This window comes from Diplotaxodon limnothrissa, linkage group LG7 (assembly GCF_057381915.1).
Source record: "Diplotaxodon limnothrissa isolate DT_005_m linkage group LG7, D_limnothrissa_male_GT1.1, whole genome shotgun sequence".
NCBI lineage: Eukaryota > Metazoa > Chordata > Actinopteri > Cichliformes > Cichlidae > Diplotaxodon > Diplotaxodon limnothrissa.
In genome coordinates, this window is record NC_140602.1 from 41,203,212 (window position 1) to 41,275,300 (window position 72,089).

Genomic DNA, 72,089 nt, shown 5'->3' on the forward strand with positions numbered 1-72,089 from the left:
GGGGAAGTAAGCATGTTTTAAGAGTACTGACTACACTCAAAAAAATCTGTTGTGGGATGAACACATTTTAATCATGGCACCTATTTCCATGTGATTTAACCAAGTACAATAACCCATTTTTGACCATGTCAAACCAACACATTTGGCATTTGGTGGTTTAATGTAATCAGATTACGTTGGATCAACGTAGTATACTTACATTGACTTGAAGTGATTTATTTAAATTTGTAGAGTGAAATTTGTTTTAATTCATGCTACACAAGTTAAAAACTTTAGGAAAACACAATGAAATCTTGTTGTTTGAACAACTACTTTGTTAGTGAAGGCAATTACTGCTAGTCTTGCTTAATGAACCAATATGGGGGTTGATGATTTCATAGAGACAAACAATCATTTGCACTTACAGTCATGGGTAATTTAGAATCACCAATTAACCTAACTCTAATTACACACTGCAAACCAGACAGATTGTGGATAAATAAATAAACGATAACGTGTGCAGTGTCCCTTGGTTTTTCCTGCCAGATCCAAACCTTGCTTGTGCCATCTGGTTCCAAGGAAACACAAATTAACAACCAAAATGCTGAAATTGAAGCTTCAAAGTGGGTCTCTACAAATCAGTGGGTGAGACATACTGTGAGATTATGGGAGCTATGGCCAATTTCTTTTATAAAATGTCAGTGACCAGATTTGCAGTCACTTCAAAAATATAGTATATCAATTAAGTGCAAACATTTTTCCAAAGTTTCTTCACATACAAAAGAAAAGCAACAGTTCAATCAGAGCTCCAACAAAATCATGGGATTAGCACTAAACTTTAGGACTGTTGCATGCATCCACCATTTTACATCCACTACGGTCACACAGTTTTTTCATGAACCAGTTTCTTGCTGCTGATAATAAAACTAATCTACTAAGGGATGCAAATTGAAAAACCTCTGACCTTTAACAGCATCAAAATACATTTTTTAGAGTATTAATCTTAAGGATTAAAACCTCAACACAGAAATAAAACATCTGGATCCAACCCCCATTCTTGTGCTGATACAGTAAAAGTCTTAAAGACTAACAGAGTGATTGTGGGAGCTGTGAAGTCGAGTGGGCGTCTTGTTTGTCATTTGTTGACTTTATCTTCAGCATAATGGCCGATTAGGTAAGATTACACAATAACGTGCATCGACAATTGAAGGTATACATATGAGAAGATAATTGTTTTATATTTATCTGGTGAAAGGAAAATCTTTTGCCTGTGCTTCAACAAAATTTATTTGGCTTTTTTTTTTTCCAATCTGTGACAAAAAAACAACCAACCAACAAACAAAAAATGAGTAAAGACAAAAATAACCAACAGTGGTGTCACAGCAGGAGCAGCGCACCAGCGAGGTTAAGTAGACATGCTGGCACTGACCACACACTCAGTGTTTTTTGGTCTAATGTGAATCACACAACTAAACTACACACACACTTGCACCAAACCACCCTGCTCCACCAAGAAAAAGTAAAAAACCAAACCAAAAAAAGCCCACGCATCACCATCCCACCTCAAACAGCCCCAACAGAAAACTCTAAATCGCTCACTTGTGTCCCACATTTGTCTTTGAGAGGATGACTCAGAACTTAGAAACAAACATCTTTTGTTCTTTCTGATAGAGCAGAACTGAAAACCTGAGTGAAGTAACAGTGGAAAACGTGCTATTATCCCATGAGGTTCTCGTGCATGGACTGGGCGTGGAAAGTAAGTGCATTTGCGTGATGTATAACCAATGTGTTCATTCATCCGGTCTCACTCATTCAGGCTACAGTAGCATTTACAGTACTTATGGGAGATATAGGTGATTTTAAGGAAATGCGTGCTACTATGATGTAACTCCTTCATGCTGCTGCCAACCAGTTTCTGCATAAAGTGTTTCAGAGGTGATGAGCTGATGATTTACAGAAACACAAGTTGAATTATCCAGGGAAAAAAAGAAGGAAAACAGAGTTCGGTGGATTCCGCCTCATGGCAGCAGCAAGCTTCTTAACAGATATTAAATGAAGATATCCTGGTTTATATTTTGCTACGTTAAGTGCTGAAACACAAACACTCTCCGGCCTCCAAGGTCTCGCACTGCTACAGCTGAGTCATCTCATCTTGCATCAGTACATCCTGACTCACTCACTTCAAGGGCGAGCTTCAATGCCAAATGCTGTTCATCCAGATACAGTTTGTGTCTTCTCTGAGGAAACCAGTCTTTTACAGTTGCCGTTCCATCTTCATGTTTTTTTTGTTTCTGTGTATTATTGCTGTGGCAAACTCCAAAGAAAACAAGAAAAAAACAACAACAACAACACTGACCAGGCAATAATTATTTAACCGTGTGATCTATGTTTGTGTGTTTCTGGAAATGTGTTCATATATGTTTCTGTGCTTTTGCCTGTGCTATATATGAATGTGGGTCTTGACAGTTCACGAGTCTGGGGTCAGTGTTAATAAGACGATCACAGTGCTACCTGTCTGCCATTTCACTCTCGCTTAGAAATCCTCAAATCACGGCATCGTCACACGAATGAGATCCTTCATGTTTTCTTCACCACAATTTGAAATATTGACTCAAAAATTCAACAGTGATGCGCTACAGCCACTGCAAGCAGATAAAAGAGGGAGCACAGAGGGTTTGGAGGACCTTTAGATGCTGATGGGAGAGGACTGTGATTTGACTGCATATAGACTGAGGCTACTGATAGATTATGGGTGAAGGTAAAGTACGCTACTGGGGAAAAAAAAGAAAACAAAAAAAGCAATGGAAGAGCACAGAAAAGCTTGAGGGAATAGAAAGTCAAGCTTTGTGCCCTCAGAGCTGCTGTACAATGCAATCGAGCACCCACGCTTTTTCCAAAGAAAACATTCCCGCTGTCTGAAAACATTCCCCCTGAAAACACGAGGGGAGCTAGAGGTTCATTTCTCATCCGCAGTCAAACAAAGCTGAAACCCAAAGTGGACGAGTCCCAAAGAAACAATGAGGAGCGATCTTCATCCACAAAGGAAAAAAAATTAAAAATGTAAAAAAACGCACGCGGACAAGAAGTCACGAGCAGGGCAGCACGGCGGCTTTCTCATTCCAGCGCTGAGCACGCCGTGACATTACAGGGACAACAAGCCAATCATGGGGAAGGGCTCAGCGCCAAGCCGGAAGCAAGAAACACATGCGGTAGAGAAAAATACACGCACACACACATACACACACTGACACATGTCCACGTAGCATAGAGTGCATATATCACATTTAGAATAACAGGGCAAAGGGTCCAGTGAAAGAAGCGTTGGGAGGCTCAGCAGAGGCTTAGCTGTATAGAGAACCATCCATTGAGGGACTTCTTTTTTTTGGCTGTAGTGTTATTAGACTCAACTTGCTGAAACAAACCACTCCAGTTGGGGGAAAGAAGGCCCTTAAAAAAAGCCTGTAACCCTTATGTGGGTCCGCCCCCGTACCTTGTACCCCTTCAGTTTGTAGATAATGACAGTTCAAAAGGGCATGCACCAGCAGTCATCATGCGATTACAGTTCACAGGAAGCACTTTGTTGCTTTTTTTTTTCTTAGTTGTTTAACTAACATTTATGTTTTTTTGTATAAAAAAGAAAAAGAAACGGTATCGTCATGCCTTAGTCTAGTTGATATTTTTTTTTACAAATATTATAAAACTACAAGTTTAATTCCTGTTTTTTTTTCTCCTCTTCTATTTTGTTTTGTGGTGCTCCATGGTCACAGGTTGAGGATGATTCTGTTTGTTTTTTTGTTTTTTTAAATAGTCTGCACTTCCTCCATGCTCATTTTCCTCTGCGGTCCGGTCGTGTTTTCGTGGAGGATGGTTTGGCAGTGGCTTTCCGGTCCTACAAAACAGAGACAAGGAGTACACCAGTAGATATGCATCACATGGGCTAAATTAGTCTTAGCTTCTATAAAATCACTGCCAAAGTTTAACGAATGAGACAAAACGACGTATGAGAGATGATTAGGCTCTAACAGGCTCCAACAGGGTGCCGTAGAAGGCATCTATCCAAGCACTGGGATGCACTAGTGCTTGTGTCCCATACCTGAAGGGATGGGCAGAAAGTGTATTTCAGTGTTTAACTCTCCGCAGACTGCTGCACTGCACTGACTGAGCGCCCTTTCTCACATCCACCGCCACCTGGAGCAACGGAGGCAGAGAGGAAGGAAGGAAGGAAGGAAGGAAACAACACTTGGACCAGTTAACGGCTGAAGCCTCCATGTGAAACCAGAGCAGGAAACTAACTTGTCTGCCCACCTGGCCGCTGTGGCTCACAAATTTACCATCATTTCACAGTTAATCAGCCAATCAGTCACAAAAGATTTCATGCCATACAAATGCCCGTTTTTATAATGTCATTTTTAAAAAGCTTTTTTTTAATGATGATCTCTGAATCATAATTGGTTTAAGTTCATATCTGCTGTCAACATTTGCCTTGTGGCTGCTGTTAATTTCCCACCCTGTTGGCCAGGCTTTGTGAATAACTCACAGTAAAAAGCACGGGGTTTGCAGTGCTTGGGTGTGACAAAAGGTTATCAGTGTTAACTAAAACTGAAAGTAGGTGTGAAGAAGGTTTCAACTAAAGTTCAAATTAAAACTAAAACAAGTGAGAATTTTTACCAAATGAACTAGAACTGAAAATATACAGAAAATAAATAAATTCAATTAAAAAAAATAATAATAGAATAGAGCGATGATTGTCCTATTCCAATGGTCTGAATGGCCAGAGTCCTTCAAACTTATATAAGGGGGAAAGGTGGCTCATTACAGCCAAAGTATGCAGAAGTGCTGAATGTATAGCATATTGAATCTTTAAGCAGACTGATTACATCAGTAGAAGACCGCACCAGCAGCTAACTGACGCTACTGTCTTTGCAGGCTCATCAAAACTGGATGAAAGAACATTGGAAAAATGTCTGGTCTCATAAGTCTTTCGAACACAAGATAAAATGGCAGGGACCACATTTTATGCAAATAACGTGAAAGCATGGCTCCATCCTGCCATACATCAGTGGTTCAGGTTTGAGTCGATGGTGTAATGGTGCAGGGATATTTTCTTGGGACACCTTCAGCCGGTGAATACTGACTGACCAACAGCCTACTTAGTGTAGTTGATGACCACCTCCATCCCTTTATGTCCAACTTCATTTGCTGCTTTTCTGATCTTTCACTATACTTCCCCAATTCTTCCTGTTCATAGTGAACTCCATTGCAACTTCCCTGTGCAACTTTTCAGAAAGTCCGGCAGGCTATGTGCTGTTGAATTTTGGAGCTTTGCAGGCAAGCACATCTGCACTGGTTGCAGAGTCACAATCCTTCCCTTTGTGCAGCCAAAGACCTTTGGCAAATGTTTTAGTATTTGTCAGTTTGGTCAAATATGTCAACGCAATATGCACAAAGACATTTCACTGCTGTGAGTCAAGGTTTTGCATTGTAATGTCTCTTGGAATTACTTACATTTTGCCCATGACAAGCACCCAAATGTCACCATGAAAAATAGGTAAACTCAAAAAAAGCAACTGAACAATCAAAACTAGACTGAAATGAGCAAATCCACCATGAAAGCTGAACTCAAAATAAGTGAATAAATAAAATTACACAAAACTCATAACAAATAAACAACAATTATAATGTTGGTATGACCATGATTCACTGCAAATGAAAAATACCCACAAAGTGACTCACCTTTCTAGCAAGTGCATTTCCACGTTCTTCAACAAACTGTGCCTCAGCAACATACTCCTCCTTCTCCTCTCTCTGTTAAGAAAAAAAAGGCCACAATTTATATATATTTATAAAATCCATTTCTAATTCTTAACAAGGTGTTCTCAATCACAAATGTTAAATCATATTAATGGGCAGCTTTTCATTAGATGTGTTGAGCTGTGCAACACATCATTCTGCTCTGGTTCTGTGACTGATTGTGGTCAATCATCTGTTCTGATGATCGTTCAGTGAGATTAAGCTGTTGATGATTTTTTTAAAAAAAATCAAACTGAATGACGATCTTCCCGGTTGATCATTAAAAAAAGAAAACATGGAAAAGATGTTCCCCCTCCAGGCGCAGGGAGCGGCAGGTGGTCGGCGTTGCAACCTGACCTGTCCCCGCCTCTGCTCCTGTTCCCAAGCTCGCTGGCCTGCCTCCTGATGAGAGAAGCCCAGCCCCTTGTCAAAGGGCTGCGTGCCCTGCAGGAGGCGCCCACGCAGCACATGAGAGTAACCAGTGTCACACACCGGAGTCAGCAGAGCCTCCTGGGCCACGTGCAAGCCTGGCACGTTGCCGTCACGCGTTGATGACACCGAGCCCACCCAGCCTTGTAGGGAGTCCTTGTCTGGCATGTAGGGTTGAAATGCTCCTCCTCCCACCATCCTGAAAAGCAGAATGCGAATAGACCAGAGGGAAGGGAAACAAAGAAAGCACATATGTTAATTCTGAGTACAGGCAGTGGAAAAGAAACAAATATAGAGTGATGGCGATCACACACAGTTGACTTACCGGTTGTCTCCGTTGTGCTCTGTAGCTCGACCCAGCCCCGTTATCTCACACCTCTGGGAGTACACCTGTTGGCCTGAAACAACAGAAATCCCTTCCACTGAGCCCAGCCCTACCATTCCACCTCCTCCTTTTGTTCCTCCTCCTACAGCCACACTCTCCACTCTCCTCACATCCGACCTCTGACCTCCCAGCTGGCCATTTAGATTGACCTTGGGAACGGCACCACTGGCTCTCACCCTGTCCCTTTCCGCCAGTGCACTTGCTGGCTCCTGTGGTGCCTCCTCCTCCTCAACCTCCCCTTCCTCCTCCTCCTCCTCCTCTTCCTCCAGCTCCATGATGGAGCCGCTGGCCCCGCTGGCTCCACTGCTTGGGCGACCCAAGCTGCAGGGTAAGGAGAGTGTGGCGCCCTCTGAGTCGTCAGCCCGACTGCTTCCCTCTAGTGATGAGTCCTCCACTGTAACCAGAGAGGGGCTGACCCCTGCTGGCCACACCTGAACGTCCGACATCTCCATTAATGTATCTTCCTCTGTGGTGGCAATGGGGGCGCACTCGAGGCTGGAGACCTCTTGCCAGTAGGGCTCCACGCCCAGTGGAGATGGCAAGCTGTACTGCATGGAGGCCGGGGACAGAAGCTCCTCCTGCACCAGCCCATAACCTGGAGGGAAAACAGGAGCGAGACAAGAGATAGACTAACACCAAGCAGGCACAGCCACTGAGAGGATGGGGAGGTGGTGGGACAACTGTTTCTCCAACCTACCAGGGAAACAGTGGGGCTCAGCTCTGTCCCAATATACCAAGACAAAAGACTTTCTCTTAATCAATTACTTATCAATCACAATTTAGAATTCTAATTTAGGATTAAGATGCCTTGATGCTAAGCCAGTAATTCTGACTTGACTCTCAGTTAATCCCAGCCAACATGTTGCTTTCACGCTTTCGATCTAAAAGGCAGAACACAATGATATTACTCAAAAACTGTTACTTTGGCTAATCGAATAAAAAAAAATTTCTTTTCAAGTTTGCAGAGCTATTCAGGTAACTGTCATTGGGACACAGCAATTTGTGAGGTGAGAGATAAAAGAATTTGGTGAGTCATCCATTGTTTGTGAGGTGAGTGATGCTGGGCTCTAGCTTGCTCCCACTTTCGGAAAGTGAATCTGCAGAACAGAAACTGTTTCTCGATAAGAGAAAAGAAAGATGAGTGTAGGGTTCTTTAATTGATTGTGGGGTTGGCACGATATTCTTTTTTAATAATTTAAGGCTTTACTCTCTTTAGTATAAATTTTCATCCTTTTTTGCTTTACATCAACATTTTATTATAATTTTTTTTTCAAGGTAGGTTTAATTGGGGTAAAGCCTGGATTTTCCACATAGAGGATTGCACAAATTTTGTTTCCGGTGCTAAAGTAGCAGCTGTGATACAATTGCCAAACATGTAATGAAACATCGCTTATCGTTCCAACCCTTGTCACAAGTCTCTGCAGGGGAATCAGCAGCATCTTGCAAATTCTGGAAAAGAAAATGCAAGTTACTGCCGCATTCTCCCCGACTGCAGCTGCAACTCAGAGTCATGCATTCATGTGTCTGTACGCAAAAGATCCCCTGCCCAGCACCCACTCAGAAAAATAAACAAATAAAACAAGTCACATGCACACACACACACACACACACACACACACACACACACACACACACACACACACGCGCGCACACACACACACACACACAGACACACACACGCGCACACACACACACACACACACACACACACACACACACACACAGACACACACACACACACACACGCGCACACACACACACACACAAAGACACACACAACTTTTAATCTAAGGGTAACTAAAAAAAATAGAATCACTGCATGATGTGTTGTTTAATCTTATCCTGCTAAATCATAAGTCGTTGACTAAGTCGTTGATTATATTTGATCCAATTAGATTGGTTTACACATTTCTATTATTAGTTCCAGGATGACACTTATTATGCAGCTTGTTGGACTACTTGACAAAAAGACGCACAAAAGCACACAGTCAAATTCACAATCACACACTGTAGTTGGTTCTAATTTATATCATACATATTTTAAAAAGAAAATTCAAATTTTTGTTAGAATCTTTATGTAATCTCATTGAGATTTGACATGATCTGAGATTTTCGTTTCAAAGCTTGTTTTATTTTCTTTGATAAATAATTAAAAATTATTAAATATACATTTAAAAATATATTTTGAGGAAGTGGCATTTTAATGTCTTTTTTCATTGTTTATTTTTTAAGACTATTTTTACATTTACAGTGGGGCAAAAAAGTATTTAGTCAGCCACCGATTGTGCAAGTTCCCCCACCTAAAATGATGACAGAGGTCAGTAATTTGCACCAGAGGTACACTTCAACTGTGAGAAACAGAATGTGAAAAAAAAAATCCATGAATCCACATGGTAGGATTTGTAAAGAATTTATTCGTAAATCAGGGTGGAAAATAAGTATTTGGTCAATAACAAAAATACAACTCAATACTTTGTAACATAACCTTTGTTGGCAATAACAGAGGTCAAACGTTTACTATAGGTCTTTACCAGGTTTGCACACACAGTAGCTGGTATTTTGGCCCATTCCTCCATGCAGATCTTCTCGAGAGCAGTGATGTTTTGGGGCTGTCGCCGAGCAACACGGACTTTCAACTCCCGCCACAGATTTTCTATGGGGTTGAGGTCTGGAGACTGGCTAGGCCACTCCAGGACTTTCAAATGCTTCTTACGGAGCCACTCCTTTGTTGCCCGGGCGGTGTGTTTTGGATCATTGTCATGTTGGAAGACCCAGCCTGGTTTCATCTTCAAAGTTCTCACTGATGGAAGGAGGTTTTGGCTCAAAATCTCACGATACATGGCCCCATTCATTCTGTCCTTAACACGGATCAGTCGTCCTGTCCCCTTGGCAGAAAAACAGCCCCATAGCATCATGTTTCCACCCCCATGCTTCACAGTAGGTATGGTGTTCTTGGGACGCAACTCAGTATTCTTCTTCCTCCAAACACGACGAGTTGAGTTTATACCAAAAAGTTCTACTTTGGTTTCATCTGACCACATGACATTCTCCCAATCCTCTGCTGTATCATCCATGTGCTCTCTGGCAAACTTCAGACGGGCCTGGACATGCACTGGCTTCAGCAGCGGAACACGTCTGGCACTGCGGGATTTGATTCCCTGCCGTTGTAGTGTGTTACTGATGGTGACCTTTGTTACTTTGGTCCCAGCTCTCTGCAGGTCATTCACCAGGTCCCCCCGTGTGGTTCTGGGATCTTTGCTCACCGTTCTCATGATCATTTTGACCCCACGGGATGAGATCTTGCGTGGAGCCCCAGATCGAGGGAGATTATCAGTGGTCTTGTATGTCTTCCATTTTCTGATGATTGCTCCCACAGTTGATTTTTCCACACCAAGCTGCTTGCCTATTGTAGATTCACTCTTCCCAGTCTGGTGCAGGTCTACAATACTTTTCCTGGTGTCCTTCGAAAGCTCTTTGGTCTTGGCCATGGCGGAGTTTGGAGTCTGACTGTTTGAGGCTGTGGACAGGTGTCTTTTATACAGATGATGAGTTCAAACAGGTGCCATTCATACAGGTAACGAGTGGGGGACAGAAAAGCTTCCTACAGAAGATGTTACAGGTCTGTGAGAGCCAGAGATTTTCCTTGTTTGAGGTGACCAAATACTTATTTTCCACCCTGATTTACGAATAAATTCTTTACAAATCCTACCATGTGGATTCATGGATTTTTTTTTCACATTCTGTCTCTCACAGTTGAAGTGTACCTCTGGTGCAAATTACTGACCTCTGTCATCATTTTAAGTGGGGGAACTTGCACAATCAGTGGCTGACTAAATACTTTTTTGCCCCACTGTACTTTATATTACTACTAATAATAATATCTAATAATAATAATGATAATAATAATAATAATAATAAAACATTCTGAATGTAAAATTTTTCATATTTTTCACATTTCATTTAACTCGAAGCTTATAACCCATATGTTGATCTTTGGTGATACTTGAACATGGTAACACTTATATTTTGACACAAATCTGGATTAGTTAATTCCGTTAACAAAATATTTTTAATAAACTAGTGTGTCAGTGAGTTCAGATGAATAGAGACTTAACAGTAAAGTTGTATTTCACCCATATGAAACAAAGAACGGCACACTGACAGATCACAATGATAAACCACTGTAAAGCACAAAGTAGAGGCTGTGCTGTAATGTGAGGTTGCAGGCCGAATAGACAACCCACAGAATGAGTATAGTATGAGGTTAAACTCAAAATAATACTTTTAGTTCAAATGTCTTTGTGCAATGAAACATGTTAATTCCTGATCCTCACTATATCCTGGCATCAGGGAAAGTACACATGAACTAAATACAAAAAAAGTGTGTAAACCCTATTAGCATTTAATGTGTAATATCTTTTTAAATACACTTTTAACAGAATCAGTCATGAATTTATGCCCACCAAGAAGGCATCCTGATATCTCTTTGTACTAAATGGAAAATGCTCTGACGTTCATCTGTGGAAACAAAACACAGTTTAAAGTGAGACGTATCTGAAAGTTACCACAGAAAGTTTCTTAGACCTTCATGCACCGCTACTTTTGTTCATTTAACCATAATTTAATGTAGTAATGAGGCTATGGGCAAAAAACGACTGAGTAAAGCAACATAGCAATTCTACCTTGTTGTACTATCAGTAAATCTACTTCTGTATATTTCAATGACACACTAATACTAATTATCACAGTACGCACATCTATGGAGCTAAAAATCTAAACCTTTTCTGATGTGATCCACAACACTGTAATGGGTAAAATACACCTTTACTGTGTAAAGTAATTGTCTCTCAGAGTTTATGCAACAATGGTCCATTGTGTGGGTACACATGTGTGTGTTTCTGGGATGGTACAGGGCCAGAATGATCAGAGGTGGCATCAGAATGAGGTGAGCAAGGAGGGAATGAATCAAAATTAGAATGAGAGTTAGAATGAGTTAGATGAATGTGGGTTAGCCCTTCCCTTCACTCCTGCTGCTGAAACACAGACACACTCACACAGGTGTCAAAGGCACAAAATGTAGTGAAGCACAAATAAACTCCACGGAGAATCTCATGGTACAAGAAACAGAAGAGAAGAGCACTACACAGCACACTTTACCACAGCAAACACACACTCACACGCACACATACATGTATAAACGCACAACACTGCATTCATTTAAAAACACACAAGGAGGACACACACTTTTAGCTCACAGGTGACGCTCGGATGTACAAAAAAACCATACACACCAGAATCAACACACACCTCACAGTAAAATCCCTGCTGGCAAATAACGTTCACACAATGTTAGCAGCAAGGCCATCATCAGACTTGGGCAAAAAAATACTGCATAGAAAATTTAGTTATAGATAATTCATGGCATTTTTTTTCATTGGTTACTGGATTTAGCTCTTTTAATTTTACATATAGTAACTGCCAAACCAACTACACAATGGTTAAGTGTTAAACCACTCAAATTGTAACTTACCAAACATGTGATTATTTTGCCCATGAATGAAGACCACCACAGCAACATTGTATGTTGAGCATTATGTGCTATGCAGCTGACCATGTGTTATAGCGTAGCATTAAAAAACACACACCATTTATTTTACAGGAAAAAGAAAAAGAAAACATTTGTTTGTTAATATAGTGTTAAATAAAAGACTGAAATACATCCATGAACAGAGAAAATATTTTACACTGTGAAGAAAACGTCATACATTGAAAGCATGCCATGCACATAAAAGATGTCACAAACAGCAAACGTTATTCTGTTCAAGAAACTCTGTGCTCAAACGCACAAACACACACACCCACGCACACCTTTACAAATGGCCATCTTGTGTTGGGGTTAAAATGAATTTTAAAATATTTTTGTGTAACTAAAATATTGAACTTACTCTCTATAATCTTGGAAGAAAACTAGAAAAAGTATGAATAAATTTCAAGCTCGGCTATATGATGTCATTTTTACTTGACTTACTTTGAATAAATAAGTCTGAAACACACACACACACACACACGTGCACACATGCACAGACACACACAGATATTGGAACAGCAAAGCATGCAGCATGCACATGCACAAACTGTAGTACACACACAGAGCTGTTTTAAAGAGGAGGAGAGGGTCCCCACTCGACTGAACGAGGGAGGAGCGCGGGAAAATAAGATGACAAGAGAAGAGGAGGCCCAGAGGTCAACATGAGGTCATATGAGGTCAGAGGTCGGACAGGAAGAGCTGTGAGGAGGAAGAAGAGCAAGAGAAGGGAGGAGGACGAGGAGGAGCGGGGCAGCTGGGCAGCAGATATGACATGTTACAGGTTCAGAGAAAAAAAAAGACAGAAAGTAGGACAGGATCCCGAGGAAAAGACAAAATTTCAAGACTGCAAGAAGACATTGTCGCTGGGGACCAATGTCTGCTGTCGATCAAGCACAACGTGACAGGTGAAATTTTATCTTGTTCTCAGACAGAAGAAAGAGAAAGAAAGAGGCAGGGACAGAAACAAGGTATGGAGGCCCAGAGCACACTGTCATCTGTGCACCAGCGCCACTTTTGACTAGTGTATCCATCCCAGACAGGACACATAAGGGCGTGTATGCACACACACGTGCATGTATGTGTACACACACGCGCGCAGAGCCACACATACACCCACATGTAATCTATAAAATCTCGAACGTTACCCATACGTTAACTGTTGGCTGTTTTGCAGACGACTTAAACCCCTGTCAGAAAAAGTGACTTATCCTCGTTTCTCATATTGAGTCAGAAGAATAAATGGCATCATGTTTAGGGCTCAAGTATGAGGTGTGAAAAAGTGTAACGTAAAAAGAAAAAGTAAAAAATAAATTAAAAAAATGAAAATAAAATGATGTGTGCCCCAGTGAGGAGAGGCGGTGTTACTGCATGCTGCAAAAAGCTTGCTTCATGGTGGAAGAATGACACCATTCCTGAGACCTCAAAAATGGTATTTGAGAATCATTATCATTGGTTTCATCATCATCATCATCATCATCATGTGCACTACAGGTCATGAGCAGCAAACCACCATGCAACCCAAGTTCCCTTCAACTTACCCCTTCTGAAAAACGGGGGTCTAATAACGCGTGGCTTGTGCACTAGGCGCGATGGCCTTGTGTCCGTGATCTCTTGTGGGGCAACAGAGACAAGGTAAAGTGGCTGTTACCCAGACTCAGAGAAGGCAAGGAGGGGTTTTCAGAGGTGGAAAGTAAATGAGAATAAAAGCCTCACCTTCTTGGGCTGAAGAATTTAGTCTCTGATTTTTGGCAGTGAAGACTTTTTTTAGGAAATAATTTCCGCTCTATGCTTTCTGCAACTTTTTGTGGGGTCCCACCGTGTTTTTTCCATTTACATCTGCATTTCCTGATATTTTGTGGATGTATCTATTTGGAAATGACCAAGTACACCAGATACTGCACTTGCACAGTAAATTGAGCCTCTCATTATTGTTGCCTCTAAAGTCTTCTTGAACAGGAAATTCCTGAAAACTTTCCATTTCTGACGGTTACAAACCATCATGAGAACATCAGTCTTGCAATAAACATAAAAAGTATTGAACCCTTTGTTTTCTGTAATTACAACACATGTAGCTAGAGAAGTCAATCTATTTAACAATACAAAATACAAAATTAAGGCACAGCATATCTTTGCTAATTAACCGTAAAGAGGTAATTTGTTAAAAAAAATGTTGAACTGACCCTTCTTATATGTCCTGTGTGTAGGATGTTTAATGTGTTCCTGTATCTTACCATTAATGACACTGGGGGACAACAGAGTGGAGTCGCGGTCACCAAGCCGACAGGCGCCCTCCTCTGAAGAACCAGGTGCTGGTTGCGGAGCCTGACCCTCCAAAGAGGTTACAATATCTGCACGATCGATGTTCTTCAGAGCAAAGTAGAGGCTCTCCACTGAGAGGCAAAGGTTCCACGATTTATCACTCAACTTTTCTTTTTAAATATCTGTCACATGCACAGATAAGGATGCCCCGACACAGAAATATTTGCACTAGTCAAAGTTTTAATCGTTTGGTCTGAATTTTAAAGGGATATAGTGCTAACTTACTCTTGGCCCTTTTGCCCTCTCTGCTGGCCCACAGGTTGAGCAGGGCAGAGCTCTGGTCCAGCAAGGAGTTTGGATTCTCCACACGGATCCTATTGATGTCGTCCACACCAAACTGAAGCTCTCGTGCTAACTCTAATGGACACAGTTAAGAATAGAAAGAAACATAAAGCACATATTTATACAACTAAGTCCAAAATACTACTGTATAACCACTCACAGATGAAGTGAATAATCTAAGTATAATGGCACACCTGCAGATTTGTGATATATTAGTAAAAGCTGTTGCTCGTTCTTAGTCACCAACTTGGATGGGAGACTTTGATAATGAGAAACTTGCTAAATCCAAATAATTGGGTTGGAGCATAACACAAAACAGCAAGACGTGGGCTCCTGCTGGTCATCGGTGGTGTGGTCTACGGGAAGGACAAACATAAGTAGGATCTCTGATCTGGACGAATAACAACTGGCAGGGGTTTCCTTAATATTCGGTTTAGTGGTCTACATCATAGACCGGATCTAAAAGATGTACCTAGCCAGGACTCATTAACCCACTGGTTAATAACTGTTCTTTTCTCAGTTGCCATCTTGATGTTTTCAAACAGTATGTGATAAGCGACTCTTTGATCCGTCTGAGAAACCGAGGAACTCTGTACACTAATACAGTAGTGATGTGTCTGTTACAACATAATCCTGCCCTTATACGTGTTTTTCCTAATTTTCTAAACTAACAGGAACCATTGATAGCCTCATATGTGATTCATATACATATAATAATAATGGATTGGATTTATATAGCGCTTTTCAAGGCACACAAAGCGCTTTACAATGCCACTATTCATTCACTCTCGCATTCACACACTGGTGTGAATATATATATATATATATATATATATATATATATATATATATATATTCACACACTGGTGTGAATATATATATATATATATATATATATATATATATATATATATATATATATATATATATATATATATATATATATATATATATATATATATATATATATATATATATAGGCATATAGGCATATAGGCATATAGAGGAGTTATAACAGCTGCTATAAGGTGTTAGTGCTGATCTGTTGTGGTCGGTTTCAACCAAACGTAGCTTTGTACATTACGGTCAAATGTCTCCATTTTGGTTTCGTTTGTCTAAAGGACATTTATTCAAATGTAACTTTGCAAACCTGAGCCCGTTAGTGTTTTTCTAATTGTGTTATTATGAACTTTAACATTTAACAACTGCCAACTGAGGCCTGTAGAGTTTGAGATGGTGCTCTTGGGTTGTTTTTTTTTGCAGTTTTTATAAGCATTGCATGGTCCAACTTTGTAGCTATTTTCTATTGAAGCAATCAGGGTGCATTTAGTTTTTCACAATGTGGCTTTGAATTTCTTTTTCAAATGGCTATATATCCATTTTATATACAGATTGTACAGTATCCAGTGTGACTAACCTGCCCAGCTTAAACCCAGCTGTTCGGATATGATGTTGATTTTGAGCTCAGTCCTCTCCATGGCATTCACTGTGGCTAATGAGAAAAAAAACACACAGACAGTTTAGAAACATGTAATACAGCACACAAGTAAAAGATGTTTCAATGACCTAATAGTATACTGTTTTACACAAAAACGTATTTGGGAAGTCAAACAGATATTGATGTGTGGAAAAAAATATATTTTTTAATTGGGATGAATTTTTTAGACTTTTTATGACTTTTTTAAGACTCTTTTTAGACTTGATAGTGTTGAAGCAAATGTTATTAAGAGGTGGCTAGTATTGACTCATTTTCTTCTTGTTATTCCAATTCATCATCTGTACCTAAAAGACAGTTAAGTTTCAATACGTACCTTGACAAAAGCACTGCTCTGTTGGAGGAAATAAGCAATACCAACAACAGTGTTTTTTTACCCATATAATTCTCAGGGTTAGGACATCATTTGACAAGGAAAGGTCATAATTTGGGGTTCATTCAGGTGCTATTCCTGCTAACCACAGTAGCATTCAGTAACCATTAAATAGAGACTGAGGTGCAATATAGCAGCGCTGTGTATTTGATAGACAGAAAAGGCCTTTATCCATTCACCCTCACTCGCCATCAGCACCATTTAAACCAATCAGAATGGTCATCTTGACTCTCTTTAGTTACCACAGGCCAGTATAAGGGCTCATCTGTCTTGCTCCACTGCGAGGTCCTGCCCATTCTCAGTGCTAAGCTATAGTGCTAATGCTAACAGTATCTGCTGCCATGCCATTGGAAATCGCAGTGGAGACACCAGCGCCATGCAAAACCAACCACAGAAGTCATTCATTGATTGTCACAGCTACCAGGACACTCAGGACAGAAAAAGGCTAAATTGCCATGTGCCATGGAGCCATTTCAGGTCATGTTGGGGGCGACTGCTCATCTTGTGGCTGCACATTCAATATGTTTCCACTAACTGCACTGCAAAAAACTTAGTGGGATACTGTAGAGCAGTACATTGCATCCAAGGCTCAGTTGTTGTGCCATGCGTGCACACGAGACAGGAAAATAGAGAGGGCAGAGTAAGAAGCAGGGTTGTGGGTAAAGTGGCAGTGCAACATTCAGTGCCCATCTCCACTGTGTGTATATTCGGAGAGGGCTGACGGTCAAGCATTGAAGGACTTACCCACGCTGGGCTCGTTCAGTGCACTGTAGCGTTCTCTCAAAGCAAGAGGGGTTAAAGTTCGTCTGCGCTCCTCACTTCCAACAACCTAAAAAATTGAAAGAATTACAATAATTAATCGCCTTACACAGAACTTTTGAACTTTTAACAAACACCCATGTCACCATGTTTGACCCATGTAACATTAGACAGATGTAGCACTTCAGACAGACTCCTGGCAAAGTAATGGTTGATATTAAAATAGTAATCCAGGTAAAATGCAGTAGACTAGATTAAAACACTTTAAACCTTTAAAATAAGGAGTCTCCATACCTTTAAGGTAGCCTGTCAGTCCAAGAGTAAACCCTTTGTCAAAAGGATTAACTGATACTGTGTAATGTTATACTGCTTCAGTTGTATTATTGTACATTTATTTTTTTAATGGAATCTCTTTTTGTCTATACAAAATTAATAAGCGCAAATATTACATATAATACATAATAATATATGTAACACACACATATATTTTGGACAAGCCCCAGTCTGATAGAACAACCTGAAAAAAATGACCATCTATCGAGATAAGGTCACAGTGCGTGATCTTTCTTTTTATCATCTCTATTTATTATGTGTGCATGTTTGCTACCAAATTCTTACCTTGACACAAGGTGGCATGGTTATATTAAGGTTACACAGTACGTGTTGTGTGTCCTCATACTTGGTGCATTTCCGCAGAAAAGACAAAAACCCGGAGGCATCCTTGTTACTGTCTCTGACCTAAACATAGACAGAAAACAGGTAGACAGAGACGAAGAAAGAAAAATAGAATAGAATAATGTGGAGTGAGGGAAAGGAGGAGAATGGAAAGACAGAAAAGGATGAGCAGAGAAGAGCGGGAAGAGAAATTGAGCAGAAAAGATAGAATAGAGGAAGATAAGATGGGCAAGAAGAAGAAAAAAAAATCAAAAAGAGCACTAGATCCCTTAACAGTTGTCCTGAGCATGTGGCGCAGTAACATGGGACGAGAAGCAGGGGGAAACAGGGATGGAAGCAGTCCACAGGCAGGCAAGAGGGAGAGATTTACCTGCACATTTTACCTGGACATCTGTCAGACCAGACAGTTACAGAGTGACCGTGAGAGAGAGAAAGAGAGACAGTGAGACAGACACATACAGACAGGCAAGGCCGCAAGATAGGAAGGCAGGCAAAGAAAGTGAAGGAGTCACAGGACATGCAAACAATTACCCAAGAGAGTTGACAGCTAGACAGGTAAGTTGTTTGTTGCTTGGCTACCAGTATTCATCAAGCTGATTCTGAACAATACTTGACTTATCACATCGACAGACACAGATGAACGGAAAAACAGTGATATGGAAATTACATAAATATGGTCACGGGACAGGCATGGAACGGCTCGTACACACAATATATAACATATACGATCAATAGAAGAACAAATACACAAGTCATCAATGTAATGTGGAATAAAAAGAGATGAAATTATGATGCATTTGATAAAGAACTTAAACACAAAACAAAAACACCCTATCAAATCAGATTGCTGGTTTTTATTACCTTTACATTTCAAACAAACAAAGCACAATGAAAATGAAAAAAGAACAAAAGGACTCACAATGACACACCATGCCAAAAGCTAACTGAAGAAACTGAGAATCCCGAGATCCGATGAACAACCTGACATTCCAATATTTCTAATGTTTATCTTAACTTTACTGCCTGGAATATCTCTCAACTCTATGAAAAAAGGTAGCATATTGCAATTATAGTGCACCAATTATACTGCTGTGTTTAATATGCAATGATTGCAGAGTGAGCACAGGACTGTACTATTACCTACGTGTTTACATCACTGATATGAGAGTGAAAAGCAAACACAAAAACCACCATATGAACGCAGTGTTTGAGTCATCGGCAGGTGCTGATGAGTGTAAATAACTGGTGAGAAGGTCCTTGACATACTGTATCCAAAAACTAAACAACACACACTTTTGCACATGTATACACACACACACAAACAAACACACAATACTGTAGCAACACGTAGCAAGTGATAAAGAAGCAGGCATATGAACAAGCAGCTAGGGACAGACCTTGACAGAGACAGGCAGTCTGTTATCTCGGAAGGCCTGGAAGCTGAAGCTACGAGGCTGCTGAGTGGCCTTCCGAATGGGCACCAAGTTCCCGGAACACTCCAGGTAGAGAGGCATGCCCTCCATTAGCTGTGGAAAATATAACATAAAAGGGAAAAATGGAATTGCTTTTTTTCTAATAACATTTCACAAGCACTCGTTCATAGGGAATTTATGCAGATTTCTCATGATACAATACGCTGTACCCAAAAAACCCAAACAAAAGAATGATCCATTGTCTTTCTAGGTGCAGCAAATGCAATCTATAACAAAAATGGCAAAAACAAGGGCAAGAAGCAGGTGTTGTGCCAAAAAGTGATTGTCTGCCAAAAACTGATTTCTGGTATTTGCCAAAAACTGATTGCTCGTATTTAAACTGCTTTAAGTAACTTGTTGGGCTATAATATGTGAAACATACAGTATGTCAAATGCATCCCTCATGGATGACCACAAACAACATTCGTGTAACAAGGTAGAAGCCGCAATCAGTTTTTGGCAGCGACTTTTATAGAACCTTTATTTATGCAGTTAAAAAAAATCTCATTAACATTAAAAATGTATTTTGTAAGATTAAGTTGGACAGCAGAAATGGCAGCAAATATTACAATAGTTCTGTAAAAATACTTTAAGTGGGGATAAAGGACCGGATTGGTTATAATGTACCGGTAAGTACAATAACACAGAGTTATAAAGATACTTGAAAAAACAGATAATTTTTTAATTCTATATATAACCCCTTTGTAGTCTATTTACCAACATGCGTAAAGATATTACACATTAAAAATACACGGAAACATTGGAAATCAGTTTTTGGCAGGCAATCACTTTTTGGAACAACACAGGTATACCCTGGACAGGTCACCGATCCATCTCAGGGCTAACACACAGAGACAGACACCCATACTTTAGGACAATTCAACATATTCATGTCTTCAGACTGTGGGAGGAAGAACATGCAAACTTTACACCAGGGGTCTCCATCCCCCGGTCTCCAGACCCAAACCGGACCCCGAGAGGGTTTTCCCCCAGACCGCAAAGCATTTCCTCATTTACTATGTAGCTAGATATTTTATTCCTGCCGGCTGCCATGGCTGACTTTTGAACAGGCGTGATGGGCAGCTATGTGGATCAGTGACAAGCTTGCACTTGCCGACAGTAGAATGATGACTTGGCGGTGCACAGTTGAATGAGTAAAAAAAGATGGCTTTATCAAAAGCATGTATAGTGGACTATCTGACATTTAAAGATGAATGGACAAAATTCGCTCACAGCTGACTAATGAACATTTGCATGCATGCTTAAGAACTGCATTGACCCCATTTCACCCAAATTTTAAAATGCTAGCTGCAAATGTACATGCAAATTTCTCTCACTGAAGTGAGAGCCAGCACTGTTTTGCAGTATGTTTTAAGTTACATGGTGTTGAGTTTGTCAAACATATTTACTGCACCGTTTTAAAGCACTTCTTAATTTTCCTGAAAATTGAGGGTTTTTTTTAGGTGAATTGTTTGCACCTTAATGTTGTCCCAAAAAGTTTATTCTGTTCATCTGGATGTAGTGTTTTCAGTCATCCAAGTGATTTTTTTAGTGTCAGCTGACTGCAGGTTTCCCCAACGTTACAAACAGTACCTTTGCACAATGACTAGCCCACTGAATGAACAATGGGCTGTGAGGTCAGTTTCTTAATCATTAAAATCCAAATTGTCATGACCATTGATTAACAACCACTGATCAAAGCCCATTGATCAAAGACCATTGATCAATGGCCATGAGTACCATTCACAGAGAGTTGGGGAATGGCTGCAATCACAGCATTGTAAGATAGCGAAAGATGTACCCTTAGGCTCGCTCATCGATTCAAAGGTGGTCTTTCCCTTTTCCCATTCTTCTTCAAAAGTCACTTGGATGAGTAATGAAATGTTTCTCCCACTGAAAACGGTTCGTCCAGATGAACAGAAACAACTTTTTTGATTTGGATTTACCTGGATGATTGAGCATGCATCAAGACACCTTAATGTTGGGTTATGTGCAATAGATGTGGTAAAGATTATTGCATGATTTTATTGTTAAATTGTTTTTTGTTTAATATTAGTACTTGAACTGGATTACACTTTTCGGTTCAGCAGATGATTTAATGGCATATGAATAATTGATCAGTAGTTACAAGGCAAAAGTCTATATTGTTAATTAAATGTTAAATAGAAATGAAAGAAAATATTTTTGTTGGGTCATTTAAAGTGTTCGGAACCCAGATTGATTGGATGATGGAGGTAGTGAACCTCCTGTTATTTTAGTTGGGGACCCCTGCTTTACACAGCATCATTCAAACCCAGGACCTTCTTGGTCTGAGGAACCAGTGCTAACCACCACACCACGATGCCGCCACTTTTTAGAGAACTTAAAACGAATCACATGTTCAACTGCGCTCCTTAATAAGCTGGCTTTCTGTGGCCTTGCCCCTGTGCGCACCTCAATGTCTCGACTACGGGCCACCTCGGTGAAGTTTTCGTGCAGCTCCAGAGTTTTGTCCATCTTGTCATCTGTCATGCAGTAACAACGCAGGCGTCCCTCACGTGCCTCATTCATCTTTGCAAAAATAACAAACTTGGCCATATATGGGACTGCCATTAGCTCCCTGTACAGCAGGTTGGCAAAGGTGACCACCTCCGCCGTACGTGGACAGTCTGCCAGCCAGAATCTGGATATAGCAGGAGAACAGAGAAGAATTAAACAAACCAGCTGGATCTAAATCCAGACGTGTGCAAGAGTGCAGGAAAAAAAGTTGACTGGGAACATGCTTGCACAGGTGTTTACTGAGCTCACCTTGCAGACACATTGGTGGTAAAATTGGCACAGTTGTTGGCGTACATCAGCTTGGTGGTTCCAGTGATGTCCTCCCACTGAGCTGGTGCTGTTCCACCTGGATTGATGTGCAAGTGTTGGAAAAACTGTCCCATTATGTTGTCTAAGTTGGACCTTCATCAGTTTGATTTCCTTTCTTTGTTAGGTCTCCCACCTATTATCGATTATCTAGTGACTGTCTTTTTGAATATATACATCCAGTATCCTGGCTTCTCCTTTTTGCATCATTTGTTTAGCGTCCCTTTTGTATGACTTCCAGGCAGTTTTGTTGGTCATTTTTTCACTACTCCCTGTAATGACTCCCACACACTGAAGTCCACACTATATGACATTGATCTGATAAACTTGAGAAATATTTCTAGTCTGCTGCATGAAAATTTAATTGTCTTACAATGATAAAAGCAACTGAATCAAGGCTAAGACAGACAGCTGTTGTTCCTCTGCTGTTTGTCTGCTTCCTGTGTCCTCCTTGGCTCAGCTTTAACAGATGGAGGACACAACTTACACAGAGACATGATTGGAATCTCAATCATTTTGTTAATGTGCATGTTTATTTCCGTCTGACAAGATTCTTTGCACGTAATTTTATGCTGCTTTTGCTTTTACTTGATTACCAGTTGAGTACTCAGAAATATCCTTTTATGTTGGTCGTCTTTCTCCAGAGACGGCTCAAACTCACATAATGTAAATACAGTTTAAGTCGAATTTAGACTGGTATGGTATTTTTTCGACTTTCCTCTTTTGCTGCCATGTTTGTTTTGAGAAGTGCATCTCCATGTATGACCCCTGCTTTGCATATTAAAACAGGAGATTAGAGCCTTTTATATTGTGATGTTTGAGTCAGAAGTACACCCACGTGTCCACTGCCATCAATCAGTTTTGTTAGGGTCCATTTTAGTGAATTGGTGCTCTGATTTTCTTTGCCCCAGTATTTCAAATTTTCCCCTTCACCACCATAAAGAGTCATTTTAAGGTTACTCTAAAAAGTCAAATTGGTAAATAAAACTGCTTAACACAAAAAAATATATAATCTGGTGGCAGATCATTTTGTTTGTACCCTAATGAGAAAGGTAATAATTCCTGAATACAATCCTAGGTATCTCATGTTTGTTACAAGAAAAAACAAAATATAAAAAGGGATTACTCTGTAAAGTTATTCCTACCAATGACACTGCAGAGAAGACGCAAGCTGGTGGTATCACCCTCGCCAGCATCACGAGGGCTCTCCCTCCACGACGGTGGTAAAGGAATCCGCAATCCGATTGGACGGTGAAATTTGCGTCGCCGAGGTTCGATGGTAACCACTGGGCTGAAGGTGGCCTGGTTACCAAGCTGCCTGGTCAGCAGTTCATCAGGGATTGGTTGTGCCTGATGTTAAAGTGTTAATGGCAAAAAAGGGACACTGAGGACATGACGAAAAGACAGGAGGAGAAGGCTGCATACATGGAGAATGGAAAAGATAAACTCAAGCACAAATAAAACATAACAGAAACTCCACAAGGATCAACAAACAATTAAAACAAAATGTTTAAAAAAGGAAAACAAACCATAAACCATAAAAGCAAATGTGCAATAGGCTAAAACTTCAAATTCCCAATCATACTCACACATGCAACAAATTCATAAACTCAGATCAGTGCATCAGCTTGGTCACTGTGGCTCACAACTTAAATCGGGGAACTGAGGAGTGACGAATGGCTGGATAAAAAGGAAAACAGACGAGCGTAGCCAAAGTAAAACTCATGCAATCTTCTTACGTACATAACATTAGTGCCATGACAAAGAACGTAAACGATGTACACTCAAGTGACCAAGCAACAGAAATGAAGAAGCCATAATCCTTCATAATCTTTCTGCTGTGGAAAACAAAGCCAAATGTAGGTGTAGTGTGAAAAGAGATCAGTCAGCATGAGTGTGTGCCAAGTTCCCAGACGGGTGTCTGCAGAGGTCTGGATGAGTAACAGCCAGTCATACATTTGCCAGAAGCTCCTGTTTGGCAGGGCAGACACCACGTGTTGCAAACACCAGAGATGCTTCTTAAAGGTCAGGCAAATTTTGAAAATGTTCTAATAAAGTATATAATTTTTCTATATTAACCTATTCTATCAATGAAATTCTTATTGACAGTGTTTAAAAACTGAGAAAATCTTCTTCCTATCGGTTTGATATCACTGTTTGTTACAGCTCTATTTTGTGAAGTAGATGTATTTTTTTTACATTTTCATTGAATAAACCAAAGCAAATTTATCACAATGAAGTGCAAGGCAAGAGAAATTTACTTTAAAAAATGTACATGATTTACAGTAATACCAATAATAACTGATGCTACATCACAAAACACTGAATGAAATATAGATTTACTATTTGATGGGATATCTCAAATGACAAGTGATGACCTTTCTTCTAGCATTAAGGTATATAGTACTGAAATAAATCAGTCTGCCTCTTCACGTCTCGCATCAGGTCTCCATGACTGATAGCAAAACTCAAGCATTTTCAGACTCATTGGTCAAACACACATAACATCAACTTCATGGCATGAAATCTGTCAAATCTGAACTCGTAGACTGAAAGCAGCACAAACAGAAAATGAGGCCAGAGGTAAACATGTTGGCACAGTCTTGGTTGTTTTCTCATTTGAACATCTGTTTTTGTGTTGAACAATCAAGCAATTATGAAAAGTGTACATGTGCAAAGCCTCTTTTCAATTCATATTCTCACCTGCAGTCCCAGCCTCACTCTTTTGGTGACAGCAGTCTCAGGGAAGATGGCTTCAACTTTGGGGACCAGCTTACTGGTCAGCCGACCGCCCTCTGGACCAATGAGATCACTCTCCTGCTGTATGCGAGACACTACTGCAAAGTAGAGGGGGAAGTCAGTGGAGATCATTCGACGGATTCTCTTCTTCTCCAGCTCCTCTTGGCTCTCCAAGTCTATATTAGGTGAAATAGTGGAGATAAGCAGAGAAAAGAGATAAAGAGGAAAGAAAAAGAGGGTAATGGTAGGTGTTAGGATACATGTCTAGCTGAAAATTTCAGTCTTAAATGAACACTTTGTGGGAATAAAGCCTGTCTGATGCTGCGGAGGCAGCTTCTGTGTTTAAAAAAAACCTTCCTATGCTTGTCTTCTGTAACTCCAGGGACATACATCAAGATTAATACAACCCCTCAAGGTTTCCCTGACAGGCGACATCCATTACAATCCCACTAACCTTCATCCATGCCATTCAGAATAGTTTCCAGTACTTCGTCGCCATAGCGATTACGATGTTCCTTCCAGACCGAGCCGTTCTCACTGCGGAGCACCACAAGCTCTCTGTCTCCTCGTCCCAGTGAGGCAAAGTGAGGGATTTCTACTATCACTGGTCTGTGAATGAAATGTCAGAAAGGTTTTTAGAAAAAGGTAGGAGAGGTGCATATTTTATCTTCTTTTTCTTCGTCTTTTAATGACAATCTATAGGTTTTGGGGAACAGAGAAGACTAAATGCTGTAGTTTTGAAAGTCAAATGCATTTCCCTACTTGCCTGGTTTGGTACTCATCAGACTGAGGTCTGCTCTGCGGTATTATTTTATTTCACAGTGTGCCAAAACATTCTAATTGATGACTCTGAACTACAGGCCAGCTGGTTCAGAGCCCAGACTAACATTAACAGTACAAGTTATCAATGCCATTTGCACTAATACACAGCCTTTTGAAGTGCATGTTCACAGCTTAGAAGATGCAACATGTGTGACTTCTAAAAAACCTCTGCCACTTGATTGGTCAGACCTGGTCCTCTTTAAATGAGCTGATGTCCAGAGACGACATGTTTATGAATGCTTTTTATGTTTCTCCTTGCATGGTTAGAATTTTAATATTGTACAATAAAAATGACCAGTGCTCACGCACAATGGTTTTCAGAAATGCTTGATACATCATCCCAGCATGACTCTGGACCTTTCAGCATTGGTTTTCAACCTAGTCCTTTGTGTACAATACTTTCTGAAGATTTTTAAAAATATTTTTAAGATAATTTGTACCGTAGATGATCCCCATATTCTCTGTAATTTTACACTGTGATAGGTTAGTTTTAAACTGCTTAAATGACTATTTTCCTATAAATACCCCATCATGATCTAGTCTTGTCCATTAAATGGCACAATCACTGAACTTGTCTTGGACATGTCATGTCTATTAAGAGCCACGCAAATACATGCACATATAGGCACTCAAATACACACAAAAGTATTTTGCTTTGACTGTAAATGCACAGTCAAATACGATCAAATACAGTTAATAAACCAAAGAAAGGTCTGATTTACCCAAGGAACTGCATACTGGACGGCCCCAGGGAGATGATCCGGCTAGCGAGGCCCTCGCCCTCCACTAGTGGAGGAGGCGTGGTCAGTTTCTGGGGTTTAACGAGACGGCAAGTGATGCGCGTCGGTGCAGCGCAGGTTCGGGGAGGGATGATCACTCGTAGTCCATGGTGCCTGCTGCCTCGCATGGAGCCCCCTCGAGCATCCACCATGAAACTCACCAGGAAGCTGAGTTACATGGTGCCATAAATTAAGAACATGTAAACTTTACTTTATCAACACACATTTAAACATTAATAAAACACGACAGAAAGAAAAAAAACACAAAGACTGGACTTTCGTCAGGGAAATCCTCCAGCTCTACGAGATGGGAACAGATTATTCATGTGCTGTTTGTTCAGCAGTGTTTTGAATTGATCTGGTTTGCCCGCTCATGGTTTATGCTATTCATAAAGAAGACATCAATTGACTGTGTAGGTGCTCTTTTCATTTGCTTGTCTGGATATGACAGGAGAGAACGAGTGATCTGCAGCAATGCTCAGCAAGAATGATGTGAAAAGATTTGAAAGAGATCCCGATTCTGCTTCTCCTGCATTATACCGGTGGCTTAATACAGGTGTCTCTATGTCTGAGGTCATCTTTTCATACTCACTATTTCAAAAGCTGACTCATGGAGGTACAGTTACAGTAAATTATGACTTTGCATAATTGATAAATTAAAGTGTTTATTGCTGGAATACAGTTCCTTTAAATATAAGATATCTGTAAATTTGGATTGTGATCATCGTGATCATCACTGATAATCATTACAACCACCATTTATCTTTTGGTATCATACCTCTATGCAATAACATTAAAACATAAATGGACTGCATTTACCTAGGCCCTTTTTCGTAGCAGTTTACAGAGCACTTTAGATTGTATATAAGTAAAGGATGCTATTGTCACATAAACTATCACCTCAGTAGATGAATTAATGGAATCGGTTGCCAGTTTTAAATGTTAATGACATTAGAGTTTAAACAATTTTGTTAATTATAATCAAGTTAAGAGAAAAATAGATGATAAATATAATATGCTTTTGACTATCATCATAGGCTTTTAACAAGTCTGCACTATCTGCACTTTTTTTTCCTATTTACTTTTTTGTAAAGCCAGAAATTTCACAGTCTGCCAAAACACTATAATAAGAATCCTGACAAGAAGCATCGACGACTGATACTGTTTAACATAAAAGCAATTTTAAAAATTTGGTTTAACGGGGAAGAAAAACATTTTAATAACTCACCCAGTGTGAATAGGGCTGGCTACAGGGCTGACATTGTCTGAAGTCTCAGTAGCTGGACTGCTTGGGATAAGAGAATCTTCATCATATTCTTTTGGCAAAGGGACGGGGGTGTGCTGATGTCAGAGAGGGAGAAATGAAAATGGAAAACGGTGAGAAATTGAGGCTGTAAAACAGCTATGACTGAGAAGATTAAACCAGAGAAAAGTAGGAGGGAAAGACTGATATGAAAAGAGAAAGAGGTGATATAAAACATGAAGCAGAGAGAAGACCATAATAAAGGAAGAGGTATGAATAAAAGTCAGAATCTGGTTCAATAATATAAGTTAGTGATATTTCCATTTGAATATCTGTCTTCTATAGCCTCTTTTTTGCACCTTAAAAACTTCATTCTGCACAAGAAAGTGATTGTCAAGCAATGTTAACTTAAATTAAGTGTCCCTTTACGAGTACATACAAGTATGTAACAACTACGTAACAAATCAGTGGCTTCCTATTCAAAGAGGAAGCTTAGTTTATATACTTATCAGATCCAACTAATCCCAAATAGCTAGAAGAAATTAGAAAAGTATTCAAATGGGAGCTCAGGTCTCAGGAGGATAAGATAAAGTAACAAATGCTTACAAAGCCACTCTTAGTCACGAGCTAAGCATACCTGATCCAGCATAACTGTCTCTGGTGACACACAGGGGATCCTGGGAATAGCAGGAGAATATGGACTGTCGAAGAGGAGGTAGGAATAAGGTAAGACAAGAAACCATCGCTGAATATGACACCGCTATCAAAATTCTAATAAAATCATATGAGCTCACTCTGCTGCTTCTCATAATCTAAGGTAAGGATAAATGAGCTATGTCAGTAATTTAATCGCCAGCTCAAATTTCATTTTCAATTATATCATATTAGGCATTCTTCACATAAAGACTCCTCGTCACACCACCTCACACTGACTTACGTGGTGCCCATGCCGCCCTCAAAGTCTCTGAGGGTCTTCTTTGGGGAGAGAAAGTCATCATCCTGGTCCTTAAAATCATCAAGCTTCAAATAGCGAGCTCCGTCCATCCCCAGCAACTCGTCTCCTGTGGTAAAAATGTAAAAGAAATGTTTAGAAAGAACATGGAAAATGAACACAGAGAAAAATAAGTGGTAAGGAACAGGTTGCAAGGAACACATAAGGAAGTAAGAGAGAAAAGGATGACACCAGGGGGATACGGAGTAAACTTTAAATTAAGGACAAGTTCTCCCAATAAATATCAGTTTATCTCAATACATTTCAAGTTGTTTCAAAATGTATTTTATGAGAAATGCTCTCAAAACCTTGAACTCTCTTCAAATTCGAGTAAAATCAATTTTGATATAATCCCCAGATGAAATCTGTAATTACTACTCCACCATCCTTCCCATCCCTTCACCAAACCACAGAAAAAAATGGCCACAAAGCAGTTCCAAACATTTTAGTCCAAGCAATGGAGTCAAACCAACAACAACCAGAGCCGATGGAAACCAAAGTAGTGAAAGAAGAGGATTGGTAAGACAGTGAATATCAACACAGTTTAGGACACTGCATGGACAGCAAACTGCAAGGCACCTGGTGACAGCTTTTTTAGTGAGCATGCCCATTAAAGATGAAATCACATGTGGTGATGGTTGTTTCTGTGTAGGAGAAAACACCTTAATTATTAAATAGGAATGATACTAAAATAATAATTATAACAACAACTTTAAACCGCTTCACAAGACAGACACTTTAGCACCCATTCGTATAAGCTGTTCAGGAAAACAAAGCAAAAAAATGTTAAAGAAGTAAAAAGTGAGAAAATTAAACAAGTATAAAAACAAGAAAACACATTGCAAAAGGAAAAAATGCTTCCAAAACGTGTTGAAAAGATTCGAATTTGGTTTATTTTTTCTAGATTTTTAAGGCAGGCCGATGACTGTATAAACTGGAGCTGTTTGCTGGAAAGTGTCACAGCTTTGCCACAGTATGTGTTTTATCCGTTTATGGATCAATTACACTGTAAAAATCAGGAGGAACAGCAACGCTGCACTGCAAGGGAGCCATTTAAATTTAAATACAGAAATATTGGAGTTCTGTCAATGATAGATCCATGACCAGATATGTGCTGGTAAAAGGAAAATGTTGTGACTACATGCTGATGACAAACAGACTTTTTAAAGAAAAAGCAAATCTCTGAACAAGAGGGAGAACAGGAGAGATCAAAGATAAGACAGAGAAAATAGAGGATAACAAACAGGGCTGGAGTCGAAAGTAGAACTGATTAGAAAGACATTTAGTGACACACAGAGAAAATGAGAAAGTGCAACTGCAATGAAGGCACAAGTTTACGAGTCACTGGACCGGACAAGGCAGAGATACAGACACAGTCCTACCTAACGTTAGCTGGGCAACCCCTACAAGACAAATGGAAAAGGGTGTTATAAACAGTCGCACATATACAGTCAAATTCATGCTGGTACTTCGACATGTCAGTGTACTTCCCATGCGCTCGTCTTCTACCAAAATCAGAGCTGAAAGTTAATTATCAAAGCTGCACAGTTGATGCTTTTAACATAATCAAATAAGACAGCCTACCTTCATCCTCTGAAACATCCAAAATCTCATCTACAGTTTCGGGGAAACTCATCCGATGCTTCTCTGTCGTGATCTGTGGAGAACCAGGGTGGGAGTTAATTTGCAAGCAGTGAGGGAGCTGAATGTAATTAGGAAAACAGAGTTTGCTCAGTGAACATCTGATCATGGTGGGTCAACGTTTCTTCTTCATGTACTGGTGTAACTAGGTGAACCATGCTCACCGCAGAAACGGACTCCTCGGTTACCAGCTTGAGCACATCGATGACAGAGATGTAACCCAGCCTCTTAGCAATGCCCAGGGGAGACGTGCCGTTCTACACGGAGACAGATAATTAAAATTACTAAAATCATTTCCACAGATTTTAAGAACTTTATTCTTTCCTGTAGAAAACATATACTCTTGGGAAAAAGAAGTATTTTAGTGTCCTGTGAAAAACAAAAGTAGAAGATCTCAAAGCATTCAGGTGTTTGTAGACAAAATACCACAATCTTGCCAGGAGTCAACATCCCAACAGATTCTCTACAATTCTCAGAAAGTGCAAAAAACCCAAGAGCTACAGCTCTGATTCTACAGGTCTCTGCTAGCATGTTGACTATTAAAATCAACTTCAACAAGTATGGTTTATTTGATGGGGTTTCCGGGAAGAAGCCTCTTCTCCTTCAAAAGAACAGGACAGTATGGCTGAAGTTTGCCAAGTTGCATCTGAAGAAACCACAAGAGGTTTTTGGACAAACAAGGCCAAAGAGGAGATGTTTGGCCATACTGCTCAGCACCATGTTTGGCAAAAACAAATACCTCATGTCAACTGCCAAGCATGCTGGTACTGGACGGGTGATGATTTGGGTTTGTTTTGCAGCTTGGGCGCCTTGTATTCATTGAGTTGACCATGAAATCTGTCACATTTGAGGCCATCTGTCCAAGAGCTAAAGGTTGGCTGGTATACAACAGCATGGCCGCAAAAGAAAGGAATCAAGGTGTCACAGTGTCAAAGTGCAGACCTCAGCCTGACTGTAATGCTGTGATGGGACCATAAGAGATCTGTATATAAATGAATGCCTGCAAACCTCCATAAACTAATGCAATGTTGTAAATTATAAAGTCATACAGCAAATCATTATTTCAAGTTGTTGCAGCTAAAGGTTGTTTTACAAGCTACAAGGTATACTTAGTTTATCATGACTGCATGGAGTCCTGTAAGAAATATAGTTTTTAGAATTACGGTACACATCTACAACATAAATAAAAAAATATGAAAAATGAAGGCAAAAGGTGAACTGATATATCCTACAGGCTGCAACAAACATATACTGGACAGTATCCACCATAGTTATACACATGTCCAAACTTCTAATATATCAAAACTAGTGAATGGAAAGACAAAAAAAGCTATTAAATTTTGCGGTTTAATTACTAGGTCTTAAACTGCATCTTTCAGGCCTTTCATAAATTGTGCCTGTCAAAATCTTAATTTAAAATCTAACTAACCAATTAGGGCTGTCAGGTGTATGTAGTGATGTAAAAATAATCTCTGAACAAAGTATCAAAAATTAAAAATACTGATGTAAAATAAATGGATAGACAAAATAGGATGCAACATCAATTTTAGTTGGGGAACTCTAGCTCCAGAGTACACACTGAAAAAAAAAAGTTTCATTGCAACGTAGTCACAGCAACTAAAAAAGTAAATAATAGTCCTGACAGTGAACACACATACATTGTGCATGTGGAAAAACGTTTACAGAGAAATATTTAACAGGATAGGAATATTTATCAGTCAAGAGAGCGATGATGATGATGATGATCTGTGATCTGAATCTAATCTAGTGCTAACTATTCTACTGAAGGCAATTTCTTTATTTGTTATCACATGTTTGTTCCTTCAGAAAAACTGCTGCACAAGGAAGGGTTTAGTAAAGGTTTCTCACCGAGGTGATCTCATTGGGTTGGGCTCCATGTTTCAGCAAGAGTGTGACAATATCTGTGTGGCCCTGCTGGGCTGCCTGGTGCAGAGGGGTGTAGCCCATCTGCAGCAAAAAAGAAAGAGATAAAAAAGTTTTGACGGACAAAAGAAGAAACTAAATATGATAAAAAAAAAAAGGGGGGGTGCTGACAAGGAATTTTACCCTTGTCTTGGCGTTCACATGAGCTTGCTGCTGCAGAAGGAACTTCACCATCTTGATGTTGCCATAATGACAGGCCACGTGAAGGGGTGTGTAGCCCATCTGAGCCAAAGAGAGAAAGACAGCAAGCTGTTGTTTAGTTGCTTTAGTGATACCCATTAATTGTCAGTCTAAATATCGGGCAAATATGTGCTTAGTCATTTGGCGCACAAGACTGTATAAAGACAAAAGATGCCATCTCTTCAGTTCATCACACACACATGGTATTTTATGTCTATGTGTATTCAGTGGAATCGATGTAGCTTACACGTGAAGCAGCATAAACAGATGCCCCCTGTTTGACCAAAGTGTCTGCGATGCCCACATGACCCTCCTGGGCCACAAGATGCAGAGGAGTCAGTCCATTCTACAAAGAACGACCAGAGGAATGAGCATCATAGTTTATCTATTGTTTAGACAGTATATTAATCTAATAATAATTTTAAAAAAGCACATATAAAACTACAGGAATTAAACTTTACTCTTTAGAACATGATCAATTCTCTCCATTCTAATATTATACCTTGTTTCCAAGATTTACGTTGGCCTGTTTGGAAATGAGCAGAGCCACCATGTCAGGCCGTCCCTCCTGTGAAGCCAGGTGTAGGGGCGTGATGCCTTGGAGGGACTCAGAATTGGGCGATGCCCCATTCTGAAGAAGACAGCTGGCCACCTCCATCTGGTTCTGCTTGGCTGCTATGTGAAGGGGAGTGTATCCATTCTGCAGAAAGAAACAAGGACAAAACAGAAATAAAAAAGTGGACATTGCTATTCTTCCAGCATATAACTTAAACGCTGCTGTGAGAGAGCACTTGCCAGTACAAAGTTTGCTATGCAAGTCAATGTATGCTTGAGAATCACTCTAATTTAGCCTGTTTTGTATGATTGTCAGTCATGGATTGGCAGGTTATGCTGGCCTGCCTCTAATGTGCACACACATATGTGTGAACATCTTACTCGGGCAGTGCTGTGTGCAGATCCTCCCTTGCTGACCAGGAGTCTAACAACATCCAGGTTGTTGTGATGGACGGCCACATGAAGGGGTGTCAGACCATTCTGTTAACCACAAACACACACACACACACACACACATACGCATGAACATATATATAACCCACAGATGCACACACATATGCAAAAAAACCACACAGAAACATGTATATATGAAACACATACCATGGTAATCAATCAATTAGCTGAAAACAAAATTATCTCGGGGTGGGGTCAAACTTGCAGAATGAACTGCTCCTCACTGCCTGTCAACAAAAGTACAGACTGGCTCACCTTCCCAGCTGCATTTGGGTTTGCTCCTCTTTCCAGAAGGAGTTCAGCCACATCTACCTTTCCATATTTGGAGGCCACGTGGAGGGGAGTGAAACCTTTCTACTCAAATGAAGAAGAAGAAGAAAAGACTAAGATGTTTGTCAAAGATTCAGTTGCATCTGTACAGCACAATGTTTCTGAATATGGGGTTTTACTATATGTAACTATTTGTGGCTATCTGTGCTTATATTTAGCTGATAAAATTATTTTAAATTATTTAATTTAGCATAAGACAGACTCAAATAACCTCAACGGTCATCTTTTGCCAGAAGCGGTTCAGTTAGCAATAAAACGCGGTCTGCACTAACTGAGCATTTAATCTTAATTCTGATTTTACCTTTGTCATCTTTATTTGCTCCGCTCCAGCATCCAATAATATTCGAATAGTCTGGACATGTCCTTCACGTGCTGCAATGTGTAAAGGTGTGTGACCTGCAGTTGTAGCTGAGTCAGGGCTGGCCTTGTGCTCAAGGAGCAGCTTGACAAGCTCCTTGTGGCCCATACGGGCTGCACAGTGTAAAGGTGTCTGGTCATCCTGGACACAGAGGACAATGAGTTTAGTTCAAGTTGGAAAACAGATACAGCTGAGCATCGGGAAATTAAACATCATGCCTAATAAAACCTGCCACTGTGTACATGAAACAGCCTTTATGCATTGTTTGTGACAACTTAAAAAGATCAGTGATTGACTGATAATTGCTGCACGATCATTTGTAAGTTTGTTTTGGGTGCTGAATAAGGTACTATTACTAGTAATAATAATAATAATAATAATTTTATTTATAAAGCGCTTTCAAACAAAGTGCTGTACAGCTATTTGAAACTGAAAAGATAAATAAATAAAAGCGATACACAGCAATAATAATAATAATAAGTTAAAACAGTAAGAATTCAAAAACGAAAAGCCGTAGAATTAAGACATGTAAGATAGGGTGAACAAATGTGTCTTCAGCTTAGTTTTTAAAACCTCCAAAGAGCATGCCTGCCTAATATCTCGAGGGAGGTTGTTCCACAGAAACGGGGCATGGAAAGAAAAAGCACGCTCTCCAATTGTCTTTTTTCTGGCTCTAGGAACCTTTAGAAGGCCAGAGTCCTGAGTCCTGAGCACGGGATGGGACATAATGGTGTAAAAGGTCAGAGAGGTATGAAGGTGCCAGTCCGTTTAAAGCCTTGTAGGTGAGCAGCAGGACCTTAAAATCTGCTCGAACCTGACAAGGTAGCCAATGAAGAGATCTCAGTACAGGGCTAATGTGCTCAACTTTCCCAGTTCTTGTTAAAATGCGAGCAGCTACATTTTGCACCATCTGTAGACCTCTAAAACTTTTCTTTGGTAGCCCAGAAAGAAGAGCATTACAATAATCAATACGTGAAGACACAAATGCATGGACAAGAACCTCTGCAGTGTCGCTTGACAAAACTTGTCTGATTCTGGCTATATTCCTCAAATGATAAAAGGCGGTCTTTGCACCCAGAGGAGCTTGTAGAAATATTTGTTTTGTGTTTTGTTTTGTTTATTTAGTGGCATGGACAGGCTGACCCTCCGTGTTCTGCTTGGAAGCATTGGTAGTACTACTAGTACTACTACTCAGCTCATACCTTAGCCTTGGCATCCACTTGTGCTGAGTTCTGGAGCAGGAACTGAGCAACTTCACAGTGTCCTGCTCTGGAGGCCATATGAAGAGGAGTCTCCACTTTCTGATGTAGATAAATACAGGTAGTTACTCAAATGACAAAATAGCACCCCAAATGTGTATATAAGGGTCCATATGTATACTGACATTTGCAGTTCATCCATCTGTAACAACCTACAATGAAAAGTTTCTATATTTATTTATTTTGAGTTTTAAAACTTTCTGATAAAGTTCAAACACACATATTTTTTAAAATTTAGAGTAAATCTTGTTTTAATCCTCTATCGTAGTATTAAAGGCCATGGTTCAGATTGGCCTTTTAATTTCAGTAATCCAGTAGTTAATTATTATTTAATATGCATTCCACAAAACAGATCTCCAAAGGAGTGACTTTATTCCCCTTTCAGTCAGATTCAATTTGTTCTGTTCTGGGATGAGAAAAGCAGTGCTCACCACATTGGAAGCATTGGGTGAAGCCCCTCTTTGGAGCAGGTTTTTCACTATGTTCAGATGCCCCATGAAAGCTGCTACATGAAGAGGAGTGAGACCAGACTGTGAACAAAAAACAGAAAAGAAAAGCACATCAAACTCATGCATTATAAATAGGCTAAATTACATTTAACCTCATTAGCCACGTCTGTCTGGCCTATGTGGATTACTATCAATGATGGTGGCAGCGATTTAGAGAGCTGTGATTAGCTCTGTCAAGTACCATACAACTGTCAGGGTGAGGGCTTGCACATCGGGATAAGGATTTGTTAATTTTTAGACCCTTTTCCTCGTGGTCACACCATCCTACCTCTGTGACAGCCTCTAAGGAAGCAGAGTGCTTAAGCAGCAGGTCCATAGACCGCATGTGGTTCTTCTTGCAAGCAATATGCAAAGGTGTGAAGCCATTCTGCACACATAAAAAAATAGTAAAAAAACAGCTCAGAAATAAATCACAGTGCTGAAGATTTTTGACTTTTCAGTTTAAAAATGGGTTGTACATTTTCAACTCAAAATTACAGAAAACGTTATTTTTAAAGGACTTAATATAAAGATTTTTTTTTTTTTTACTAATTTAGAAGTTTGCTGAACTGAACACAACTATAACTCATTTAAGGGCAGAAGACAAAGCAATGTGAGCTGAGTTTATGCCAACTTTGAGAAACGGAGAATATCAAATTACTGCTACAGTTAGTTCCTCATTAACACAAGATCCTAGAATGTATGAATGCCATAGAGATCACATTCATTGCCTAAAACTTTCCACAGTAACTTAATAGAAATTATCTCAAAAGAAAACGGTTACTCACAAGAGCCCGTGCATTGGCTTTGGCCCCCTTGTCCAGGAGAACTTTGGCCATGCGATGGTGACCGCAGTGGGCTGCTACATGAAGAGGAGTTAAATGGTCGAGTGTGATATCATCAATCTCAGCATTGTACTGGAGTAGCTGCCTGACACAGTCCATGTGATCCCCCTGAGCTGCCATGTGGATGGGGGATAGACCGTTCTGTAGGAAAGAACAATACGATAGGGACTCCAGCGATCAACTGTAGGCTATATGGAGGCAGAGCAGGTTGGAGAGTTGACACTGACTGAGTCATCATGGGATTTTCTCAGTAGCTAAATGTGGAAAAGACTCCACATTAATGAAACATGCAGCCATGGTGATTGCTTCTCCTTCTGTCAGGAATCTCACCCTATTTGTAGTATGCTCATCTGTCACACCAAACTTCTCCTTCACTTCATCCATGAACTTCCTCTGGAGTGTTCCTCTTGTCATCCTGTCTGGCAGCTCTATATTTAACCTATGTCCAACATCGTCCAATATATCCACTATACCTCCTCTTCACATGGCCAAATCACCTCAGGCTTGCCTCTCTAACTGTGTCTCCAAACTGTTGAACCTGAGCTGTCACTCTAATAGACAAACTTTTGTTATGGACAATGAAAATCTAAGCATCTTCAACTCTGCCGCCTCCGTATCTGCCTCCAGTCTTTTTGTCACTTACCCTTTTCTCCAAACAAACATCATGGCTGGTCTCACAACTTTAAAACCTTCCCTTTCACTCTTGCTGCTATTCTTCTGTCCACCCTGTTTGCACTCTGTTCTTCACATCTCTTGTTCACTGTCTGTTACTTTGGATGGTTTGGATGGTTGACTCCAGGTATTAGAACTCATCTAACTTCACCACTTCTGGTTCTTGCAGCTTGTAGTTCGTCTTGCTTCTAACGACTTTCAGTCCTCTTTTCCACAGAGCATACCTCCATAGATCAGCCATAGTGCAATATTTCACAAAATCCACCTACCTTGGTTTTAGCCTGGATGGGAGCACCGTGTTCTAGCAGGATCTCAATAATGCGAACATGACCATTCCTAGCTGCACAGTGGAGAGGAGTCAGCTCATCCTACAAAGAGAGAAGTGAAGCAAATTAGACAAGAAATAAACACCATGAAGTGCAGACTAACAAACTCCAAAATCAGGCTGGGAAATGTAGAAGATGTTAAATTGCAGCTTAGTACCTTAGTTTTGGCATCAATCTGTGCTCCTCTGTCCAGCAATAGTCTGACCATCATTACGTTGCCCCTCCTAGAGGCTATATGAAGGGGTGTGATGCCATTCTAAACAATCAAAGTCAATAAATCAAGTCAATTTTATGCTTATAGTATAATTTATATCCCAGCTATATTTACATTAAAAGCTTCTGCATGTAGATATATATGTAGAAAAGCAAATCGTTATGTTTTATAATATTAAACTGACCTTGGGGGTAAAGTTTACATTCGCTCCTCTGTTCAGCAGCAGCTGGGCTACACTCATATTTTCATAGTGAGCTGCAATATGCAGAGGTGTGAAACCAGTCTAAAGAGAAAGAGAGAGACAGACACACAATGGGCATTAGCAAGCAACAGTTTAAAAATATTTACTAAATAAGGACAATGTGAAAGGTTTACAGATAAAAGAAGGAAGGAGATTACAGAATTTTCCTTAAATGTGTATAATTAATTGAAAGAACTTCCTTATCAGCTGCATTTTTGTGCTCATGCAACATCTTTTCTTTTTGACTGACTTATTGACAGTTTAGTTTACCCATACTCAGTGAATGCATACCTTGCTAAGAACATCAGGGTTGGGGTCGTTCTGCAGGAGAACTGCAGCAGTGCGCGTGTCATCGTTTCTTGCAGCAATGTGCAGGGCAGGGAGGCGGACTTTGCCCTTGGTGCCATAGTTGATGAGCAGTGCCACTACGTTTTCGTGGCCCTGCTGTAGGGCCACTGCAAGGGGAGTGAAGCCATCCTGAGGGAGGGGACAATAAGCAGAAGAGAAACAGAGAGGAGAGAAGAAGAAGAGGAGGTTAATTAAAGGACGAACCACTTTTTTGTCACTAAAAATAGACTGCAACTATTTTTTTTTTTGTAGGACTCTTACAATGAAAACTGTGCAACACACCAATTCAAGTATGTACATTGATAGGTGACAGAAAAGGTAGGCCAAAACAAAATGGAATGAGAGCAGGCATAATAAAGGGAGATGTTAGATGTTAGCATGTTAGAGACAATGTGATTTCAAATTATATCCTCTTGCCCGACAATTTCTGTTTGTTCTATCAATTAAAACCACTAAATATGTTCCTATTTATTTTCTATTGTTAATTGTATTTACATGATCCCGCAATGTTTGTTGACAATTAAAGTTTTGTTGTTGTTAATTAAGGAAATTTCCATTTGGTAAACCCTCTCGCATTGGCACAATTGTTGACTACTTTACACATCCTACAGTTTCTTATAATAAAGACCCATCATCAGTGTGGTTTGTCAGGAAACACCCAACAATAAACAGGCTGTTGAAAGACACATACCTCAGTTGGGAGACTTTGATTGGCACCATTTTCAAGCAGAAATTTGACCACTTCTAAATGGTTCTCCTGTGCTGCCATGTAGAGAGGACTGAACCCTTTCTGTTGGGACATAAATACATTTTGTAGAAAAAACACACAAGAAATGGACATCCACCTATACTGCAAGTGGTGATGTCAGAAAACAAACACACATATGCATACACATGTATACTACTATGCAAAAGTTAGAGCAGTTATGAACAACAATCCAAAGGTAAAGCCTGAGTCATGAAGAACTATTTTCAAAGCACCCATATTTTCATAGAGGCCTAATCCAAACATTATGCAGTTAGCCTTAGATTACATGAATGGACAGAGGACACTGATACAGCTAAAGTTTGGTAACAAACTTTGCCCCAAACAATCCTGCCTATTAATTATTAACTGCATCCAGCAGAATTGGTTCTGTCTTTAAAGCAAAGAGGCGTCAGAAAATTTTGTACTGCACTTTTTTAAAAGGTTAATGATGAATAAAAATTGCAAAAATAAAAAATTGTATCAGTTTTTAAAAGCATCCTACCTTTACCTTTATGGGTAAAGTACTGGATACAAAACAGGTGCTTATCTTTCCGAGGACACAGACGCACACATGTTTATGAGTACAGATACTATATATAAATATGCAGAGAAATGATTTATCAGCTGCTGTGACACATATTCAACAGGAACAAAACACGCACAAATGCACATACACACTCGACACACTTGGCTCATACGTTCAACCCTTCTACGCAGCTTGGGGCGACTCACATGTGACTGGGCATTAACATTGGCACCATAGTTGACGAGCTCAGCCACCACCTTCTCCTGCCCTGCCAGCGCTGCGATATGGAGAGCAGTGTTCCCTTTCTTGAGGTCACATAAAAAAACCACAGAGAAGGCGAGAAAAGAAAATTAAAGTGAGTGAGAGGGCAATTATTACAGCCTAATGGCCTAGATCGCTACACTGAGAACTCAACAGTGAAATCTAGTCTGTGTAGTGTGTATAAGATTAAAAAAGCTATACCGACTAAAAGCAGGAAAACTTTGTTTTAGTTTATTTAGTTGTTCATCAATAAATACCTTTGGTATAAATGAGAAACACTTAAACTGTCTATTTAAACTGTGTTTAAATACAAAAGTATTACATTAAAAAAATGTTGTGTATCTGTATTGTAAGTGTAGTTTTCCATTGGTCCCAGTATTTACAACTCAACTCAACTAAACAAACCCTGAGTTAAAATAGTAAAATAAGACAAGTTTTGGGAAAGTGTGGCAGTTACCACGGTTCACTCACTTCAAGTTGGAAACATAGAAACAGAGAGAACAGAAAAAAATGTACCTTTGTAGTTGCTTCCAGCTCAATGCCAGAATGGAGTAATTCCAAGACCATTTTGACGTGGCCTTCTTTAGAGGCGAGGTGTAACCCGTTAAGACCATTCTTAAGGAGGAAATGGAGAGATTTAGTTACACAAACAACTCCCACCAAAGCTATAATAGTAAAGCTTAGACATGAAAGCATTTTATGACCTTTGAGAAAAGGAAACAATATGCTATCCATGCTGTGGTTTGAGTATAATGTGTAGGACTTGCTGCTGAACATAATCAGACTCCAAAGCTTATACAGTTCTCCATCGGTTCTAACTCCACCCACTTCATTGACAGGTAATTAGGAAGCCACAAGAGGAGAGGATAGAAATGGTATTCTTCACTCCTATACCCCTGTGAGTGCAGCAACATATGCTCACTTTCTCTAGCTGTGCAGAACATCACTTATCTAGTTAGAGTGTCTCTAAAAATAACGGATAAACCCACTGTGACAGCACGAGGGCTCAGTTCTGAAAAAATTAACTTTCTGATGAGACAGCTGTTTTATCTCAGCATGGTTTGTCTCTCTTTGTGATTATCTGTCTTTTTTGTGGCAGCTTAGTTGCACAGTGAATTACTGATGTTTGTAGAAGATGCAGTCTGCCTGTAGTAAACAATCTGGCCACCAGGAGTCTCAGTGATCCACAAACTCTCAGACTTCTGATCATACTGCAGTGTCACTCAATTCAAATGGGTAACAGAGCATCTCTGCGAGCATGCGCTCTGATGGGAAACACACTTTGTATCAAAGGCAATTACACACACTGTAACGTGTGAATGTCTGCTGTGTGTAGATGTGATTGAAGCAGCTACAGGGTGAGATTTCTTTTCTTTTTTCATCATAACACACGAATAATGGAATAGCTATGGAAATTAGTTAGGTAGGTACAGGTAAACCAAGAACAGCCTGTATTTCTGTAGCAAGGCCAGATCATTGCTGCAGAATCACATATAATATATATCATATATAAATATACCATGTCTGCCCTTGCTTTCATCATGAGCAAAAAGACATCAATGTAACAGTAAACAAATAAACATAAGATAAAAACAATATTTAATAACTTAAAAATGATCAGAATTGTGGGTATTAAATCCAAGTTTTTTAGATTCTATTAACAATAGTAACTACTGAGAAACCAAGGCTTCCAGGTCAAATCCTGCTCTCTGGTGTGGCTGTAGGTCTGCATAGAGATTTCTGCCCATGAAATCACCAAGTGCTCCTCTACCACACCTGCAAGCTAACCAGCCAATAACGATGAAATGCAAATATTCTAAATACTGAAGACTGACAATTTCACACTGGCCCGAGTATGCATCTTTTATTGACATATTCTTTGTTTTCAAAGAATATAAAGGGAAAAAAGTGATGCCATTGTATAGGGCCAATTTTATGGCAGAATTCTAGGCAATATGGTACCAGGAAACCATCATAATCAAAGACATCTAACTTTTCTTTTACTTTTTTTTACTTAACTCTTCCAATCCTGTGAAATAAATCTGAGTTTATTAAATGCCCCACACTACCAAACCAAAGCAAACCAAAGGGCTTTCTGAGCTTCCTGCTTGAAAATGACATGCCCAAAATGAATGGAGTTGTCTCTGCAATTACAAACTCTGTGTAATGTAATGTGTAATATGTACTGATGCAATTCTCATTTTGAAGTGTGACCCACAGTGATTAGTGAAATCCACTGCACATCCACTGTTATTTTATTTGTGTGTTACTCTTCCTTCCCTCACCCCAAATGGTCACGACAGATGGCCACCAGTCCCTAAGGCTGGTTCTGTTTGCGGTATCTTCCTGGTAAAAGTGAGTTTTTCCTTCCCACTGTCACCAAAGCACTTGACCATAGGAGGTCTTATAATTGTTGGGTTTTTCTGTCTCTTTTGTATTATTGTCTTTACCTTATATAAAGCACCTTGAGGCAGCTGTTGTTGTGATTTGGTGCTATATAAAATACAATTGAATTGCATTACTTCCATCAGTAGTGCATCACATACTGAGAGTAAACATTAACTGTCAAAAATGACTTACATTTCAGTAGCGGTGTTTTATCCATGTATAAAAGCATTCGTCAGTCACTAAAAATCCTCCCATGCCACAGCCAGCCTAAACAAACTTTTATGTACTATGTTTTTTTCCTGGATTTTTGGTTGGTATTCTCTCTCTCTCCAGTAAAACAAAACTACCATAAAATTAGATACTGTTCATTTCTTTGTAATTGATCAAACTTACAAATTTAGCAGGGGTTCAAATAATTATTTCCCCAACTGTAAATTAACCCCACCAACCCCATCTTCCAAGTAGAGTGGTCAAATATCCAGCCAGGCTTATGCTGATGGCTATCTAAAGTGGGAAATGTAACCAAATATTAGTTGGGGTGTATATTTATATATATCTGACTGTGTGTGGATTATAACCACCCGCCCCAAAATTCAACCTTGTGCATCCAATTCGTATTTTCTAGTCATTAAAGATGTGTTATGTAGTCATTCCACCCCGGAAAAAGAACAGTTCAACAAAATCATTAAAAATCCCAAATTATCATGGCATTCATGACCATGATGAGCATATGTAAACTTTTGACCACAACTGTACTTAAATATTAATATACCCTACTTTACAAAATGAAAGAAACCCAGGGGGGTCTAGGAGTCATGAATAGTTAATTTTCTTTTTGGTTTATATTTAAATCCTTTGCTGATTTTGCAAAATAGCACTCTACTGATAACACTGAAATAATGGTATGGCATTAAGTATTCCTCTAATGACAAAAATCTATGCAGTTTGTTTAATGGCAAAATAGAATGAAAATAAACTGCAATTATCTATTTAGCTTGTTTTTTAATCCTGATATTCTTAGCAAGGGAAAACCTTTCTTTCCTACAGTTTAGTGCTAAAGAGCTACAGTACTATATATGTTGTAGGGAAATCAATCTTTCCACTTTTTTATTTATAATTTAATTCTTTAAGCTAGTGAAACATTAATCATCAAGGCAAAGTACTTACAGTACAGATTTGAGTACATATACTCACTGGCTACTTGATTAAGTATGCCTGTTCAACTGCTTGTTAATGTAAATATAAAATCAGCAAATCACAAGGCAGTAGCTCAGTGCATTTAGACATGGTCAAGATGACCTGCTGAAGTTCAGAGGCTCAGAATCGGGAAGAAAATTAACTGAAGTGACTTTGAATGTTGCATGGTTGTTGGTGCCAGACTGGCTGATTTAAGTATTACAGAAACTGCTGATTCATTGCGTTTCAGCCCATCCTGCGTTCCTCAGGTGACCTTAGTCGCTCAAAATGTTTTGCAGAGGTTTCAGACCTTGGCCCCTGCGATGCTAATGTTCGATGCTTTTTTTCACAGCTTGCCTCATGTGACGACTTACGAGGATAATAGTGGGCCAATGACCTTCAACACCATTTTCAAGGGGGGTTGCATACCTCGGACTCTTTATCCGTAGTTTAGAACTGAAGAAACCTCTTGGATGACACGTGAAAGCACTCAACATTAGCTGGATGACTGAAAAGCTACCAAGACACATGATCTATTGGGACTTTCCCACACAACCAACTTTAGGGTTCGCAGAAAATGATCAGAAAAAGAGAAAATCCAGTTGTTGATGTCAAAGGTAAGGGGAGAATGGACAGTATGCTTTGATTTTATAAGATGGCAACAGCAACTCAAATAGCCCCTCATTACAGCCAGTGTGTGCTGAGAACCATGTATGAAGTTACAACACATCAAACTTTGAAGCAGATGGGGTATAGTGGCAAAAGACCACACTCAGTGCCGCTCTTGTTAGCTACCGTGCACAGGCACGTGCAAGAATATTGGAAAAACATTGGCTGGTCTGATGAGTTTCATTTTCTGCTGAGATATTCAGATGGCAGGGTCAAAATTTGGAGTAAACGGTGTAAAAAATGCGATCGTCCCGTTTTTCAGTAGTGTGATGGTGTTAAGGATATTTTCTTGTCACACTTTGGGCTTCATAAGAAATAACTTAGGAATGATTATATACCACAGCCTGCCTGAGTATTATTGCTGATCATGTCTGTCCCCTTATGACCGTCTTGTGATGGCTGCATCCAGCATGATAACTCACAGTCGCAGAAAGCTCAAAACTGTGTGATGCTCATCATGTCAATATGGACTAAAGGCTCTGAGGAATCTTTCCAGCAATGTTTTGAATCTCTAACATGAATATTTAAGGTTCTGCAGGCAAAAGGGAGTCCAACCTACTACCAGCATAGCATACCTGCGACAGTAGTTAGTGAGTATATTTTACTAGTAGGATTTGCCCTGGTGTAAAAACTTCACCATTCACTCATGTGTATATATTCTACTTTTATCCATAATCTTGCTGAGAATACTTTAATGATGGTTTAAAGATTTTTTTTAAATGAGTTATCAGGGTTTTATCATATCAAGGATGGATCTTCCTAAAGGTTTGGCTCAATGGTGTAATTACAGGTCCCATTTATCCCAAAAATAGTATAATGGTGTGATATTTTATAAAAGGTATCTTGCAAGAAGTGATTAAAGGAAACAGTACAAGCAGACAAAACTCGTTCCCAACATGCTGCCCTAGAGCAAGTAATAAATGAACAGGAGGGCAAGAGATGTGCAAGGGCACATTAAGTGTCACAAATTTCTTTACTGCACTGGTAGAAATTTCTCCTGAGAAACATTAAGAGACCAAACAATAAAGCTTGGTCTGCTCCTATTATGTGCTCTTGTTCAGTGGTACTCTTTCACTTTTAACAGTGCACTGAAATGTTTATTACTCCAATACTAACTCCATGGTGGATTTGGAAAAAGAAAGGTATGATTATTAGATCAGTCAAAGCTAATTCACTTGTACCGATAATAGATTGCTATAGGTTGTCCATTTTTCCAGAATGCATGATGACTGATCTAGGGAAGATCTCACTGAGAAAAAGGCTTGGCACTGAGACCTTGTTATACACCCTCCTCTTTTATTTGCTTTCTCTCGCCTCCTTTTCTCTTTCCTGCTCCCCTGTCTCCTCTGTTCCTCATTTTCACCTAGGTACACCACGTGGAGTAATGGATGAGCTAGTAGTCTGTTTTTTGTGGCTTTACTTGTTATTTTAGCCTTCTTACTTCATTAGTTTAGTAAGGAAAGTTCTGGGTCCTACAGCCCATTGCATGACTGGCCCAGCACCCTTTCTTGTTTTTTTTTCTTTAGGCCCAGTTTTCAGATGTTTATTTTATTTTGTTTTTCTTCCAATCAAATCACTTGTGTTGGTATATTTATACATTTATATATTTATATACGGTGCGGTCACCAAGATAAGTTGAGCCATTATGTATTTCTGGCTAATTTTTAATTTCTTTACATTTCAAAAAGCAAAACCAAATAGAGTAATGCTGCAATGTAACCATTTTTGTACCACAATTCTTATTTAAATGTTGTAACAGATTTTGATATGAGCCCTGTTTTGCCTTTTTTGTTTATAGAAACCAGTGGCTGCCATTTTTTCTTAAACACACACACACACACAGGCACAAACGTAAGCAGATTTTTGATGGCTGTTCCAGTGAATTGACTGAAACTGTCTTACTTGATTAGCTGTGTTGATGTCGATTCCATTCTTGATGTGATCGAGCGCCTTGTCCAGGTTCCCTGAACGAGCTGCGCGCAGAAAGCTGGTGGCTGCATCGGCCTGCAGAAGGTGGAGGAGAGGAGGAAGCGAGCACGCAGGTGAATACAAATCACTGTGTTTCTGTGCATTTAAAAACTTTCACATAACAGCGATGACTGATGACAAAATTGCTTATTTGTGAAATTGTAAAAAGAGCAACAATATGCAAAGATCCTTCAATATTAACTGTTCCTCCAACATTATCCTTGCTATCAAGTTGTAGTTACACTAAGAGCCTCAGTCAGGTTACACATCTTAATCCATTATAATAACGTAACTACCCTTCAAGGCAAGACACAGGGCAATATGCAGGAATATGATACTACTGCACATTCACTGCTTCTCTGCCCTCTGTAAGAGGCTTAAAATGTCAGACTCCTTCCATTCGTGTTTCGCCCACACTCTGCATTGGGCTGGCATTCATAGCACGCTTCATCACAAGCTCCGCTGTCTGCCTGTCTGATCTCAGGCAGGAAAGCTCCTGTGGTTTGTATCTCATTGTGTGTCAGTGTTTGTACGCCCACCCCGATTTCATTTATCAGCAAATAATGTAATACAACTGACCTGCACAATGAAATGATTCAACGCTGTGAAAGAGAAATGTTATGCAGTGTACTGCACTCTTGACCCTCTCTCCACCCTTGTCACCACCAGTTTGAGCTGTTATTCCCAAGTACTTTAATTAGGCTGAACTGCTTAAAGATATGCTTGCCCTTTTCAAGTCACTGAGTCATCTTTTCTTCTCTCCTCACAGCTCATGTGAAAAATAACACTTTTACAGGATTCCATGCAGTCCTGTGAAAAGGTACACCTTGACTGCTTCCATAAGAATTAAGAGGGAATGTGGCAGCCAGGTGCTGCTAATTGAATGCGCTTCATTGACTGATCATCAGCAAATTAAGTGGGTAAAAAAGCAGATGTTTTGTCAGTTTGCAGGTCTGGAGCATTCAGGTGCGTTTTAACATAATACCAAGGAGGAAAGACATCAACTCTTAGAGGAGCTCGATTTGTTCATGTTACTCTAAGTGCCCTTTCCTGAAGTCAGCACAGGCATCTATCTTGGCACCAATCTATTGTTTAACTGGTACGTGATTTGTGTAAATACATTTGACGATACTATAAATATCATACATGTTACCTGTTACTCTTATCTTCCTGCGTGCGTATTTGAAGGATAATATTGTATTATCTATTCAGCATCTGGTCTCTTTACTTTGAACATAAGAGCTAGACAGCAGTTGTGCACAGCAGAGATGAGAGACAGGACCTCAAAGACTCACTATCAGTGACAGGAGCCTTCCTACTTAACAATCCAGTGTGCTGCTACTGTGTACATTGTAGGTGTCTGTCACATTATGGAGAGTCTCTTATGAATATTCTATCTTTAGGAACTGGCAAGTGAGCAGAGAAGATATTTTAAACAGTACATGATAATTACTCTGTCTTTACAGAATGTGGTAACCTGTTTTTCCAGATGAGTTTTTTTTCTAATACAAACAATTACAGTTGCTCTTTTCAACTCCACACTGCAGCTTGTGAAGCTTGTGAGGCAATTTATGCATGCTGAATTTTGGTTCTGTAGCTTTGCTGTTTTTCCTTTACATGTCTTCAGGGAGAAGTTCAGCTTTTCAAGCAGCAGTGTAGGGCCCAGCTATTTAAATCTTGATTATTTTACTGTGCCAGCATAGATAATATCTGAGCAATGCAAATATCCTGTGAGAACAGGGGACGGTGGTTAACCTGCATCAAGTTTGAAAAGGCGTGGCTGTTATTAATAATAAAAATAATAATAATGGATTGCATTTATATCGCGCTTTCCTAGACATCCAAAGCGCTTTACAATTCCACTATTCATTCACTCTCACATTCACACACTGATGCAGGCAAACTACAGTTGTAGCCACAGCTGCCCTGGGGCAGACTGACAGAAGCAAGGCTGCCATATCGCGCCATCGGCCCCTCTGGCCAACACCAGTAGGCGGTAGGATGAAGTGTCTTGCCCAAAGATACAACGACCAGGACAGAGAGAGCTGGGGTATTGAACCGGCAACCTTCCGGTTAAAGATGAACTTTTCAACCACCTGAACCACGGTCGCAAATTATACACCAAAACTGGTGTATAATCCTCCAGTTTTATAACCTCATAATACCTGCTTATCAAGCTGATCAAGGTCGCTTGTCACATTATTTTACACAATTGCTGTCACGATCAAATGGGTTCTAGCAAATACTCATCACAAAAAAATGTGGTCCTGAACCCTGCTGGTGTTCAGCTAAATTTATTTATCATGCGTATATTACGCTATGATTTATTCTACAACCAAAAGCCATTTCAGATCTCGGTCCTTTGCCTCATTTATCTTGGTGTCATAATATTACTGATCACAGTCTACACCTGCATCCCCTCTCTTCTTCCCAATGACTCTGCACCATTGTTAAATGAAGCCATTTTCTATGTGCATTTTTCATGTGGCAAATTATTTTGTTAATGAGTGTTGGTCAGGTGAATAGACCCAGCCACAATATGAGGCATGAGCTGACCACATTTAGCTGAAAATGAAAAATCCAGAAACCCATTCTGCACCACTTCGCTTCTGCTTCCCTCCTCACATTCTACAGTATTTTCCCCATATTCATGTGTTCCCCATTGTGTTTTATGCTGTTTGTGTTGCTGTTGCTCTGCAACACATTTACTAGTGCCAGTTATTCTTCTTTGTTATTGTTTTGTTAGCTTTTTTAATTTCACACTTTATCCTGCACATCCTTCTAGATAAACAGTAGATGTAGAAGTAGACACAGTAGAAGTGACAGTTAAAAAGGTACTGAACTCCATGATGTACTTAAGAAGAGACATGGTGATAGCTGCACTACTGCTTAAAAGTTTGCAGTTACTGACAAATGTCACTGTTTCAGGTTCATTCAATATATTCAAGGTTCAATTCCATATATTCAAGTTTTAATCAAAATGTAGTGATATGTAGTGTGATATGTAGTAAGCTAATTATCACCCAGTAAATGAATATAATTTGATGCTATGCAAGTGATTTCAGATTTATATTTCAGACATAATTTGTATTGTCAAGGTCAAGAAATATTAATATCAGAAAACTGTCTCTTACAGTAAGTTTGCTTGTTCACCTCTTAGTTTTCAGCTTTATCAAGCTAAACATCTGGAGATAAGTTTGTCAGGAGGAAACAATCATTTGTGGGAGGCTTCTTCTTCTTCAATTTTTGAAGGTCATAAAATACACAATTTTTTACTAATTTATATATAAAAACAAATAGTTATGCGACTAATTATTTTCTAAATTATACATTTTCATTGTTTTTAAAGCTCGCAGTTTAAAGTAAGAATGTAGCCACTGTGACATCACCAAGTGATATTATGAAGCCTCAAGGTCCACCCCTCGAAAAGGAGGATTGCAAATGCTTTATTTACTTTTATACTTATAAATGCTGCTGCCTGCAAGCTGCAAAAATTAATAAAACATTGAGTATTTTTTTTTATCTGTCATTAGAAATATAATAATCACAAATATTCTAGAAAAATGATAAAATAGGAGCCTTTATCTCCCACTCCACTGTCTATGCATGTCGCAAGTCTACGACAAGTATGTGCAGGCATTTGACGGCAGTTTTAAATTCATTACAAAAGGCACAATAACACACAGTCATTGCACAATATACTACAAAACAATAAATCCAATTAGTTTGTCTTAAAATCTGAATTTTGAATGAACTTAAATACTACAATATTCCTCGGGCGCTGATATGCTGAAATTTCAATATCTTCACCTGAAATACTAACTGGTGACTTAGGGGAGGCAGAAAGATGATCTTTGCAAAACCTCAAGGAATCCCACAACAACTTATGGACAAACACATACAAAGTATGAAAGAAACAAGTGTACTTTGAATACAACTTTCTTATTTACTCCCCAGGGTTTGGCTAACCTCTCAGAAGCCAAAACAGGACCTGATACAGAGGTCAATGCTGAGCAAAGTTCTTGGTAGGATGCAACGTGTGAAAAGCTCTTCTGTCAGGGTTCTTAAACACACCAAATCTTGCCATCACATCAAACCTACTTTCATCAACCTACGCTCCCAAAAAAGTACTGTAGCCAAATTTTGCATGACAAAAGCTATGAAAGCAAAGACTTCAGAAAGAAAATACAGAAGCAGAGAAAACTGAAGCTAAAGTCCCATGACTTCACACACATGGAAATGAAAGCAAGAAGGCACCCATGCAAGATAAATATATGCATACACACTAATGCAAATATGCAGGAATAGTCTATTAGAAGGGACAGGAACTGCATGAGTAACACCTCATTTCCTACAAGATGAGAAATGTTAAGACACGTATGGCAATGAGTCATGGAGCATGGGGAGAGAAAAATATAATCTGCTAAATAAGCTGTTGCTGGTCTTAGTTTGACATCTATGTGACTAAATTAATGTTCTGAGACAGCGGTGTAAATGCCAAATAAAGTTTTACAGTATCAAGTGCACAATTCTAGCATTTAGCTTTTCCCCAGGTGATTTTGAGAGGGAAGATATAGATCATGAAACTTTAAATATCACAAAGTCTGTACTGGAAGCGTTTTGTTGACTTTCTGTGCTGTGGGTATTTGACATTAGTCACTGGCAGAACACTGGATGTCTGTACTTATCGTAGTGACAGCGCCTGTCACATCTAATTTTGAAATGAGTTCTTGTGTCACTTAAAGTTGAGACTTCTTCCAACAGTTAAACATGCATCTCGTCTCTTCCACACTGGAACTTTTGCATGTGCATGGATGTGTTAGATACATTTTTTTTTTTAGAAAATTAAGCATTTGGGATTGAATTTCAGACTTTCAGCAGTTATTTGACCGTAATTTGATGAAATTACTGCATTAAGTCCTCAGGAATTACAGCTATTTTTAGATGTGCAAAATTAATTGTACAAACTAACATTTTTTTTTAATAATATTTTTTTGTATGAAAATCCTTTGCAGTCAGTGCCTGCCTGAAGACTAGAACTCCAAATGGACATTCAAATGCTGTTTTTCCAAACCTTGAGACGCCCTGCTAAGCCTTGGCTACAATCATCTTCAGTTGCTGCTTGTTTGTGGATCTTTCTGGTTTCAGTTTTGCCTGCAGAAACTGAACGACATGTTCTGTTGGGTTGAGATCAGGTCACTGACTTTGTTATTGAAAAATATGTTTTCTTTGCCTTGAAAACCTCTTGGGTTGCATTTATGCTTTGTATTACTATTTATTTGCACTTTGAAGCTCTTTGTGATCCATTTTGCAGCATTCGTCTCAGAGTATAGGCCCATACACTTCAGAATTCATCCTGTTACCTTTCAGGATTCACATCACCAATAACCACTAGCAACCCGGTTCACCGGGCTGCCTTACATGCTCATGCCATAGCATTGCCTTCATCCTGTTAGTCAGATAATGTGATCTGCTTTGGATCATGAGGCATCCCTTTCCTAGTTCATACCCTTCTTTTCCCATCATTCTAGTAAAGCTAATTTGGCTTTCATCTATCCAAAGACATTTTTCCAGGACTGAGCAGGTTCTTTTAGATGTTTTCTTGTAAAGTCTAATCTGGTCTTCTTATTCTTGAGCATAACCAATGGTTTGTACTTTCTGGTATTTCAATTTTTGATGGTATTTCTTAAATGTAGATCTTGATAATGAAGTATCTACCTCCTTGAAAGTGTTCTTGACTTGGTTAGATGTTGTGAAGTTAGTGGTTCGATAGCAGTTCGATACTAAGATACTAACCCCACACTGCTCTCCGATGTGTCCATCGGAGTATGAATGTGTATGAATTCATACTTGAGTAGTTAGGCAGCACTAAGAAACTTAGAAGACAGTGCTTGTGTGAATGGGCGCAATTGGGTGAATGTGGCATGTTGTATAGAGCGCTTTGAGTAGAAAAGTGCTATATAAGAATCAGTCCATTTACCATGTCAGTTGACCACTTACATTAGACACCTTAAAAATTAAAACTGAAGTTCTGCACTTCAATCACTTCGTCTTTACAGGCTGAAAAGTACAGTGGCCCTGAGAGGCCAAACGGACTGCAACCTAAGAAAACACCAGCAATAAGAAAAACACGGCAAAAGCACACAAAACACAACGGAAATAGGAAAAAACAAATTTCCAAAAGCACAAGGGAAGTGTTTCTGGGGAGACAATAACCCGACGGACCAGTTGCAGGGCCACCGTATAAAAGCCACTGTATCACTGTAACCTAAACAAAACATTCTCAAACAGTAAAGAACTAAACTGAAGCTAGCAAATCTGTTCTGGAAAGTAACTGAACCTAGACAAAATTGAAAACAAAATCAAATAAGAACAAAAATGTAAAACTATGGTCCTTTAATAAGAGCAAGACAACATAATTTAAACATAATACAACAAGCCCTAATTTCTGTGCAAATATGGAGAGATAAAAATTAAGATGGAAAGAAACAAAGGCATAGGAGGGTAGGTGTAGAAGCTCAATAATCAAGAAAAATATTCAAAACCAATCATGGATGATCTTAAGCAGCATATTTGGGGTCTATTGTGATAAATACTGGACACAAATATCTGTTGTAGATGGAATAATAGTGAGCACGAACAAGACGTTCATTCATATAATGATAAAAAAAGCATACCAAGACAAATTACCTTCAAACACACAAACCAAAACTAAAAATAGCTGCACAGACGCCACAGTATGTTAGTGTTAGCACCAACAGGGAGGGAGATAGATCACAGTAATGAATCCTCTTGGGTTTAAACAAAGACCCACTTCTACCACAGAAGACAGATTCCCAGGCAAACTTACACACACATAAAATAGGAACAGAAAAGAAATATAAAAAACCACAGAGACACGACTGAGTGTAGATTAACACACAAAGGTATGGTTACACATGGTTTTCATGCACTGACAGCAGGACAAAAACAGATCAAGCCCTGCAGACTCCAGCTGTCAAGTGCATCTCACAGTCATGAGTACAACATACTGTAAATACCATAAACAGATGTATCTATCAGGGCATTAGCTTCTGCTTATCCAAAGTTGAGTCGTGACAGCAACACACCAAGCAGGGAACTCTAAACATCTGTCTCGCCAGCAAAGCGTTCAAGTTCCTCCTGATGGATCTCAAAGCATTCCTAGGCTGGAGATGTGTAATCTATCCAGCAGGTCTCCAAGTTGGACATGCCCAGAAAACCTCCAAAGGACGGTGGCCAGGAGGTATCCTAATAAGATGCAATAAGCATCTCAACTGGCTCCTTTTGACACAAAGGAGCAGCAGATGTCCAAGCTCCTCACACTAAGGCTGAGCCAATCCATCCTAACAGAAAGAAACCCCCACACATGGCAGTATCACTGGTGAGAGGTATGCTGCACAGTACAGGTACATAAAACAGGTCACCTAGCTTATCATTTATATTATTACTGGCACAGTTTCTTATTTTCCATGTTTCCACAGTTTTCAAGTCCCTGTAGGTCTGATAGCATAAAATATTTTCACGAGAATACGCACAAGCTCATAAAAGCAATGATTGGAATAATCACATTAAAAAAGTCTAATCTGAAGATATATTTTCTATTGCTTTACATACTCATGACATCTACATCTGTGTAAATAAGAACAGATACATAAATTATCCTCTCATCTCATATTATGTCAATATTAAATCAAATAAACTGGAATATATTTGAATAAAAATTTCAATTTGTTAATTGTTATTTTGTGACATACAAGTGAGACGGGCTAAAACACAAAAAATAAGATAGATTTTAAAATAAATACATGAAAGTTGTTTTTAGTTATTTAGTTAAGTTGTATTTGTCAGGTAAGTAGATACAGATGCTATCCATCATCATCATAAAGCTGCTATATTTGTAGTCTTTATGTCACTCCAAAAGATTTTACATCAGCTAAGAAGTATCTAAATAAAATGCTTAACATGTAAACAATTTAACATACTAATGATATTGAAAGCATTAACTCATAATTAGGCTGCCATAATTTAACATTTTCGCCAAGGAAAATGGACATCACTTCAAGCGTGTGCTTATGGTTGGCAAGATGAAGTCACAGCCCCGAGAATTAAAAATCGATTGAGTCCTGCAGGCTCTACGGTGTGTGAGCTGATCTATTACTGATGGATGGAGAGTTTCAGAGTATGAGATGGTGTCGTGCAACATATAGGCTTTGATCTGAACACTAATACAATGGATGTGAGCATGAAAGTGACTCATCCTGGATCTAAATGTAGGTAAAAGCACAAAGACTGAGACTTCAGATTAAGAAAGATTGAGAAAGGTTCATGCTATTCACAGTAATGACTGCAAAATAAGAGACTGGCAAGAATAGTGGGAACACTAGTATTGGGAGGTGGCTGTAGTTCAGGAAGTAGGAAGTAGATGATTTTTGGCTGCCTTCTCTCTGCATGCCAAAGTATCCTCGGGCAAGATAGTGAACCCCAAGTAGCTCTCAGTTGTGTTCACTGGAATAGGAATGCATGTTAACGTTAGACAGAAAGCACTTGGGTATAGAAAAAAGTGCTATAGTGTGAATGAACATAACCAAGTGAATGACACATTGTATAAAGTGCACTATATAAGAATCAGCCCATTTACCATTTACTGACTGTACCTACTAAAGTCATGTTGTTAGCACATTGCTAAGTTCATTTCAAGGTACCACATTTTGTGGTGATGATTAACAAATCTAAAGCGGACCCATCCTTTTCATTTCCAGACGCATATTTTTTTTCTTGAAATCTATTAGGAGCTTTGAATTATTGACAATTCAAAATCATTTTTATTTATAACTGTGCTATATATACTGTGCTAATGGTGCAGTCTCTCAGTTCTTAGTGTCTGTATTTTGTGTTATTTCCCTCTTCATGGCCTCCCTACTGACCTCATACTTCAAACTTTGGACATGTTTAATATATGAATATGCTGAATTGTAACATTACATATATGACAGAAAGTAAGGAAACAGAAAAAAATAAAATAGCTCCAGTTAAGGACTGACCTCCATCAACTTGAGCAAACAGCTCCACAACCACAACTACACAGCTCCATGTTCATATGCTCATCTGAAGCTTAGCTGACATGTATCTTTAAAAATAAAGACAGCAGTTAACGACTGAATAAATGATTAGATGGTTTGTTGAGATTAATAACTTTAGCTGTGCACCAAATTCTTCCTTCCTCCAAAATGAAGAGCCACATCAAAACCAGGATATTCCTGTTGTCTTCTCTATCTCTGTGCTAAAACAGAGCTTCTGAAATATTTATAGCTTCTGTCAGGCCACTGCTTCTGCAGCCCATTACAATCAAAGCATGCTTCTTCTTATTTTTTATATATCTATCTTGATGTCTAAATGCATGCACATCACATGTGCATGTAGCGCATGTAGGTAGTGGGGCTAGCATATAAATGCACACAACACAAAAGCACAGACAAGGAAAAAGAAAATGTGGCAAAGATGGCTTATGGTTTATAAACTATACACAGACATTTTTTGTCCAGGGCATGATTAATATTTCAACCTTATGCAACCTGCTTACATTTGTGAAAATGCTAATAAGGGATACAGCCATACAGAAATGAAAGAAAAACCTTGACCTTTGACTCATACATTGAGGGGATCTATCCGTTGTGACAGGGGGCTTTTTGTATCAGCAAGGTTCTGGTCCATTCCTCTTTTTTTATATCAAGAATTCATTACAAAGAAACAAACAATAAAATACATTTTATTATTTTGCAAGGACATGTATAACAACATTGGAGCTACCAGCACAGAAAACGTGTCTCTATAGCTCTTCTACTATCATCAAAGAAAGGCAAAAATGCACTAAAATAAAGAAGAAACACTGTTACCACGTCTTCTAAGTTAAATAATTTATTGTTCTTCATTTCAGTCTGCACTCTATATTCATAATCTACTACCTCTTGAGAATAATCCTTTGCGTGGCTGTGTTGCATGTGCACACTGTAAGAATTCAGCTACTGTACTGTGTTTTACTGGACATTTCAAGAAAGATCTGTTCAGGTGACAGACGTATTAGTGATTTTTTTTCCCTTTTAACTTGCATTTCTACCTGCCACTGGATGATTTCTGCTTTCATTTGACTACCCCATTAGGCATTTCTGCCTACAGCACAGAAAAGAAGACAGACAGAAAGAGACAATAAAGTGACATGGCAAGGAGGCCCCGAACTCCTGAATTCACAAGCACTTCTTCATTTGCTCAGCTATCCGTCATTTCCACTCATTTCTTGTCATCGCTCCTTTAACCTCTCTCTCCCCATCCCAGGCTCTCTCAGCTTTGTGAAGACTATCCCCACCCTCAATGTGCCTCCTCTCTCTCTCTCTTTTCATAACCTTTTAATATTTATGAGGACTGCAGAAATGCTAGGAGCAAAGCATGCTGGGTACAGCTGTCCCTCAGAGTCTCTTCCTGACGTCATCACTGGCATTCTGGGCTCCCCACCAGTATCAAAGTCAAGTTCCAAGTTCTCTGCCAGCAAAACTGAATCTGAAAATGTATTTTACTGGCACACAGAAAATACAGAGTCATAGAAACTGTTTAAAAACAGCACCTTGAGGCAACGGTTGTTGTCATTTGGTGCCATATAGATAAAATATCATTGAAATGAAGAGAAATGGCTTAACCACCATAGGAACAAGACTTTTGTTGACAGGACCGCTAATGAAAAGCTTATATATATGATTTGAGCCTATATAATTGTTAAGACTAAATAATGCATGTTTTATATATAAGCTTCATATCCACAGAACCAACATTACTAAATTAGAAAACAGACCACTAAATAAATGGGGAAAAAATATAACTTTGAATGTTTAGACATTCTTGTATTTCTACTCACATCTAATTGGCCAAATTGACATTAACTTTCCTCAGTGCAAAGCAATCTGTGACTGCCAAGCTTTGAGAGGCTGATGCTTTAAAATAAGCACAGCATGATTTAGAAGTTGATTACAGCTGTATTTGATTACCTCAAGTGACCAATCTTAAATCTGACACAAGGAAGCAGTGTGCCTTTAACTCAGTACTCCCTCACACAGAAGCCCATGCTGAGCTTATTGCTGCTTAATTGCTGCTCTGTTTAATTTGCTTCACTAGTGCCACTACCTTGAACATCTAAATCACTCATTTAAATAAAAGTTTGATATCTTGGGACATGCACCTGTTTTCCTTCTTGCAGAGATTTAAGTGAAAAGAACACTCTCTCTGTCACTCTCTTATCTCTCCATGAATATTAAGTTACTCCTTGCAGTATATAGTAAAAATGAAATGCATGTACTTAAGGTCCAAAAGGGTTTATCTTGTAGCATGAAAGCACTCAGTCAAAGTACCTGTAGCAGTCCATTTACCATTTATTTTATCTTAGCACAAGTCTTTATTTTAAACTAAGCTAAATATTAGCTGCAGGTTGTCAACTAATAATTAGCAAACATCCGATCAATCAGTCTTCCAAACAAATTCTGCTCCACAAAACAATTAAACATATATCCCAAACACAGTGGTCGGGCAGTGATGGACCAGGGTGCTTCGCAGTTACTGAGCAAACCACAAAATCTTCTGTATACCAGAGCTTTGTAGAATCAAATGTGAGGCCAGCTTTCCCACAGCCAAAACTGACAACACACATGAACTTGAAAAGGGAAAAGTAGAAGAAAAAACTATGAGGAAAAGGGGGGGGGACACACACACACACACAGAGAAGCTGGGAGCCATTATGTCTGAAAATCATGTGCACATAACTAATGCAAAGCACTCAGCTGCAGACGACCAGTGACTCCCGTAAGGGCACTATGCAATCACGATGACAGGAAGAAGCAGTCGGCAAAGGGAGGAGAAGTTACAAATGACAGGAAGGAGGAGGAGGAAAGAAAGTACACATGGTACAAAAACGAGGACTGTGCCTCTGATAAACGATGGTATAAAGGATATAAAATAGTCATGGCAGAATGAATAAGTGAAGGAAAAAAATGGATATAGAAAAATGGTAGCGAGGAGCATGAAGGAGGAAGAATGAGAACCATGGACACTGGCGACATTAGAGATCACACAGCATATTAGATGATACTCCCAGACTCTTACAAATTCTGAGCTTCAATAGCAAAGTTAAAAAATGTCAAAATAGAAATAAATATGCTGTGTCTTGTAGACAAGAAATGAGATTGAGGAGAATTGAAGCAGGAAAGAAAGAAGGAAAGAAGAGTGTAAGAAAAGAGTCACGAGTTAAAGAAACATATCCATTTTAGGGTCATTGATGAATCACCACTGTGAATTTTCTCAGAAATAGAGAAATCAGAGGTCACGGTCACATACAGAGCAGCACCTCTGGTGCTTATGGGATGCAGTGTCAGTGAGTGTCAGTGAGTCACTGACAAAGAAAAGAAGGCGGATTTGCATAATCGTTACACCTCACTGATGCACTGGTTAAACTAAAAAATCTGAGAATTACATCAATTACATTAAGTACAGCTGTATCTGTTTGTCTGTCTACCCATGTATGGTCCATCTATCTACTTGTGCATCAGTTGATATCAGTCTATCCTCTGCCCACTACATTTTGATCATCATTACTGTGCAATATTTAATACGAGCATAAAATCATTATTTATTCTTAAATATATATATAGCACCACAGAACTGTGCACCTAAAATACTTTTAGTCTCAGAGTTGTTAGTTTATCACTCCAACCTCCCTGATCCATCTGTCATTTGCTCATTTTGAGGTTATCTTAGGCAAAGGCCGAGGTTGCTGCCACAGCCCTTGAACTTTTTTATAAGTATTTTATTGTATGACAGCATTTTTGCATTTTCACAGGAGCACAGATGTCTTATCCGTACCCTACCTCGCTTATAAACCTTAGATGGTTTTATTAATAAAACTAGCAAAATTGCAGTAAAAAGTAAAAGGTATGTTTTTTGTGACCATCTCAGTGTATTCAGTTTATTTTATTTACACTGATTCATGGACTCACATGTGTATATATTCCAGTACACGCATAAACCTCAATGAATGCAAAGTTTAGTGTTTATCCGCATTAGATGCTCTCTAAATTGGGAGTCAGTATTTTAAATCAAGTGCAGGGCAAAATATAATAAAAGAGGATTATTCAGGCATACCTCTGTAAACATATGTGAAACTCTTGAACTGTGAAGCAGCACGGAAAGGCTGCTTTAACTGAGCTGCTAGAAAACACTCACCTTCATCTATTCATAAATATCTGTATGTGAGCATCAGTGCGCCACAAGCAAGTCTGGAAACTAAGAGGAATGGCAGAACAACTGACAAGTGAGACATGAAAAACTTTAACAATTTTACAATATCTTAACATAAAGATGGAAATTATTGTTATCCAATATTCTCTTCAATCCTGAGTCATAATGACATGTTATGACAGAAGTGACTGGCATTAATGGTATTTAGAGCAAAGGATATATAATATATATATGAACAAAACCACCAAACTCAACAGTCACTGTGCAGTCACTGCTTTATGACTCAGTTGTCTGAAGGCACAGTTGGATGTTACATGTCAGAGTATCATGGCTGTGGCCTGGGAGGGAGAGATAGATGAGAAGAGGGGTGGGGGGCAGGTTCTCCCGCCTCCAACGCGATGTCAGGAATCAGTTCTGTAGAGGGCTCTGGAGGTGACACATACTAAGACACACAAGCGTCCTGACAGGCACAAGATAAATATTCACAGTTCACATGTATGTGGATGCATGTGAAATCCTAATAATCTGGATCCTCAGGTTGACACACACACACACACACACACACGCACGCACGCACGCACGCACGCACGCACGCACGCACGCACACACACGTAATGTAGACACACAAATGCAGCGATGTGCGCTCAATTTTATGTGCACACATGTCAGTATATACACAGAGTGCAACATGCTGCATCATTGTCAGCCCTGCTGTCAGCAACCAGTCACAGTAGCTGACATATGTTCCTCACTGCAGGATGTAGAGAGTCCAACACATACGAGCCCGCACGTGTCAGCTGAATGTTTGCAATATGCATCTAAGCTGACAAAAATCACGTCACAAGAGCAGTGGCCAAAAGCTGTTCAGCGCCCTGACCACCTCCTAGCCTAGACAGTTTATTCAAAATGTTCCACACTCGTATTCATCTTCATAAATGTCTTTCTTCCACTGCAATGTCTCCAGAGCAAGCTGCACCCAACACTAAAAGCTAATCTCCTGCACACTTTTGCAGGACCACTGGGGATAGAAATCTCTTTGATATCATTTCCCTCCTTTGTCAGGTTGGCATACATACACACACATGCAATGGATGGATGGAGATTGATGGACCTGAGAATTAGAGTAGGCTTTCACAAAAGACAGCACAAATCAAATACACTGAACATAATATAAGAAAATGTATCTGTGTATTCCATACACCCTACTCAATCTGACCAAACTATATTTGTGACCATGTTCCTACAGTACAAAGAATGGCATGGAGCAATTTAAACACAAATGTTTGGCTGTCTAAGCACTCACTACAATAACATAGTGCAGGGGTCCCCAATCCCAGTCCACGAGGGCCGGTGTCCCTGCAGGTTTTAGATCTCACCCTGGGTCAACACACCTGGATCACATGATTAGTTCATTACCAGGCCTCTGGAGAACTTCAAGACATGTTGAGGAGGTAAGTTCTCCATTTAAATCAGCTGCGATGGATCAAGGACACATCTAAAACCTGCAGGGACACCGGCCCTCGTGGACTGGGATTGGGGACCCCTGACATAGTGTCTACCTACTGTAAGTAGTTTTATTACAATGTGAAAAAATAGTGTGAAAGACTTGACATAGTATGTAAAAGAAAAAAGAGAGATTACAGGGTTAATGAGATAATGAGTAATGTCTTGTAATATCTTGTTGATCAAAATCCAAAGTGACATGTTTATGCTTATATGTTTGCATACCTGTGCACAGATGTGGCAACTGTAAGCTCTAACCTAGGGGTGTCAAACTCATTTTGATTTACAGTTCATACAAACAGCTCCACTTGATCTCAAGTGGGCTGAGCCACTAAAACAGTTGCATAATGAGCTACTTTCAGCTGCCCCCTTCTTCACACGGGCTCACCCCAGTGGGCAGCTCAGCATGTTTCATTTGGCAGATTTTTACACCAGATGCCCTTCCTGATCCAACCCCAAATTACACTCAAAATTCCCCTTCGTTACTGTACAAACACATGTTGATGTCTTGAGAAAAATGAGCACATTTTCAAAACCACATTTACAAAGCCAAAAAACCTTAAACCGTAGTGTTTTGGAGAACAAAAAACACAATATTTTATTCATATTAATATATTAATGTAAGAATATGTATGTGTTTTAATTAAAAATCTGTAATTATCAATAAATGTTCTGCAATTTTTCACTCTGCAAAGCTATATAGTGCTGCTCTGGACACTTTGTTGGGCCTTTTTTTGGGCTGCAAACCATATGTTTGACACCTCTGTACTCGCCCTCTACTCTGAGCACACTGAGGTGTCCCTACTGTGCAGTCTGTGTTAGTGACAGCGGGTCACTGCTAATCACCCAGTGGGTATAGAGTCATCATACCAGTGAGCAACATGCTGAAAGAGTGATGTAGGCACAGAGGGGCGGATGGAGGATAAAGAAAGAAAAGTCATGGAGGACAAACACAAGATACATTAGAGGACGAGATCACAGGAGGGCATGGTTACCTTCAGCTGTGAGGTAGCAACCACCTCTATGACTACGAGGACCACTGCTGCTTCTAAAAATAGCAGTCATACAGCAATACCATTAATGACTACAGTGCCACGCTCTGAGTTGATTATCTATTATGAGACAAAGGAAATTAGCGTTTTAACCCAAAAGATTAAATCTGGTATTCTAATAATTTAAAGCTTACACTCATAAGGAAACACAGATGAGATGAAATATACTGAAAATGTATTGGAAAAGAGGCTCACAGTAGTGGCAAATCATTTTAGCATCCCACTGTTAAGAAAAAAAGGGCATTATTCTCAGCCACAAATTGCTACTGGTGCGATGGAGGGACTGTGACTGCTCCCCGAGGCCAGTCGATAAAGCCTTCACCTCATGATTCAGCATTCTGTGCAGGATCACAAGGGGCGTTTCAACACATAAGGAGCTATTCATCAATGAGGCACACTCCTGATATCAGGGTCAGGCCTGAAGCACAAGGTCTGCTAGGGGTTAAAGCACCGCTAAAGTAGCACTGAAATCAAATGTCTTGTCTCCCAAGATGATAGCCAAATGCAGTTTTCCATAAAGTATACATCAGGAAAGAGAGTCACAGGGTGAGATACACTGAGTAAGAAAATCAAAGAAAGTAAGTAAATCTTAAAAAAAGCAGACATTAAGGTGACCACTGTAACATAAACTACGGGATTACCCAAATGCCTGGATTAGTCTAGCACTCAAGGCAGCTCAGCTAGACAGCTAAATGGCACAAAATCTGCAGCCGTATAGCAAACGTTTGCTGTTTGCACCTCCAAATCTGCAGCTTTTCATCTTCACTTACATCAAACTCCTAATATAACCAAAAGACAACATACTGCATCCCAACTAAAAATGCAAGCTTTATCCAAATTCAAAAGCTGGCGAACAATGATGCAAATTGGGTAGCAGCATGACTATGTCACATGATCTCAGAATGAGAAGTCACTGAGCTCCTTCCAAACCTCGTGCTATAATAAACCTTATGCACCAGGGAAGGCTAAAAATATGGGCTAGACAAGCTGACACACTGCATTTGCAGAAAGCTGCACTTCATTCAGAGCACCATCAATCACCCTTCAACAGTTGCTGATGCTTGTTGTCTGTGCTCTCTATGACATGTCCATGCACACTGGCATTCCTAAAAACGTTTACACATGCCCCAGAATGTGAGGTTTTCACTAGGGAAAAAAGAAACTAAATTCAATTACGTGATAAGCTATTCCCCGATAGATGCTGGAAAAATGAATAATCTTACATCTTAAGATTAGCCGTTCATGTTGGTGTTAAAAGTATGAAAAGCAAAGTCTTCCCAAGCTTTATTATTGGGTCAAGATATAAGTTACCGCTTTCATTATTTCAGAAGGTAAACTAACAGAGTAGGTTTGTCTGCACTTGTTTCTAAACCAGAAATATATCCAGTTTACACTAACATATACAGCAGCCACAGGGAGATGTGTAAACTGATATAAGTATTATAATGCTTTATTTACAGTAGCAAGGGTTGTTTTGTCTTTATTGCCAGTGGGTGATGCAAATTACAGTGTAATCAATCACTTTAGACTTTTTGCACGCTCCCATGTGAGTGCCCTCTGAATGGCATTGGCGAAGAAGAAGCCTCAGATAAACTGTAATTTTAATGTATGTTATGTGCATATTTAAAGGCCTGTGAGTTTTTCCTCTCACCTTGGCCTTCCCCATGGGATTGCTGATGTAGAGCCAGCAACACACACCCTGTCACCCTGTCCATCCGTCACACAGGCTTAAAACCGCTGAGTCAGTCTTGCTGCTTCATTACAATCAGGCCACGATCCACAAATATTGTGCGCATTTTTGTGAGTCATAGATGCAAGATGGCACAACAGTGTCAAAAGTGTGTGTTTGAGGGAGGGAGGAAATCAATAATTTAAGTGTACTATTGCTGCATCATAAAGAGTAATATTCGGTTGTTTGGTGTGCTACTAAACCCTCCAGAGGAAGTTCAGAAAGAAGGGGGCAAATTCCAATATCCAGATCTTCCATTCATCATTATAGGGTCATACACACGGAGGCAGTGAGAGAGGCAACATAACTGCTAAAGGCACAAACCACCCAAAACAATCAAGCAGGTCATTCATAATAAGAGCTAATTAGAAACAGAAGGAAACAAGAAATGCACAAGGGAAAATATTAAAGCGAAAGAACATGTGCAGAGAACACTGGGAAAAAGCTGGAATCCTTGACTAATGGGAATAGCAAGACAGCCTGGCAGGGATCAAGGGAATTGCATGTATACACACAAACATGCACACCCAGTTGAGTAATTAGTCGATTGGACACAGGTGTGGCAGAAAGTGGAAGAAATTAAGCAAAAACAGGAAGTAGCGCAAAATAAAGTGAGACAAAGAATGTGATTAAAAAGAAAATGACAATCAATCAATTCAGAGCATCTTGCAAAGTCACAGGTGCCCACTTAACACCTTAACAGCTCAAAAACACAAAACATATGCTAGTGCATTGTGTAACATCTGATTAAATATGAATTTATGAAGTTGGATGTGATGCATCGTTTCCGAGGAGAGTGCTTCAGAATTATAATGTTATATTCAAATAGATAAGCAGAAGCAACTATATGAAGTATATTTAGATTATACATTTCTGTGTAATTTATTTATTTATGTATTTATTTAAGCTGAGCATTTAGGGAGTTAAAAAAAACCTCACTGTCAATATACTGCATATAGGCTAATATTATTCTTTATGTGCATGCATATAAAGAGAGTATGCTCAAGGTATGCTGAAGGGGAAAGGGGTGGAGTTATTGTTTTTTTTACACCTTCCAGCAATGTAAATTAAGAACCAGTTAGCAAATTATCATGAAAATGCTGCCTTACTCTACATCACCATCCCCTTAAACAGTCTCAAGAGTACTGTAAATAGTGGAGTCAGAGCTGCTATGATCTAGATATGTGATGGCACAATACGTGACTTATTTCAAGCCTCTTTTGCTGAAGTTTTAATATTAGCACATATGTATATCAACACATTTGTTATCTATTACAGTTGTCATTTTGGTCAGGCTTCACAATGAGTTCTTCTTTGGCTTTGCGGTTATTTTGTAAACAGTAAAAGCGAAAGGTTGAAGGATTGAAATAGACAAAATAATAACCACTGCAGTGCCTTCATAGAGATTTCTGTCTATTCATCCGTTCCTGCTCACTCGATGCTAGGAAATCATATTTAATGACTCACAGGCTGTTCTGGCACAGGACCGTGTTAACATTTATTTATTTAGTGTTCTCATCCTCGATCCCAGACTGCTAATGGATACTTTTCTTATGGATGCGCAACCTTGTTGTTCACTAGAGTTGCCATAACAGGCAGCACAGATGTCAATGATAAATAAATTATAAGGTTGACTATTTGTATTGTAAGCAGTAATTATGGCATTTTCTAGCATTTGATTTTGCTGGACTTTTTTATGGGAGCATTGGTTGAGACACAAAATATTACAAACACAAAATATATAAATGACATGAGGAGAGTCTGTTTAGTTGACAGCAGCATGCAGGGGATTCCAGAGAGAGAGCTGTTTCTGAATTTTAGATATACAAACATTTGCCAGACTTTTGGGGAGGAAGACTACAGGAAGTTGATGAACTCTGTTTTACAAAGACATCTTGCTTTCACTGCCATGTGTGTGCACTTTACTTTGATACACACTATATTCTTTACTGACTTGAGTAATATTTCCAAGGAGCACACAATTATTTTTTAAAGTGGTCTTGAGCCATTGTTCACAATCATGAAACACAATCAGTCATGGACTGGACTCCACAGAGCCCGAGCCTGAAAGCAGTATAGTATCATCTTGACAGAGATCAGAATCAAAGGCAGCCAACATCCAAAGAAGAGTTTTGAATGTCCTTCAAGAGGTCTGGAGAACGATTCCTGAAAACTACTTAGAGAAATTACAAGAAAACTGCCCAGGAGAGTTCAGGCTGTGCTGAAGAATAACAGTGCTCATACCAGACTTTCAATCTTGTCAGAATTGTACAAACTCTGTTTTGGCCTTACCATGTTTGGACCTTTCAATAAATCACTGAACCCATTTCCCATTTACCCAACAAAATATAAAGAAATGAGATGTGGCTCAAGATTGTTGTACTGTATTGGGGTTGTTTCTCTGTTAGCTTTAGATTTTGAAATGGAGCAATAAATGTCTGGAATTTAAGATTAGAGGCACAACAAAATCGAATCACACAGCTGAGAGGATAAAAGGTGCAATATTATCAGCCTTGTTTTTTGTTGTCTGTAGTGACTTCTGTAGTCAAGTTATGCAACAAAAATTTGTCTACTTAGCTTTACGGTTAAAGTCATTCATTTCACTGTATATTCTTATTTTCAATCATTGAAAACTACAGAAAAAAAATCAGGAGTAAGCCTTCTAAAAAAACAACCAAGAGCGCAGCTATGAGACAGGATGGAAGAGGGTGGGGAAGTCATAGATGGAGAGAGAGGTAGAGGAGAAGGTGAACAGGATAAGATGGGAAGTTGTAGAGAAACAGATGCAACATAAAGCAAACAAGAATAAGCAGAGAAACCGAAAGATATCTAACGCAGGAAAGCACTGATGAACAGATGGATGAACGAACAGTTGCTACAGTTCCCCTCCTCCCATCTAGAGTTTAAAATTGAATTAGCAATGAAGTATTTATACAAATGTGGTGTGGGTTTTCCAACTCAATGCCTTTGTACAGCAGACAGCGGAGGATAGTGCAGGGAAACAGAGCAGTGTTGATAAGTGTCCTACGTCCATATTAGGGATTTGATGATATGTTTAAAGTCAGAAATACAGGATTCCTCACTGGGGGAGAGGAAGAAAAAAAGAATTATAGCTCTAGAGGGGGAAATGGCTGAGGGCTGACAAGGATTTAAAGCTGACTGAGGAGAACCACTCTCAGTTTGCTTCTAGCTCTCTCCCCCAGCTATCTCCTTCCCAGTCCAGCTGCCATCAGTGGGTGCTGATGCAAGCGCTCTGATCAGAGAGTGTGAAGTGATATCAGTGAATGAATGGCAGCTGGTTCTGTCAGGGATGCACTGGAAACTGCTGATGTAATATTTCAGCTCTTTTTCTGGTAGTTTCACACCTTGAAAACCAATAGTGTTTACAGTAAGTAAACTTGTTTTTAATGTGTTCAAGAGTGCTGCCCACCAGCCATGGTTGGCTGTTGACTGATGAGGCTGAAGAGAGAGGGGAGCCATACCACCTGACATCAGACAGCAATCCCAGAGACACATGACACCCCTTCTCATCATGCACACACACACCACACGAACACACAAAGCAATTACGTCACCACCACCACAAATTCCCCCTTAAATTGATGTGAAAAAAGCATTTGTTCATTCCATTTGGAATGATGTGTTTTTAACCATACTACACGAAATACAGCTGGTGCCCCAAAACAGCATGACATGTTTTGGTTACTTCAAGGATCTACTTCAAAGAAAATAATATGACCATAGACAGCAAGAAGTCTTGAAAAGCTTTGGCAATGACCTAAAATCTTCTGTTTTTATAACAGGCGCAGTTAAAACATGGTAGATTAACACTTGGCTACTTTTAATAGCTATGTTATTGGTTGTGTACATCAGTTGTTTCTTATTAGATTCATTATTTATCAGTTCTAGCTTTGCTCATTGCCTTAATCCCATCCACATAAAACCCACTACTTTATTTCACCACCTTTCAAATGTCAAGCAGTTTCGTTCCACTTTGGTAGCTGCTTCAATCACTCACGACAAAGTTGAGGAACATTTAACTGGTGCTTTGCATCACTAAGGCTTTTTTCATCTTTACACTGCTATAAGTGTCCACCTTGTCCACCATGAACCATTCTCCGTGGTAGTCTGTTCTTGTGTTCAAACCTTAAAATCATTCTCACAACAGTTTGGAGCTTGTGAGAAATGTACATTTGCACAAGAATTTTAAATATATAAGAAATACTGAAAATATCTCCACCATCATCACTATATACAGTTCTTTCTTTCTGATCAAGCATTACGTGCATTAGCTAGCACGTGCACTGTAAAGTGTCTTTAGGTCAGCGAAGGAAAGTGACGGAGTCAGGGCGTGCCTGAGAGTGGCTGCTTCAGTGCATTAGTGGGCTCCTGCGAGCCACATGATCCACGCAGACCTTCAGGAGCAGTAATTCCATTACATAATGCCCAGCTACAGCTCTAAGTGTGTGTGAATGTGCATGTGTGTGTGGCATTGTGCCACTCTGCATCACTTTCACTTTTCCTCTAATTATTCTTTGTAATTGGCTGTCCTCACACAATTTCACTAATGAACTATGATGATGTAAATGCTTGCTTGCTTGCTTGTTTACATTATTGTATTTTGCACAACTCTGTTGCTTGTGAAGCTCGCACACAAGAATTTCACTCACATGTGCTGTACCAATGTACCTGCACATGTGATGTGACAATAAAAGTGATTTGATTTGATTTGATTTGATAAATGTATCATGAGCATTAGGTATGCACGTAGGTAGGTCAGCTGTAACAATTAGATGTTGTGTTGTATATTTTAGATGTAACTTTTGATTTAAACTAGAAGTTAGTGGAATGCAAGTCTTGTTTCATAAAAAAAATCTAGACGCCAACAGCTCTCTAACTCATGTTATTGATTTAGTTTAGTGAGTTCAGTTGTGCTGTGAGAAATTATAATCATCACACATCCTAATGGAGCCAGGACCAAATACAGCCAGTTTGGGAGTAAAAATCAATCAACAAGGTTTTTCCCCCTGGGATTTTGTGCCTAGGGCATAAGTTAGAATTCCCATCACCAGCCAAAGCATATCCTCGTCCATCAACTCATCTCTTCATCATCCCACCACATGCAGTGTCAAACCTTAATCACTATGGCAACATCCATCACTTCTGACCGCTGGTAGGATGACCTCAGGGTCACATTAAATTTTGCCAAAAGATTTACAGCTGTTACCCCTCGCACTGCATACTTCACATTGAGTGGCCTTGCTAACTATGATGATGGATGCGCTGATTAACAGATTCAGGCCGGCAGATGAGCTGTGACACTTGAGGGATTCACACAAAATCAGACTACAGATTGATCAATGCAATGTCAAAATGCAACTGGCCATACCTTTAACTGCAATGTGGCAACTGTGTTATGATACTTTTTTTTCCTATTCATGCGCTAAAGCATTAAATCCATAAATCCAAGTACCTGAATTCAAGGTAAACAGCCACTGAAGATTCACAATACTTGAGCAAAATGATTCTGATATTTATCAAAGGTGTCTGACAAGGAGTACTCATCTAAAGTCAGTTTGATCTCCAGATCAAAATACGTGCCAGTCAAACTGAGTACAAGATAAGCCCTCAGAGAGATCCGATAAATATCGGCCATCATGCTTCTGTTCTGGAATCACGTTTGAGCAGGTATGCATCTGGGGTAACATCAGACACAGTACTGAGCACGGAGCAGGTGCTCAGTTAGAACACGGTAGAGGTTTGTAGATAGATGGGTAGCTGGTCTCAGATGCAGTGTAATCCTAGGCTGCCTGGTAAATATAGCATGCGGATGCTTAGGGCTGGGCAAAGTGCTGCTTTGCTCTGCTCTGCTTGACCTTGGCTTATCCTGCCTTCCCATTTCTCAAAGGGGATGGAAAGGCATCAGACCACTAGGGATAGGACAAAATATTGATACAACAATCCATAGCATCAGTTCGCTGACACCAGATATCTATATTTTTATTAAAATATGCAAGCACTGCAAATTTTCCTGTCGGGAGCAGTTTTACTGTAAGTCGTCTGGCCTGAAGTAAATCCATATAAATCAATATGTTCATAGAGTTCAAAGTGGAGTAATGGCTAAGGCCTTTGTGAATGATTTGGTGTGATTAGGTTGCTTTCTTGCAGACTGGATAAAAGCACTTCTCCTGTTCACTGCATTCATCCAACTTTTTGGCGGGCAAAAAACAGCCAGACAAGGATACATTTTCCCCATCTAAAATATTTGGATGAAATTATTTTTGCAGATGTAAAACTTCTAATTACCAAAATTAGGCATCACTAAGAAGAATTTCTAGTGTTATTATCCCATGGGGCATCTTGTAAAAATGGAAGAGTGGCCAAGAAAGTGAGTAGAGAGATGGAAGACAGCTTTGGCTAATTAGTGTTGGGTGTCCATAAGGTTACATAAAAGTGAAATGATATAACCCGAAGGCCTGACATGTAACACACACACACACACACACACACACACACACACACACACACACACACACACACACACACACACACACACACACACACACACACACACACACTGTATGTCCTCACATGTGCACAAATAAAGCTCTTTTGGAAAACAGGAGTAAAAGGCAAACAAAAGACACACAGTATCCATTAAAAGGTCTCTAGATTCATTGTATTAAGTGCAGGCCCGAAGGAAGCAGGGACATGCACGGACCTGAGGAGCTTTGTGTTGAGCTACTAGAGTAAAAGGGTTTCACATAACAGGTTGGTTACAGAAAATGAGCAAAAAGTGCAATTTGAAGAAGGACAAGCATTACCATGTACTTCCTAAATCGCATTACTCCACTCTTAGCATTTGTTGTGCTAATAATAAAGGCATATAATTATGTACCCTATTAAAGAATAGGTATATATCATGCACTAAAACTATTAGACACGTACTAAGCAGGACTTCAAATGTTTGATACTGCAATTCATGAGCTATCCTTTTACCAGTGGCCAGAAATGACTGTATCTTTGCCAAGCTTTACTGTGTAATGTGTTCTCCACTTTTGCATGCTTGTACCTCTTTTCCACAGCAAGGGCTTAATGTGAAAAATGCCACCCTATATTCAAGTGTAGAATTTGAGCAACAGTGAGTTAGAAGCCCAGAATTTAGAGAAACAATTTTAAAAAGTAATAAAGAAAATATAAACAACACAAAGCAAAACGCAAAAGAACTAACCTCACAAGTGTGTAATGATCGTGGAAATGCAGTCATCTTGTTGATGGCATGATTTAAAGAAAAATCTAATAGGGCACATTTAATGTCTAGATGTAAGATTTCAAGAGGTTAAAACTGAATTTTCTGCAAGCAATCATTTATGTCATAAGAAGATCTACCTTGTAAAACATTCATTTATAATTTAAGATGCTCACGTAATGCAGTTTGGTTGTATTGAGTCTGTCACACATAATTCAATCATTATTTTTGCTGACATATTTTGGAATCACTCACTTGGTAATTAGGATGTGCAGAAATCATTAACAGTCATGCGAGTATTATGAATAGTAAAGAGCACACGATTATTTCAGCTAGGTTAATGTTTTTCCAATCTAATCTGATAAAAGTGCTTTGCATGAACATGTCAACACTTTTCCAATACAATCAAACTAAAATCTGTATTTAGAACATAAAAGCATATTCAGTGATTCAAAGACATTTCTACACTTAGTGTTTAGTTATTTAGTTTCCCGAAATGTACATGGCAGAAGTCTGTTCAAAAACTACTGGGCAGTTGTAACGCATGTACCTTAGCCAGCACGGCTACTTCCTTTGCAGACTCCCTAACTCGATTGCTGTCCAGTCTGTCCATAGCTGTGATAGGATCTCTGTTGGCACTGGAGTGGATAACCTTTGTGCGAGGGGAGGAATAGGGAGGAGAGATGCCATCCTGCCGAGTTTGATTTACA

The 72,089-nt window shown here is 39.4% G+C and overlaps 1 protein-coding gene across 2 annotated transcripts; it reads right to left on the reverse strand.

Annotated features, from left to right (window-relative positions):
* Positions 1–2,277: 2,277 nt before the first annotated feature.
* On the reverse strand, positions 2,278–39,683 carry LOC146628793 (uncharacterized). 2 transcript variants are annotated; one of them, XM_085359703.1, is made up of 38 exons: positions 39,509–39,683; positions 38,761–38,946; positions 38,413–38,511; positions 38,172–38,270; positions 37,958–38,056; positions 36,960–37,157; positions 36,461–36,559; positions 36,115–36,213; positions 35,627–35,725; positions 34,368–34,565; positions 33,992–34,090; positions 33,665–33,763; positions 33,231–33,428; positions 32,976–33,074; positions 32,672–32,770; positions 32,474–32,572; positions 30,769–30,861; positions 30,548–30,620; positions 30,346–30,366; positions 28,910–29,033; positions 28,610–28,673; positions 27,958–28,070; positions 26,673–26,897; positions 25,583–25,737; positions 25,093–25,304; positions 23,535–23,739; positions 22,333–22,429; positions 21,979–22,207; positions 19,471–19,599; positions 18,017–18,136; positions 17,384–17,468; positions 16,189–16,263; positions 14,715–14,846; positions 14,402–14,560; positions 6,524–7,178; positions 6,262–6,397; positions 5,713–5,784; positions 2,278–3,868 (listed from the first exon to the last, which is right to left on the reverse strand). In XM_085359703.1, exons 1-38 carry the CDS (start codon positions 39,656–39,658, stop codon positions 3,806–3,808), a joined length of 5,256 nt encoding a protein of 1,751 aa, XP_085215829.1. In that variant the 5' UTR covers positions 39,659–39,683; the 3' UTR covers positions 2,278–3,805. The 2 variants fall into 2 exon arrangements, with proteins under 2 accessions (XP_085215829.1, XP_085215830.1); XM_085359704.1 differs by lacking the exon at positions 30,346–30,366.
* Between the last annotated feature and the right edge of the window lie 32,406 nt (positions 39,684–72,089).

What these genes read in the sequence shown, in the direction of transcription:
- LOC146628793 (XM_085359703.1), bottom strand. Translation starts at nt 39,658, where the DNA reads ATGTCCATTTCTTGTGTGTTTTTTCTACAAAATGTATTTATGTCCCAA. An exon ending in ATCAAAGTCTCCCAACTGAG is followed by an intron (nt 38,947 to 39,508) that starts GTATGTGTCTTT and finishes CCCCTCCCTCAG; the next exon opens with GATGGCTTCACTCCCCTTGC. An exon ending in GACTGCCTGTCTCTGTCAAG is followed by an intron (nt 18,137 to 19,470) that starts GTCTGTCCCTAG and finishes GTCTATGTTTAG; the next exon opens with GTCAGAGACAGTAACAAGGA.